At 41.3% G+C, this 72,089-nt stretch overlaps 2 protein-coding genes across 2 annotated transcripts; one reads left to right on the top strand and one right to left on the bottom strand.

Annotated features, from left to right (window-relative positions):
* Positions 1-17,861: 17,861 nt before the first annotated feature.
* On the top strand, positions 17,862-30,900 carry piwil1 (piwi-like RNA-mediated gene silencing 1). Its single transcript, XM_053420920.1, has 21 exons — positions 17,862-17,915; positions 18,343-18,427; positions 19,560-19,665; positions 20,044-20,172; positions 20,271-20,485; positions 20,587-20,708; positions 20,864-20,944; positions 24,405-24,602; positions 24,727-24,835; positions 25,307-25,433; positions 26,142-26,259; positions 26,525-26,639; positions 26,747-26,928; positions 27,365-27,437; positions 27,554-27,754; positions 28,262-28,365; positions 28,512-28,582; positions 28,670-28,823; positions 29,041-29,166; positions 29,239-29,386; positions 30,237-30,900. The coding sequence occupies exons 2-21, from the start codon at positions 18,359-18,361 to the stop codon at positions 30,351-30,353; spliced, it is 2,565 nt and encodes an 854-aa protein (XP_053276895.1). The 5' UTR covers positions 17,862-17,915; positions 18,343-18,358; the 3' UTR covers positions 30,354-30,900.
* A 2,746-nt stretch (positions 30,901-33,646) lies between these two features.
* Positions 33,647-63,980, bottom strand: rimbp2b (RIMS binding protein 2b). Its single transcript, XM_053421886.1, has 21 exons — positions 63,862-63,980; positions 62,380-62,484; positions 60,321-60,371; positions 56,813-57,017; positions 55,198-55,331; positions 54,470-54,549; positions 53,340-53,449; positions 52,387-53,259; positions 49,443-49,594; positions 48,898-49,051; positions 48,380-48,687; positions 48,027-48,176; positions 46,870-47,031; positions 43,451-43,559; positions 42,810-42,935; positions 41,260-41,441; positions 40,895-41,063; positions 40,238-40,341; positions 38,949-39,020; positions 36,664-36,798; positions 33,647-33,844 (listed from the first exon to the last, which is right to left on the bottom strand). Exons 2-21 carry the CDS (start codon positions 62,479-62,481, stop codon positions 33,647-33,649), a joined length of 3,576 nt encoding a protein of 1,191 aa, XP_053277861.1. The 5' UTR covers positions 62,482-62,484; positions 63,862-63,980.
* Positions 63,981-72,089: the final 8,109 nt, after the last annotated feature.

Below are 72,089 nucleotides of genomic sequence, written 5' to 3'. Positions count from 1 at the left end.
TACAGGATATCTGTCATCGTGTCTCTCCTTATCAGCCGGGGCATGGTGACATTTCTAAAGACACATCTGGCCTGGATTTGAAGTTGTTACATATTGACTGAAGTCGTTTTCCAAAGCACAGGCAAACTGAAAATACATTGTGTGGTATCCTGAGATGTTTGACGTTAAACGGTCCTTTACCCTGTCAACAGATTTTTAGGTGCAAAGAGAGAAAGAGAGAGAGCGATAGGGAGAGAGAGGGAGAGATATGCATGTCTGGTCTTGAATCTGAGCAAGGCCAATTGACTTTTGTCTTGACAGGGCTGTCAGAGCAACAGGAAAACATGGATACTTAGAGTCATTGTATATGTACAAGTATGTGAACCGTATAAGAGACATATAGAAATATGAATAGATTGTCAGAAGTCAATGTAACAAGTAAAGCACGAGGTTGTACTTTCGGATACGGGGGGAGAATATGCAGTTTTATAGGATCCTTTACACACCTTACCTTCAAATCTTTTTTTGAGAGTTTATAACCTGTGAGAGTCCTCTCTGGTCGAATAAAGTTTCAGAAGTGTAGTAATACTTAATCCCCGAGGGCATTCAAGTTCCAGCATCAACCCAACCCGTTTCAACAGTCAAAAAAGCTCATGACTCACAACCTCTATGTGGCTGAATCAAAGTCAGCCAGTGTCTATTGATACTCTGAGTTGTGAAAAAAGGTGTGAGTGCTTCTGAGAGCTTCAACAGAGGCCACCTGGATAACAGCCCCCGAGGTGTCTGGGAAGGCTGTAAATATAAATGACAGTTACCACCCCCCTCCAGGGCTTCTTCAGCCAAACAGCCTTCACTTCTCCTCTTCTCTGCGCTTCAAAGGGAAAAATCTTGCTCAGAGCAAGGGCAAAGTGTGCTGGCAAGAAAGAAAGGTTTTTTTTTTTTGGGGGGGGGATCACACTCAACTGTATGTGTTGCAGGATTTAGGCTTTAAAAGTATAGATCTTATTTCATCAGACCACAGGCTATAAAGCCAAAAGTGTCTCTCAGCAGAGTGAAACATCCTCCATCTGATCCTTACATGTTGTTTCTGGGCGATGAAATGCTTTATTTGACCAAGCGGGGGAATCCCACACCGACCATGTGACGAGAGGCTGATGAGTCTCAGACACACGTACCTCCAAACTCCACCGGGACGAATGCCGTCACCCGGCTGCTCATCCCACTTCCTGCCTCTCATTCTTTCCGCCGTGCCATGACGGAGGCTGCAGCGTCCGTGCTGGCTCGTGATGTGTTGACAATAAGAAGCTTCTGCTCGTGAGCAGGGTTGTTGAAACGGCATCAAACCTTTGATAATGACTTGAATTTAATTTAATCTAACTGGTTCGCCAGCGAGCCAGGATTTTCAGCTTTTCACACTCTGTAATTGAGCTGATGTTAAGTGTCTTTATGGAATCAAGCGGTATTAAAAAACATAAAGTTGAGATAACAGAACAATTAAGTCCCTGCAAGTCAAAGCCTGATTTGAGAAAGATACATCATCATCAGTCAAAACCTTCAAACAATGCTCCTGTGTCAGTGGATGACTACACCTTCGTCTCTGAGCCGTGTTGTTGCAATTGGAGGCGTGGATGAGTCTGTGTACCTTCAGTTTGTGTGCTGCCTTTGCAAGCAGTCATAAACTTCTCCGACACACTGACATAAATCAAGTTGCCGGTATGACTGGCGGCTGAGACAGCATCGCTTTGATCGGGCTCTGTGGAGACGCCCCATGTCCTCATCCTCAGCTGCTCCAGCAGCACCTGTTTACTCGTTCAGGCCTGTCTGTTTGCAAAGCACTGCTTAGCCTCTCAATGTCATACACTCATACATGACACACACAACATACACACAAAGGAATTCGGTGGATGCTGAGGGGTGGGTGGGTGTTGTTATGTGTGCTTTTAATGTGCTAGACCCACACAGATTCTTGGCACTGGTGTCTCGTATTAGACAGCTGCTTTAAATGCAAACTCTGTCGCCTTTTGGAAGATTCTGCCTCCTTTGGTCGGAAGATAGATAGTTTTTGCATCATGACAAATGAAACGGCTTTGTTTTCCTGCTGAAGAAGTAACTTGCAGTAAGAGGGTTACTGAAGAAGAAAAAACTTTTCACTGAGCGCTGCAAGTTTTCATTCACCCAAAGTGTTATCATAGGTTGCAATGAAAAGTGCAATGAAAGCCCCCTCTCATCCCACAAGTTCTCGTGGCGCATAAATCCAGAGTACTGAGACTTTGGGTTGAATGAAGTGTGGGTGGGCTTCATGGTCTGGATTGATCTATATAGAAAAGAATCTAGGCCAAAGTAAAAGTACAGTATATATGCCCAATCTGCAGTAACAAGCCACATGAAAAGCTCACACACACACACACACAGACACACACCTCAGTTTGCTGTGTAGGCAGTTGTTCCCAGCCACTGCTGAAGGTGAGAGTAATTACATAAAAAGCTGGCAACAATGAGCTCTGTCCTGACAAAGGCGGGGGCATGGCACTTTTTTTTCCGAATGCATAATGAACTACCTCACAGGCGCTCTGCTGATCAAACAAGTGTTTGATAGTGGCTTTGGTTTGAAAGAGGGCTGAATATGTTTATTTGCATGTGGAGAAGTGAGTGACTTTGAGGTGGAGATCAGGCAGATTAGTGTTAACTGACAGACCTGTGCAAACAGACACTCCCCCTCCATACAGGCAGGGCAGCGGCACACTTCCTCAGAGGACTAGTTAGGCTGAATACAACATCAGATACACCAGAGCATGGCGACCGCTGCTACTTTTCAGACATTGCTCTTTGTATGCCAGTCTCCTCCCTTCAGCCCGACCCTCTTTTTATTGGCCTGTTTGCACTGGTGCATGTGAAAGCATGCACAGCGAATTCTGGCAAACAATGTAAGAGATGTGAAATCCAATAACTGGCAGCTTTTCATCAAAGATATTCTCATTTACAAAAGGCTTTAGAGCCACATTCACAACTATAGAATCACTTAAGTGCCACGAGAGCGATACATTTCAAATTATAACATGGGCTTATACTGAATGCAGTGCATTCTGGGAAACATATGGAGATAGGAGAACAGGTGCAAGGGGCCTTTCAGCTGATATCCGACCATATCGGGCCACAAAATCTCGTAGAGTTGCCAAAAGTTAGATGAGAGGATCAATACCACTTTCATGTTGTATGCTAAATATAAAGCTTTAGCCAGCAGCTGCCGTGGTTATCTTACCATAAAGAGGGGAAATGCCTGGCTAATTGTATAGACGCAAACATATAGGAATACTGTTAAGCCAACCAGTTGCTGCTGGTGGCCTTATGTTTAATGGACAGACTTTGGAGAGGCTTCAAACTTTCCATTGTACTCTTGGCGAAGGAATAAGCATAATATCCAAAACGTCAAACTATTAACTTAACAAGAGCAAGATGAACAAGATGCACATGTTCTCTGCTGCTACAATGACAGAAACGCAGCTTTCAGCACAACGCTGTCGGATGCAAGGAAGAGGTGCCGGCACCCATGGGCTGCAACGTGACTGCAAAGGCAAGAGATCGTGTGGTTAGAGCGATGTGAATAGTCAGGCGTCAGCTGGAAACCAGATTTTTGCCATGGTGATTTAGCAGAAGACTCTAATCTGCAACCTTCCTTATCCACAAGGAGCTCAACAATTATTTTAAAACAGCAGAATTGTAGGAATGGCTTTCCTCGGTCGGCGGACCTGCTCATGCGGACGCCCACAATTTATTTAGCTGCTTAGATGTGATGTTCTAGAAAAGAGGCAATCATCTTCTTTCAAGTTCATGAGTTACATCACAAAAGCACATTTTGATGTCTATGTATTTAATGGCATGTATTTGTGAATGCATGTGTGTGCGTGTGTGTGTGTGTGGTGTGTGGTGTGTGTGTGTATGTGTGTGTGCGTGTGTGTGTGTGTGTGTGTGTGTGTGTGTGTGTGTGTGTGTGTGTGTGTGTGTGTGTTAGGGTATGAGCGTGTGAGTGTTTCCGGCGATGTTATGAAGGCAGTGACAGTGTTGATGGTAGAGTGGGGAGAGCAACAAGCACAACAGGAGACTGTTTGCGTGTGTATTTATTTGTGTGGGTGTGTGTGTGGGTGTGGGTGTTTACAGACAGTATAGGAGCTATAGAGGGACAGACAGAGGGAGAGGCATGCTGATGGATCTGGCAGGGCTGAGAGAAGATGCCTGTGGTTCAAAGACACTCTCAGGAAACTTAACAAAGAAATATGGCACAGAGGGGGAGAACATGAGAGGAAGCTACACAATCACTGTCACTTGAACTTGGAGTAAACATCCCGGCCCTACTGACAGAGTATACTGTATGCAAAAAAAATGTTCTTTGCTATTCTTTTACAAAAAATAAATGCAACGGACAATACAAAGTGAGATCCACAATAACACATTTGAAAATTCAGTAATGCAGACTGCAGACCATCTACTATTTAATGACTTACTTGTAATTAGACGTCTTACTCTAAAATACTGATGGTGTGTTTCCTCACTCTAAACACACAAGCTATAGCTGGCATTTGATATTAAGCAATTATGGACTAACATGAGCTCTCTATGCATTATAATTGGTGAACAATAATCTATTAATATATTCAGTAAAAGAGTAATAATAGTTGTATATAATAGGTTAATGTTTGAATTGTATTTTACTATTGTAACTGAGGAACAGCGTTTTCAAAGTTTTATTACAGTTGAATAATTTAAAGGTTCAGTTTGTAGAATTTAGTGATATCTAGTGGTGAAGTGTCATGTTACAGCTTAATCTCCTTAACTTCATCCTCCCTTTGTCATAAACATTCAAAGGGTCTTTAGTTTGTCCAGTCTGGTTACTGTTAAAAAAAAATGGGGTCTCCTCCGTAGAGAGGATCCACTCCTGATGTAAATATAAAGTATTTAAATATAAAGAGCCCGTTATAGGGTAAAGAAAAAAACAATTTGTACAATTTAGATGATTACACACTGGTGAAAACATCACTACTATTATTTTAATATAAAATTCTGCCAATAGATCCCTTTCACCTTAGTCTTACACACTGGACCTAGTTTAAATAAAAAACATTTTCATTTTAGGAAATAGGCTTTTCACTTTTAATTCAAGAAGATCAAAACCACTGAATGTCATAGTAGCCTGCAGCTGGTTAGCTTAGCATTATGACTTGAAAAAAGGAAACAGGTAGCCATGCTCTGTTCAACAATAAATAATTATTATCTTTTGGACAGAGTCACACAAACTGGCTCCCCCTGTTTCCAATCTCACTGTATATTTACCCTACAGGCATTAAAAGTGCTACAACGATACATGTCATATTATTCCTGATTTATAACCATCAAGTAGTGGAAAACTGAAACACTTAAATAAACTATATGTACACCATATGTCACAACTTAGCAGCACACAACTCAAACAAGAGAAGCTGAATGAGAGACTTCAACCTCAGTCTCATGATAACAGCAGGAGGAAGCAAACAAGACTGATACAGCGGAGGCTTTAGCTTATGACTAGCACGTCTGTGCTGCTCTTCTATTTATACAGACATGAAACACAAGGTAACACACAACCTATTTGTCATCTGGCTTGTGTACTGCCACCACACACTTTGTTTTTGGCCACATACTCCTCGGTCTGGAAAACATCCTTGCATAGAGTTCTTTTCTCTTTCTTGGGGCATCAAGTTAATATGAGTGGGCATGCACAACACGTAACATGTGTTCTACAGGGATCCAAGGCCATGTCCCATTTTGTTCCCAGCTTGCTTTATACAGTTACGGGAATGGAAGCAATTTGGTGAAAGTACAGAGGAACAGTTGGGGAGATGATAAAGGACGTTATTGTTGGGTTTTGCAACTGTATCTGATGCCTGTGCATGTGTTCCTTTGACTAATCAAGCTGTAGCATGGCAAAAGAATCTTGGTTTCCTGGACACTGGTGGCGGGCCAGATTGTCTGGTCCTGATAATAGTAATGGGAGTGATAGCAGCAGCGGCTAATCTACACAGAGAAGGGGTCAGGACCTGCTTATCATGCCTGAGTGGAAAATAACAGGACTTAAACAGCACTTAACGGACCAGTCTGTGATTGGGGTATGACAACCCGGTTGAAATATTATTGCCCCACTTCTGCCTTTGTTTATGTAGTGACTTTCCGGCTTTGAGACATGTTTTCACACTGACATGTATTTCCTAAGCTTTTGATGTGTGACTTGAGGCGGCTTGAGGTTTGTTTATGTTTGTTAACTTGTCAACACTTGAAATAAATACACTTGTATTTTTGGTTGGATGGTTAAAGAACCCTTCTAAAACATCTACTTCATTCTCTGTGTCAAATTCCTTTCGAGCAGAAGTGAGCATTGTCATAATTCACATGTTCAGATAAAAGAAACTGATTGTAGTCCATAAAACAGCTGTCGTAAATGCAAGAGAGGCCCAAACCAAAGGCATTCCATCAGACTGTATTTCACTAAAACGTGCAAGCTATATGTTGACACACAGTATTTACTGCACATCACCTGCACAGTATGCTTATGAATCTTTGCAGATACAGTGCATCTGTATGCAACACAGACCTACATGGAAACCAAGAACTAAATTTGGTTCTGTGTTTGATCATTGCCTCAAGTCCTGGAAAAAACTTTGAACCAACATGCCCAGATTCACAAAACAACATTCAGACAAGCCTGTGTACTTCTGTTTCTTCAGAGGAGGGAAAGGAGCAGAGCTTCAGACAACAACATTTTAGTTTTAGTTAAAAAACACATGACTCGATGAAGATGGGGATTGAATTGCAGGGTGTTTCTCTGACTGCAGGACCAAAGAGTTTGATTTTGAGGTTGAGAAATGTGTATTGTTTTAATGATATAAAAAGTTTATTGTGTGTGCTATTAAAAGCAGGGGTTCAAAACTTTTCCCACATGTCCCATCGACTAACATGGAGTAGGTAGGATTTGTAAACTTAACTACTGCCAGCCACCAGGGGGAGATTGACTTCACTTTTGGGAGGCTGTCATGTGGTCCATCTTTACTTAACTACCTACAATCTATTGTTCCAAGTGTGTTAATTTCAATTTACCTGCACATTATTGTATTTTTTTCCTTATAAAGGCATTGTCAGTGTTTACATTAGTTTAATACTGCTTTCACTACATCTATTTCATATATCACTTTAACTAGTTTGTTTAATTATTTCAAACTATCCAGTAACTATACCTTTCGCTAACTGTGCATTGCTTCACCAGCTAACAATTTGAACTGTTTATCTATTAATTTAAATTATTTCTCATGTGTATTCTCGCTTATGTTAAAATTCTTACAACATTTATCCTTTACTTATGTTTATGTGTATTTATTTAAAACACGTAATGCACATTAAGTTAATTAACATGCATACTTAAGTCCAACATGTAAATTTGCCACATTTAGCCATGCAGGCTAGTTTTCATCTGCCATCTCTTTTAGCTATTTACTTTTAGCAAATTATATTTGAGTCACGCTTGCTAGCTAGTTCTCAGGAGTCTGAAGTAATCATCAGTAATCATTATAAATATATAAAAACTCAGTATTACACAAATTTGTTTCCTATTGAATATTTATTTTTATCTCTAAGCTGAAATGTGTGGAGGTCTGAGACCTGGCAGCTGAAGCGCTTAACCTCTGTGTAGGAGCCACTGGTTGGGAATCGCTGCTCCGGCAGAAAACAAATGAGCAGAACCAACTTTAAACTGGAAGCAGGAATGCGTGTGTGCTGATGAAGTGTTGTTTAACCCTGTGGAAACAGCCTTCCTGGTCTGAATGCAGAAGGAGGCTGGAAGCAGGTCAGCAGGGGTCAGAGAGAACAGCCACAGCTTCTCTTGTGAGTCAGACACTTTTGAAGACCACTGCAAGGGGCACTGAATCAGTTCATTGATATTCAAGGATTTGACCCGCCGACAACAGGAATGTCACTGAGGTTAAGACAGCCGTACTCTCCGTATTGTTCAGGGCCAAAAAGCCAGGGGGTCCCTCGGTCCCCCCACCCCCCTGTGCACAGTTGTCATGGTGAGCAAATCAGTCCGGCAGCACTATGTCACACTCATGCAGACACATTCTCTCTTTCTTCCTCTCTCTTTTCTTTCTCTGACTTTCTATCTTGCTGCTCCACTGAGGGGGACTGCAAGAGAGAGCTTTCTGTCCACTGACAATGCCTGGTGTGTCATGGACATCCTCATACATATACAGTGCAAAGAAGAAGAATCCAAGTGCTTCCCTTCCCATAACACATGGCAACACATATATTTCCTCTCTACTGTGGGATCCCAGCGACTGCGTTGTACGTGTCAGGTCTGGTTGTGAATAATCGCTGCGGGTCACCAAGTCCAAATAAATCATATTTCATACATCTGGAGAAAGGGACTGTTGAAGGAGCGGTTTCAAAGTGTTGCTAGCCCCAGCAGCCGACATAAGCTGAAACAGCTGTTTAGTTATTAATCAAGCAGAAACATTGCAAGTTCATCATTACACTCCATTATGTTTTCGTCTGTTTGTTGCCTCTGCCAAGGATGTTGTGTTTTGTTTGTCTGTTATTTTAGCAGGATTACACAAAAAACTACTGGACAGATTACCGCACAACCTTGAAAATTGTGCAATGGGTCAGGGAAGTACCTATAACGTTTTGGGGCAGATCTGGATCAGGGGGCAGATCCAGGAATGTTTTTGTTATTTCTATAACATTGCAACATTTGTTGATTTCTGTGAGAATAAGTCATGTATGTTGATGAAAAAAGTTTCCCCAAAACTCTACATATAGTCAATTTAAAACTGGTTTCATAAGGAGACTGTTGGACCGTGGTAGAGGTATCTGCTCTTTGAGTACCATTCTGATTCCTTTATGTCTTCACTTGTTATGCGTTACTTTCCATTGGAAACCAGTAGCATCCAACCTGCCCTGACGAAGTCCTGCTGCTCTGTGGTTTTATTATTACGTCTTGTCTTATAAACATTTGGCTATCGACCATCATCACCCACCTCCCATGGCACGAAACTGCTATTTGGTAGCAAAGCCTCATCCCATCACAAGGTGGTGTTATATGGGTTATTAGTTTGTGCTGCCACTGTACTTTCACACCAGTTTGTTTAATAGTTTAAAGTACAGTATATAGTATAGTAATAATAGTAAAGGACCACTCTAACGTCACCTACACTTCTCATAACTTTCCTGTGTCTTCTAATGGAAAACAATTGACTGATGTTTCTAGGTATATAGGCCTCTGCAGTCTCTCCTTGTCAAACAAATATGTTCCTATAGAGCCGGTGTCAAGGAGATCAGGCTGAAGGGAAAATTGCAGCTGTATTTAGTAGTAAAGCTGGTGAGTTGCTGCTCTCAGGTGATGGGGCATGTCTGTGCCTTACCCCATCTGAACCTGACGGCTGCTGCAGTTGGCACTGTAATTACAGAGGTTAGGCATAAATCACCAGGCGAGAGGTAGGAGACAGGGGGAGAGAGTCGGAGAAAGAAAAGAGAGAGTGACTAGTATAGCCTCCGGGCAAGAGGAGGCCCTGACACTCAGAAACACACTGCTCCATCCTAAATGCTCTCGCACTCAGTCTCTTATTTTTCCTTCTTTCTCTCTCCCTTTTTTTTCTTCCTCTCATCGCTCCCACACATGCGTCAAACACAAACACACAATCGCAGTCCGTCTTTAAGGGTTCACATCCTTCCTGTGGCTGCGGCAGTCAGACTATACTGGGTCCTATACTGGTCCTGCGGGCTCCTGATTACACCACTCTTCTTCATCCTGTACACAAAAGCCGTGAGCAACATACCACAGGAAATCATGTCTGGAACTGCTGATGTGTACCTTTACGCCAATCTTCATGTTTCCAGCTCCAAGACCAGATTTATCCGCATTGAATTTGGGGGATATACTCCATTTATGATTACGGCATATGGGAGTCCTTGGAGCAGAAATATATGATGTGTTCTCTATCATTGTATTGTTAAAACTAGCGATCACGGTAATTCAAACGTGAAATTACTTAATTAGTCCATAAAATGTCACTCTGAATACCATTCTCTACCTTGCTTTATGGTAATTAGGTATTTTGATACTACATTGAGCTGCAAATGGTTTGGGGGCATTTTGTTGGTAAGAAGAGAGAAGAGAAGGGAAAGTGGCGTCCATAGGTCCCAACCAAATCATGTCAGCTGGTCCACAGCATGAACTACTTGGCCACCAGGAAACCACACATCCCTTATTATTGAGGCAAATGAGTTATTTCAGTCATCAACATGTTTTTATATAAAGTATCACTTTTACTTTTTGACTTCAACTAGACAAGTTTTTGAACACAATGTTGTATTGGGTAAATTACAGCTGTACGACCATCATTCGTATGACGTGAAGGCACATCCCTATTCTTTTGTTCTATTTTGCAAGTAAGGTTTTGTATAATGCATGTTATGATTTAATTTGTCATTTTTTTTATTAATAGGTGCACTGTACTTATTGTTGAATTCAAGATTTTTTGCCAAGGATTAAGCTTGCACTGTAAGTCGAGCATGATAATTTTCATTGTTTATATGGACCGTGAAAACCCCAATATAAGAGAGCATTGAAAAAAGAAAGAAAAGGAATCATTAAAATCGACACAGCAGAAGTGGGAATCAGCTCCTATCAACATCCAAGAGCACTGGATCCCAAGTTTTTAATAGTGTCACTTCTTCTTTCTGGTCCTGGTTATAATGATAACTTCATCACACTACTTCCTACTCTGATCAAGAGACAAGAATCATTATTCCTACAGAAGCATATGTTATTGCAGAAACATCAGATGCTTTTGATTTGCCCGGGAGGACAGTCTGTTTCATAACTCGTAAATTGAACTTTATGTGTAAAGACAGAGAGCAAAAAAAACTACACACTGGAAAGAGCTTCAAAATCAAGAAATGTTCACACAATATTAACTTCATCAGGGGAAAAGCACTTTCATTTATGTACATACAGAAGCTGATGTATGATCTTCAATGTATTCACAATGGAAAAGGCACCTCTTCAGAACACATTTCATAAAAGTAGCAAAAATGCTTGATCATTCATGTACAGTGCATTAAAAATAATGTTTAGAGGAGAGGAGAGGTCTTTGATCCTGATCTCTTCATGTGATCCAGGGAAAAGAGAAAAAAGAATAGACATCTACTTATGATCTCTAGGTGGGATAGTTTTACATGTTGTAGGTCACAAGCAATTACTGAACCATTTCAGTGAAGGACTACTAGAACATGTGAGCCTATACAACATGAGTTGTGTTTCAATGGGACTTGATTTGTAATAGAAATATTTTAAATCACTTGACAATATATCTTTCTCAGTATTTACAACCAATGATGACCAGTAGTCAGCTGCTACTGAAGGACATGACATCCCCTCCGAAAGAAGCTGGAAATATGGCAGCACCATTTTTTCCTGATTGTCCCTCAGCTGTACATTTAATCTGTATCCTCAAATCACAGATGAGCATATCTGGAATATGCCGGAGGGGAAATTATAGACTGTCGATGCAAAAAATCCAGTGAATCATGAGAGTGAGGAAAATGTGAAGTCTGCAGCCAGAGGAACCAGGATACATGGAAATGAGCGCATCCCTGCCGGAGCTCCAATCTCTCTCTTCCAAATCAGACTAAAACTCAAGGTCAACGCTCTTCAGGAAGAGATAACGTTGCTGAGCAGACAATCAACTCTCCTGATTGTATTTAATGCCACAGATCGTAACGTGGCTTCCGCTGATCCACAATATCATCACCAAGGGTCTTTTAACAGGTTCCAAGGACCATGGCTTACTTTTTGAATAAAATATAAACAAGGGGAAATATCAAATCCATTAATCTTTCATTAGGCTCACCGGATAAAAAAGAATCGCTTAAAATATCATTCGTTACCATCACTGCGTGTGCAAAAGCCCCCCGCTAACATCAAAGGCTCCTCAAAGAAACAGAGCGGGAGAGAGTCAGTTCGCTGAATTTGGCTGAGAACCAGCTTGTGGTTGGGCTTTAATTTGGGCTAACTCGTAATGGCACGAAGGAGGAAACAGGAACCCAGTCTATAATGGTTCTTGTGGCATTGGGGCCCTTTTTGAGCAAACACATAAACAATGCGCTGCAGATTCAGGCTGGATGCTCACAAAGGTTGAGAGCTCATCCTCATCCTGCACAAGTCTTTGTGTCGGTGAAAGATCAGAGGCTTCATGGCCAAAGAGAGAAGAGAAAGAGGGGAGAATCCTTCTCAAATACATAACACACACACACACACACACGCACACACTTGCGCTGCAGAGGTGGGAGGATGTACCAGCACTATTTAGAAACACACAGATCCTGCTTTACACTGCACGTTTGGGTGGGGCATCCTGGCACTGCTACTTTCATGGAGGATCTCTGAATAATTTAGAAAATTCACACACAGCATTTTGGAGATTCTTAATTCAATGCTGCCACTGCTTTTGAACTAGCTGCTGTGGCTGATGACACATGCATACTATAGTACTGTGATATATGTAAGAAGTACCACTGAGTGACAGATAGGTGCTCTCTACCTGCGAGAAACACAATAATGCTCTGACATCCTGTCGTCTACATTAGTTCTGTCGCTGTCATTTGAAAGCACCAAAAACAGCTTGGCACTGATGCCAAGTAGGTTAATAACATGCAGTGGATTAAGGTTTTAGTGTAGCACTGTAGCACCGTTATACAGAAGAACTGATTTTACTATGGAAATAAACCCAACACAGTTTCCTGACCTGCATCCCCGCGCTGTGGTACATCTTTGCCAAAATACAGTGACACATTCCTTTCTGTCCGCGGTTCACAAAGCCAGCGGAGGAGAAGCCTTCGACTGACTTCAGAGGCCCAGTATATTACACGAGTTAGTCATGGCTCATACTGAATTAAACATGGGAAGAAGAGTTTCTTTTCATCCAGAGCCAAAATGTGCTAAGTCTGACCACTGCAACTGATACTCGCCCACTCCAAATCCTGCCTTTGATAGTGGAAGCGTAGGATGTTCAAATGTATCAGTTTGTCCTCATTCTGTAATGGGTTTCAGTCACAAACACTAGTTGATGTTTGCGATGGAAAATATAATTATACGGTCTTTTCCCACCTCATTCCTCTGCAGGGAAAATAAATCACTGTTACGTTGTGGTCGCTCTTTCATATCTGGATTTGTTCATTGTTTGCAGCACAGGTAGATTTAATCAACCGACAGCAGGGTGACAGCTTCCTTACAAGCCATCTCTGATAGGTGCAATAATAATTACAGTGGGCATGAATAGACAGGCCCGTGAGATCTCCCACTGTTCTTTTGGAGTTGGATGATAGAGAGATAATTCTCTGTTCGGCTCAGAGATGTGTTCTGGTTGTGAGGAACTCATCTTAGCTGGGGTGGAGTTGTGATATTTTTGGACAAGCAGGGATGAAAGCCGAGGGTCCTGTGGCTAATGAGATACTGAGGCAGTGGGAATGGTGGTTTTAATTACTGCCCAGGACTGGTCTAAAGGGGGCGATTGCTGAAGAGCATGCTGAGTGTCCTAGGTTGGGAGTTCAGACCAACGCCAGTCATGCTGTGCCTGCCTCCCTTTGATGCTCACTCCCCTCTGCTTTATTCCCACATTGTGCTTATTAGATTCTTTGCTGCCGATGCTTCACTGCACCTTTGTTCACACCGATTCTTTGGACAAAGAGAGGAATAACCAGCGAGACTTCAACTTCAAACCACAAGAAGTGTCAGTGATGCAGAAGGCAACTTAATCTTTTGGGGGAAATTAAAGCTGGATCCCTCCCATTGTCCGGTGGCTCTCTGGCACAGTGGAGATGTATTGCGAGTTTGCTTGGACCAGACGGCTTGGTGCCATGCTACACGGTTGACTAACAGGAGTGTGAAAATTAGCAGTTGCTTCTGTGATGATAAAACTGGAATGGAGAATTATTGCTCCCCACTGTCAGCTAACATTGCACAGCGGCGAAAAATCTACAGTAGATCCACCGGCAGGCTGCGAGTCCTCCGTCTCCTCGGCTGCTCCCAGCAGGAGGGTGTTGCTACGCGCCTGCTCTGTGTTCTCCTGCAGCCCAGCTGTGGACCAACCCTTGTTGACTTTTCAGAGATCACATGGCATCTTCAGTGAGGCTGGCTCAGAGGGGGCTCTGCCTCCGCAGGACTCTGCTGTGGTCAGCACAGGCCTCCTCCTCTTCCTCCTGCTGCCTTTAACGCCCGCCTTTGGGCTGGTGTTTGAACACACCAAGCATATTAACTAACACAACAACTTAGACATTTGCCAAATTCTTTCTTGCCATTCCTGACAATTGGCAAACGGGCCAAGGATTGATAAACACCATATCTTAGTTTTCTCTTTTACAGATTGGACAAATCCAAGACTGTTGACTGAATTCTTTCTATTTCCCTTTTCTGTTTGCACGAATAATCTCTAGCAAGTCAAGGACACCAGCCAGAGTGTTGTTATCAAATGAACAGGAAACGGTATTTGCCAAACATTGTAAGAACAAAATGGTGCTTGAATGGGACATGTCCTTGGCACTCACGCTTGCAGGAAGTGTGGATAAGGGAATGAATAATTAGTGACAAAAAGTTAACTTATTTTAAAGCTGCAATGATGATTTGTGGGAACCCAGTTACTGTTTAGGTTTTATTTAGAGCGGGCTACATAGAAATTCGGCCATAGTGTGTGTGTTGATTATTTTTATAGCTATTTCTGGCTTAGTCCCTGTTCTGAGCCAGTTACAATCCAAAGTACTTGACTTCTGTCCTCTGCCAGATTCTTGCTGATGTACATTTTAGCATTCACATGGAAAACATGAAAATAAATAACTGGTAGAGCTATTGGGAGAAATCAATGTTGTAAAAATATCTAACTCAATCAGATGTAGTCGCAAAATCCTCTGCCCCTTTTAAATATATTTCATATTTCATATGCACATTACTATTCAGTTAAAACAACAATGTTCATAAGAGTTATTGTGCTATACAAAATCTGCCTCTTGATTCATTTCCAAAAGGGGGCTGTCCTTTAAATACTTTACATTATTTTTTTCCAACTTTGTATTCAATATAGGAGGAGTTCAATTCAAGGCTTATCAATATATTTAAATCAAATATCTATAAATATATAAATACAGGAGAATTGCTGATATTTTTTCTCAGAAAACCATCCCATATCTTTATTTATTTTTCAAATCATTCATTTATTTCTCATTCAGAATCTACATGAATATGATCCTCTGCCTGTTGGAGGACTGCTTGTGGAAGTTATAGCCTTTAGTGATGTTGAACATAACATCTGTGCACCGTCATTGACAAAGCCTGAAACTGTTACAGTCTTTTCTGGCTACAGATAAAACACCAGTTTGTTTTAGATTCAACGAACCAACTGCTGATCCTGCATGGACTGTGGAAACCCATGCTACAAGTTCCTGTGTGTGTGTGATGCAGTGCTTGCTGTCTTTTTAAGGGGGAATACACTGGTGCAGAGCAGATTAGGTTCCACGGCAGGCGACAGAATAATCTAATTTTCGAACCGGCTTACTGATATCATGGCACCGTAGATCCATCTTATTCACAATCCCCTCCTGTTCTGATTTGGCAATCAGGGGGTTCGAGCTTCACGGGGCCACTGTGATTTATTTTAAACTAAAGCTTTGATCCTGTTTTGTTTTCATGTTTGTCAACAGGAAGTGAGCTTGAGCTACCGGCCAACACAGAACCGCGTTCCTGACAGCGATGGTGCCGATGAAGATGAGGACGGTGGTGATGATGACGCATCCTTTGCATCCTCGGCTGTGATGATAATAACGTCAGACTGAGGGGTGTGTATTTTGTGAAAGTGGAGCCAGTTTGACATACCAACTGTGCTGCGAGTTTCCTTTCATCAGCTTCGGGCCGCGGCCTCTCACGGAGCATGATTAGCGTAAGCGTGGAAGCCACGCCGCTGGGGGGCCGCAGGGCGAGCTTGAAGCCTGAAGCGCATTCATCACCGACCCTGGCAGGGTGAACCTTTCTCATCCTCACGCCGCTCAGCTTGCAGCCCTCTCACCAGCCACGTTTACTCCTTTTCAGTGGCCTCTGCTGTTTTTTTCGCAGAGCTGAACTATTTGTGTCACATGCATATTGTTCAGCATTTTGTAAACATAATATGAATGTGTGTGTGTGTGTGTTATGTTAAGTTATATTCGTAACTGGTCACATATGGTGGATTTCTGTGTCATCGGGTGAGACTTTCTCTTTCTACCCCATAATGAGGCCTGATGACACCGATGTCCCAGCCTTCCTCTTCATCTCTCCACAGTTTCCTTGCAGCAGGTAAACAGCGACTGAAGTGGGTCCTCCCAGACTGGTCCCTCAGGTCTGAATCTGTAATCACTCTTAGATCTCACACATGAAAGACTTGCGTACATCTTCCTAAAAATGCCCTCTGAGGAGCCAAGTTCTCTTTCAAATGCATGTGAAGAAGAGAGGGAAAGTTATGGAAGAATGAACAGCTCACAATGACGTACCGCTTTTTTTTCTTTTGTCAAAGCATTCACATGACACATTTCTAAATATTTCCCTCTTCATCATGGTCATAAGTTAAACTTGATAAGAAAGTGGAATGATCAACTCCTGCCACAAGGCTTTGTTAGTCAGGGTGAGCCCGAATGTCTTCATTTCATACATCACCATAACAGGGTCATGAGTATGCAGATAATACCTCACTTCACATCACACTAATTTTGGTCTGTCGGTCAATACTATTAAGAAAAATACTATTCACACTCTTTCTCTTTGATGCCCTTTATTCAGTAAAAGGTTACATCCATCTTCAATTCACTCACTATTTCAACCTGAGAAGCATGTGTGGTGTACATTTATATTTACACTTTTAATCATGAAAATAAGAATTAGTAAATGTATATTTCCAAAGGTGACGAGAATTATCCTCCAGTTAATAGTCTTTCAATGTATGCAAAGTACAAGTCACTTCAGTACTTTACTTCACATCACAAAAGTATGACATTTTCTTATTTAGTGACATGAGTATGTGTAAATCTCATAAATCTGCCTATGTATGGTTCATAGACATTATTTTATTTGATCAAATTATGTAAATGGAAATTATACCTCTTTATTATTAGTAGTAGTAGTATTGTCATTGTTAAATAGTTATATTATATTGTTTTAATACATTTTAGTTCATGATGTCACTACTTTAAATTGTTTTTAATTAGCCTTGGCTCAGCGGTCAGTTTTGTTAAACTTTGAACTATATGATACTACATGATATGATGTCTGAAAGGTGCAGTAAATGCCAATAAATAAAAATGAAAATGAGTCAGATTGATGGATTGTCTGAATGATCACAAAAGATCGAGGGGATGTTTGAGGGGCAGGCTTCACTGTTACTGTGCTTCGCATGTTGTTGTCAGAGCTGTGAGCTCCACTGGAGGGTTTGGAGCTGAGTCACTACGTTTACTGGGTGAGTTTTGCTGCCATCTAGTGGCACTTGATGAGATCGTTTGAAACTGTTAAAAACCACACAGCAGCTCCAGGTTAAATGGATCATTGGGCTTAAAAAGTAGTTCCCATGGACTTTTCTGATTAACTTCCACAAACGCCTTTCTTTAATGTCTTAATCAGGTGCTTTGATTCTGAAAGCACTGAACTGTAACAAAGTGATCCCATGTGCGAACTGAGGGAGGTCTGAAGGAAAGTTAGATTGCTTAAATTTGTTCTTCTTTACAAGCGTATTCATCTGCTCGGTGACGAGGCCTAGGTATCGCGGTGGTGCGCTGTCCATGTTTCTCTTCTCCGCGGATGCACCTGAGGTGAAGGTTAGGCCGTCGTGTATCAAGAAACTTCCTCAAAGGTGAGTCACTTTGTTAGCATCAAAATATTAAGTATGTATTTAACAGCGAATTAACATATTTTAGATTTAATCAAAATCATACATCCATAATTTAAGTGAATCCATCCGCTAAGTCAACATAACAGTATTATAACTATGTTCCCTGTGTAGTACCTGTGAGTAATTAGACGGTGTCATATCCTGAAAAAGGAAAAACTTTTAGTTTTTTACTTTGTGTTCGGAGTTGTTAGCATGCTAGCTGCGGCTAGCCTCACGTGACGATGATTAGCATGCGCCATTTTGTGTCGTTGGAAGCAGGTGCAACTTTGGAAAATTGTGTGACGTATTTGTGCTATTTGAAGCTGTTTAAAACAATTGTCCCGTTTTTCATATCACTTCAGTTCATTGCTATTAATGCAGCGGCCGTGACTTTTCACTTGTTGAACAGTTGAGACTGTCCCAAAATGACTGGTCGTGCACGAGCCAGAGCCAGAGGGCGGGCACGTGGTCAGGAGACTGCAGCACCAGGAGCGGTGAGAGAAGTCTGCACTGAAACCACTGCACATCTTTACACAACATGTACACTGTTATGTCACCAATCTTTGTGTGACTCAAATATTTAGGAGTTTTAATAAAGATCCTTGGTTTTAAATCCTTTCTCACTGTTTTCTAGAGACAATTTCTGGAAATCTCCTCTAGGAACTTTATGTGAGAACCTTAACATAATTGTCTGTTGCTCCAGACGTTTTCCATAACTTCTCCTGGCCGCACCCCTTGTAAAATGTATGATTGAGCCTAAATGTGTTGATATGATCAGTAACACGGGAGAGATGCAAAACCGGAAGAATTCAAATATCCCCGGATGAAAAAGAGGACTCAGACATGTAGAAGATGTCAAACCTTAGGTGATAAGAACTGGTGTTTACACAGCAGAGTCTATTTGTCATGTCCAGCCTCCTGTGTGCTCTACCCAGACACCAGCCTTCACCTGAATGTCCCTGTCATTCCTCTGCTGTTGTGAATGCTTCTGACCGTGACAATCTCCTGTTGCTTTCTTAATGACTCTTTTTTTTTTTTTTTTTTTTAAGCAAATATTTATTTAATAATTATTTGATTCATATCTCAATATATTTCAAGAAATATCGTGAAATGATTTTTTTCTTATCACAATATCGGATTTCTAGCAGGTGAATGTAATGTCAGGTATGATGTTAACCAATGAGATGTATCATCCACATAATACAAAATAAAACAAATCTGGAGGATTATCCAGTGACCTCATTGTTCTGATAAGAGGTACTTTCTATAAATAGGCTTAAATCAATGAGCCTTGTTTTCAAACCTCAAATTAGCTCACGATGGTAAATATTAGCTCTGCGCAAGAGATGTTAACATTGTCAGTGACTAAACATCCTAATCTCTATGCATCACGTAGTCCAACTGTAAGAAATATATAGGACAAGTTGTTACTACAAGGATAGAGACACTGATGCACATATGGAGTGAAGTGAAGACTAAAAACATTATTTTATCTGGTGGGTGCACACAAAGCGTTTCCACTCTAAACGTAAGTAATTACGGAACAGAAAGTTTCTTTGGACAGAATATGGACAACTCTATAACACTACATTTCCCAAATCTCTACTTTCTTCTTCTTTCTTGTAGAGTAAGGCTGTAGAACCCGCAACAGCAACTTCTGCGTCTGGCGTGGCTGAAGAGCTGGTTGGCAGAGGGAGGCAGAAAGGAGCTCCAGGACCATTCTCGACAGAAGGTCCAATCATACACATCATGATACTTTTTTAATACCTGTATTGATTTGGGCTGTTCTTAATTTTTAAAGTCTTTGTGGAAATGCAATAGTGATAGAAAACTCTTGAACAATGCAACTATGAATGCACCTTTTTTCATCCCTTTAACCATCTGCGATTCAAGAGCCATGTTAACTGTGGTAAGAGGTGCAGCGAATTTGGTTCAAATCATAGGATTGAATTTGAAAAGATTATATTAACAATCGCCTGCTAGAATAGTGGGGTATGTACTCACCTGCACAGCTTTATGTTGTGCCTATTCTAGCCTCAGTACTGTAAGGTGTGCAAACTACTAATTCGATTTCAACTTCATTTGTGAATTTTATTATTTTTGTTAATAGCTGTTCTGCAGATTTCCGCTGGATTTCAGCAGGTGAAGCTGGGAGAGAGAGGTGGACGCCGCTGGGATTTTCATGATGCAGGCATTAACACCCGACAAGCCATGGAGCATGTTAAGGAGTCAAAGTCTGGTCTGTCGTCATTACTTATTTACGTTTCCAAAGCACTTTAAAATATTGTAGTTGAAAAGTACAAGGTTCACTCCTCAAATTTGTTTGTTCCTCCTCAGGCTCAAGTGGGCATGCCATTCAGTTGAGAGCCAACTTCTTTCGCCTCATGTCCCGCCCTCAGTGGGTTCTGTATCAGTACCACGTTGACTTCAACCCACCAATGGAGTCCCGCCGTCTGAGATCTGCCCTCCTGTTCCACCATGAGGAAATACTAGGCTCAGCAAGGAGCTTTGATGGAGCTATTCTTTTTCTGCCTAACAGATTGCAAAACAAAGTATTCTACTACTTTAAGCTTAAGTTCCCCACAATAGTAATACTAGTGTTAAAGTTATGGAAGTTTAATGCCTCGTAATGAATGTCTAATCTTGTGTTTAGGAGACTGTGCTTCACAGCGTAACAAGGAATGATGAGAAAGTTCAGATCACTGTCACACTGACAAATGAACTGCCCCCCACATCACCAGTGTGTATTCAGTTTTACAACATCCTATTCAGAAGGCAAGTTTCCTGTTACTTTCAATACTAGCATTTAGTTGTTACTAGTTAACTTGTGGTTGCTGCTTGTTTATATGGAGGTAAATAAATAAATGTTTTACAAAAGTGCCTGTTGAAGCCTCCAAAGATGATTAATGATTGATATTTAATTTGTGCAGGATCTTGAGAATTCTCGACATGCAGCAGATTGGACGTAACTACTACAACCCCAAAGATGCACTCAACATCCCACAGCACAGGTACTTTCTTTCATACAGTGCTGTTACACACACAGAACGAATTAAGATAAGTCATTTAATTTACATCCGTCCCATTCTTGTTAAAACGATATCTCAAAAATGCATTGAGGGAATTTCTTCAAATCTGGTGTAAATACTCACTTGGACTAAAGAATGAACTGATAAGATGTTGGAGGTCAAAAGTCACTGTGACCTCACAAAGCACATTTGTTTTGAAGGTGATATCTCTGGAACGCCGTCAAAAGAAACCTTTCACATCTGGCGCAAACATTCACATTGGAGTGTTTCTTGAATCTGTTATCTTAATATCAGCTCGAGAGTGTCTGAATATTGTGAAGGAACATTCACTTGGGCACGGATGAACTGAGGACAGATTTTGGTGCCTGGAGGTCAAAGGTCAAGGTCACAGTGGCCTCGCGTTAATGTGATATAAAAGGACTGCCTAGGGAATTTTTTCTTATGCACAAAACAGATTTTTAACTGCTTGTACAATTTTTTTTTTTCATTCTTTTGCCTTTTTATTAGGGCTGTGAAATGATTAAAATTTTTAATCAAATTAATCACAGGTTTCTATGGATAAATCATGATTAATCACATTACCGATTTTCTCTGAATATTTTTGTGAAAACAAGATTTATGACATTTAACTTTTCTTTTGTGCTGCAACTCAGCAGTTCTTCAGCAGTTATCATTGCTTTTCCATATGGAACATTAATATAATCTTCATCCTAAACAATATTCGGGCTCCTTAGCCATTGTGTGGTGGAATAAAACTTTTTTTTTTTTAAATCAAACAGAAATTATTTGAGCTTCTTAGCCATAGGATGGTTGACATTTTTTATATTTTTTGTCACACAACCATTAACCACACCATGATACAATCTAATGCCTCTAAAGGCCCTCTTAGCTACTCGGTCTTTAGCCAGTTGGTGAGGCAAACTAACTTGTTCAAATTCTCTGACAGTAAAGCTGACCGCTTCTTTTGCACAATGTGTCCTGCGAGTGAGTCTGGTTTGTCGCATTCCACTTGAACGCCCCTCGCCGACCAACACATGCTTCGCGTTGCGGTGGTTAGGCGGGTATTGCTACGGTGAAACGATAACGTCTTCTCGCAGAGTGTGCATATCACCTTGGTTTTACTGAATGTTCGATCTTTGTTTTTTTGGGACACGATCTTCCCGTCCAGAAGGTCCTCAGGTTCATCAGAATTATCAGAGCTGCCAACTTTTCAAAAAACCTTGGAGTGAGATTTTGTCGGGGGTGACCAACATTTTGCCGCGCACACAGCCACACACGTTGGTGGCTCAAATATCAGGGAATTGTTGGAATTTGGCGTTGTATCCATGTTGTTCGCTGCATTCTGGTGGCCTTTGGGGCCCGAAGTCGTTGATAGGAGCGGCCGACTGGAGATGGACAACATTGGTTACATTCTGTGACGCAAAGACATAGCTGAAGGTCCACCCCCAGGAAATGTTGGTTTAAGTAGATGTTGTTTCCTGCATTCTAGTGGATTTTTGGGTGGTATGCTAAAGATGTGCAATACCTGAACTTCTTCTGATTCATGTTCCTCTGATCATGACTTGTAGGGCCTTCTAGCCTTGAGCTGAACATTCAACCAGAAAACTATTGTTGTGCCTCAATGACCACAATATAGCCTAATTAATAGACCTTTGTTTAAGATTTGACCAAGGTAGGTTGATTGACATTTTGATTACAATGGTTTTCAACTAATTCTGAACTGAAACCTAACCTATATTTTAAATAATTGTATTCTTAAGAGCAGTTAATGATTTATGTTCGCCTCCCACCACACTTTCCATCAGACAAAAAAGTGCAACAAATAAAGTGCTTAAACAGTAGCCTTTTTAAGCAACACAATGGACCCTCTTCCCCAAAATAAAATTTGTCTGGAGCCGCAAAACATATTTGATAACAAAGCTAATAAAGTTTTATATAAAGTTATACTATACTAAACTATGGTTTGTTGCATTTATGAAATTATCGAACAACAATAAAGAAAACTGTTGACATTTGATTGATATTTTTACCTGTTACAACAAAGGAAAAACCAAACGCTTATGAAGAGAAGAAAATACACAGGCAAGTGTCGGCCTACTTTGAAATAAATTAAACACAGACCTTTGTAGGGTTATTTGAGTCCTCCCCGTATTTGTGGAAAATGTATGAAATAAGAAGTACCCTATTTTTAAATAAATAAAAACATATAGCTGCAGCCTAATAGCTTAAAAATATATATTTTAGTTGGCGAAATATTTAAACGAAAAGTGAGAGCAGGTCAGGCTGGAGGCGGACACAGAAACTGCAGCTCGGTAGAAACCAACTGCAGCTTCTGCTCTGATCAAGACGCTGAGCTCTGATCAGCTGAGACCAGAGAAACTCTGTGTTTTCACTGTTTCCACTGAGCAGCCGGTGAGTCAGTGACCAGCTCCCGGGACCGGTGCGCTATCTGGGGCACACACACACACACACACACACTCGCCCGCTCCTGGTACTTCATGACGGCCTGATACGATGATGTTTTAAAAAATGATCGTGACTTAGTCAACCACCAACATTTTCGTCTCGTCTCGTCAACAAGTTAAAATAGATTTAGTCATGCGCTTCACTTCAAAGATCCAGGTTTTTTTTGGCGTGAGAAATTGGATGTGTGGCGTGAGTGCGTGTGAAAACATGCAAAAGCGTGTGTCACACGGCGGAAGCGTGAGAGTTGGCAGCTCTGGAATTATCCATGTTGTTTGTTTGTTTGAATGGCACCTGCCGTCTGACTGCATTAGAGCGGCAACTAGTGCAGAGGCGGCGGAATGGGAAGGTCCTTCTGCGCATGCGTTAAAAAAAAAACGAATTAATCCTGTAATTTAATCATAACGCGTTATTTTTCACAGCTCTACTTTTTATATTTCTTTATTCTCTTTTCTATCTCATTTGGACTTGCCTGCTGCTGTGTGTTGATGTATAAAGTTTAATCTAATCTTAATTTAAATCAGCGCCACGGTACTGAGGCTCATTACTCCGCTGGTAAACAAGTGACTCTGCTCCTCTGATGTTTTCTTATCACTCACACATAGAACTGATCATTATAAAAAGCTGATGAATTAACATTTTTGTTCCTGAATATGTTGCTTTCTGAAAAGTGTAATAAACTCTAGGTCTGTATACTGTTGAAGAAATGCAGTCAAATACACCTAAAGGTGCCCTACTCTTAACAGAAAAAACGTATAATGTGAAGGACTTTCCCTGACTAAAAGTATATTTTCACAAGAGTGTTATGTATGTGTTCAAACACTTAATGATTTGTCCAAATAGAGGGAAGATTTTAATCCAGTGAGAAGACACAGCAGACTTCACTCATGTGTAGTGTTGATTTGTTATCTTCATTTATGGAAATAAAGTTTTCATTAGATAAGAGATGAAAAACTAATGATCCTGTCTTTTATATCAGGCTGACAATCTGGCCGGGCTACACCACCGCCATCTTGGAGTATGAGTCATCGATTATGATGTGTACTGACGTGAGTCACAAAGTGCTTCGTAGTGAGACAGTTCTTGACTTCATGGTCAACCTGAGGCAAAGGTGTGGGGATCAACGGTTCCCTGAGATCTGCACTAAGGAGCTTGTTGGACTCATAGTCCTCACCAAGTAGGCTCCTCGTCTCGCACATAAATATTTGTCTTCATATGAAAATCATGTGTTTTTATAATACAGCCTTAAAACACAGTGAACTACCTGCACGGGAATCGCTTGGTTTTTTTTGAAATTTTAGGTACAATAACAAAACCTACAAGATTGACGACATTTCCTGGGATCACACTCCCAACAACACATTTACAAGGGCAGACAAAGAGATCTCCTTCAGGGACTACTACAAGACAGTAGGTGTCATGCACTCAACAAAAGTATATATAACCGGGGAAATGCAAGCGCATGTACTTTATTTTAGGTCATGTAAGACGGACCGGGTGGAAACTTATCTACTACTGTAAATTAAAAAAAATGATACATCTGTCTCAAACTTTTGAAGGGAGAGTAAACAATTCTGGTGAAAGACAAAGAAATGATGGTACTGTGCTGACAAACTGTAAAAATATTTGCATGCTGTACAGTTACATTAAATTGTAGTGTTCTGACATTGTTGCTAAATTTCCTGTTGTGAGGCTAACACGCATAGAGGACATGACAGTTTCCCAAAGCCAGCATACCAGCTATATACTGAAACGCACAACTTTTCTGTCCCTAGAGCTTATGTAACACACCTGAACTGATGGCAATGGCTTTAAGTGGTGTATATTGTTACTGTTTCAGTAAGTGCTCAAATATTTCTTTTTTATTTCTTTTGTTCTTAGCAATATAACCTGGAAATCACTGATGTGAACCAGGCGCTGCTGGTCAGCCATGTGAAGAGGTTAGGTCCTTCTGGAGCCCCTCCTCCTGGTCCTGCCCTGCTCATCCCAGAACTGTGCTACCTTACAGGTTATTGCATTTATCTGTAGTTCTCCTGTTTTTTCTTATTTTATGCACTTGCATAGATCGCCAATAGGGCCTATTTTTTGGATAGTTTGAAATGTAACCCACTCTTGGTAAAAAGCTGTGTGAGGGTGATAAACTATATGTTGAAACCGTTATAGAGGTTTAGCATTGTTATTTTTTGGTCCAAGTTTAAAGTTAATACTAGGGACCTCTAGGTAAGAATGTTTGGATGACTGCCACAATTCAAGGAAGTGTTCAAGTAATATCCAAAACATGTTAACAACTGTTAACAAGAAATCAGATGCCCTTTATAGTACAGTTGACCATGAAGGATGTATGCAAAATTTAAATAGGAGAAATATTAATATATTCAATGTGTCAATAATGGGCTTACTGTCATATTATATTTATGGTATATGTTGGAGACCAATTGCTGACTTGAATTGTCGGGAGAAACTTCAGAAAAAGTATTTCTTAAAAAGAGAGGAATCCTGGTTTGACCATTTCTTAAGACATGATGTCAATTTATTGCTCTATCCAGAGCACAATCATTTGATTGAATGTATAATATAAAAAGCTTTTTACTATATCAGCTGCACACTTGTTTAGTACACAAATCTGTTGAACCAAAGGGTTGAATAGTGAGAGCATGAGTAAATGTCGTACATGATGAACTAAAGTGAAATTAGTTTTTGGCAATGTGTTTTACAGGGCTGACTGATAAGATGATGAACGACCACATCATAATGAAGGACCTGGCCAGCCAAACCAGACTGGAACCAGAACAGAGGCAGGGACGTCTGGACAGATTTGTCTCTAACATACAGAAGTAGGCGATGATCAACGTGTGAACTGTGTTTTATCTGTGTTCTCGTTTTGTTGTCAGAAATATTGAAGGCACCCGCTTCCATTTTTGGAGATCCGACTGCACCCAACGCTCATTTTTTCAATTGGTTATGAAGGCTTGTTTTCTCTAAATGTTTTTTCTATTTTGTCTGTTCATATGCGCAGAAGCTGTAATAGCAATTTTTCCTGTCAACATCTTCAGGCAGTTAATCCCTGCTTGGATTTAAATCCTGTAAATGATTTCACAGGAACCCGGATGCACAGGCAGAGTTGGATAAGTGGGGTCTCAGCTTCGATAAGGAACTCCTAAGACTGACTGGCAGAGTCCTCCCAACGGAGAGGATTTTCCAGGGATCAAGATCGGTATAATATGCATGGGGTTATGTAAATTTGTTCTTGCAAACAAACGTATAAAATTATTTCTTTATATTATCCTAATTGAGGGATTCTGAACTATTTGTGTCACCTAGTATGACCCTCCAGCCGCTGACTGGTCCAGAGAGATGCGTGGGATACCTCTGATCACCGCCCCTCCACTGAACAACTGGCTCATGCTTTACACCCGTCGCAATGGTAACGAGGCTCAGTCCCTCCTGCAGACCCTCAACAAAGTGTCAGGTCCACTTGGAATTCGCATGCAGAGAGCTGTCATGTGAGTTCTAGCATGTGTATTTTTTCACTCACGTAGGAAGTAATCTATGAGCATGATAGTTACCATTCACCCAGTCCACATACTTCTGAATTGGAAGTTAAATGTCTGAACAATACGCTAACTTGATGTTACCACGCTAACACTTAGTGTGTCATTTCCCGCTTAAAGCTAGTGTTTGTAGATTCGGAAAAGTTAGCAAGAGAAAGACTTTTAAAAAAAAAAATGCAGTTGTTGCATCCCCCCCCTCTTTTTCGTCTTATTACTTTTTCCAATGACTTTATTGACATAACTTGAAGAAGATTTCCACAAATTAATTATTTCACAAACACCTCACCAATCCAACCTTCAAATAGATTTTTCATCCTATCACCCAGAGTTCATTGGCCCTTGACAATTATCCCAATTATTTATTTCAACTGTTTTTTATTTAAAACAGGATTGAGTACCAGGATCAACAGGAGTCTCTCCTCAGAGCCCTACAGCAGAATGTTGGACAACATACACAGATGGTTAGTGACTCGCATCCATTAGTTTGAGCTTTTTCCTCTTATTTAGTTGGCCCTGTGATATTCCTTCATGAATGTGATGTTTGCATTGTCACCTTGAAGTATTTTTCATGTGTTAGGTGGTGGTGGTCCTCCCAAGCAACAGGAAGGACAAGTACGACAGCGTCAAGAAGTTCCTTTGTGTGGACTGCCCTGTCCCGAGCCAGTGTGTGGTATCCCGCACCATCAGCAGACCTCAAACACTCATGACTGTGGCGACCAAAATTGCCCTGCAGATGGCTTGCAAGATGGGAGGAGAGCTGTGGAGCGTGGAAATCCCTGTAAGTCAACATCATCAGTAAAATTATTCAATAAAGAAAATAAAAGTTAGGCTGTGTTGTGGACAAACAAAAATTGAAAAGTTTCTGACCAAATTTAGATCCTATAAGATGTTTTAGAGCAGATAAAGAATGGTAGTTGCCATTGTTTCACACAGTGAAACTAAACACAGAAGAGGATCAACAAGGAGTTTGTTTATCCACAGATTAACACAAAAGTACAAATGCTTGGACAAACAGGCAAAGCTCCAGTCGTCCCCACAGCAGAACAAAATGTCTTTTTGTGCTTGTTGGCCATCTTCAGCTCTTTGGAGGCTTTGTGTTTTTACTTTCACATATGCAATACCATGGTTCCTGCATAGTCTAGCTCAGTGAAATTAATCCTTAATTTTCTTCTATAAATCATTAATTAGTCAGTATTACAGTTTGAGTCACACAGTCAAGTTCTACAAATAGAAGTAATGATGAATGTTGGTATTGTCCTAATAAGTTGTGTCATCTCTTGTACAGCTCAAACAGCTGATGATTGTGGGCATTGACTGTTACCATGACACTACTGCTGGGAAAAGATCCATCGGAGCTCTAGTGGCCAGCCTCAACCAGAGCATGAGCAGGTCAGTATGTACAGCAGGACCAGGCTGCTGTGCTGACATGGTTTTTTAACTGCCCCTTGATTAATTCATGGATATTTAGCTGACGCCATATCTTTTATTTAGTGCAGTACTACATCCAATAAGTTGTGAAATTGAAACATTTTCAGGTGGTTCTCAAAGGTTGTCCTGCAAAATAAAGGCCAGGAAATCATGGACGGTCTGAAGATGGCCCTGGGTGGCAAGTTGCTTTCAATAATTTTTCATTTCAATACACACAACAATTCTCTGTCAACGGTCTCAGAGTAACTCGGTCCTTGTTTAACAGCGGCACTGAAAGAATACCTGAAGATCAACACCTGCCTGCCCTCACGCATCATCGTGTACCGAGATGGGGTGGGAGACGGCCAGCTGCAGACCGTGGTCAACTATGAGATCTCACAGATCCTCGACTGCATCAAGTCCATGGGGCAAGACTACATGTGAGTATTTTATTTCCTCTATTTTCCTCCTTAAAGTCTGCTTTGAAACTGAAAGCAAATGTTGCTTTAAAAAATTTCAATTTGATGGACTGAATACATTGACTTTGCTTTGTATCTGGTCAAGTTAGAATTGAAGCAGCAAAATAACTTGAATGAAGGTTAAATCCTCCTGAAATTTGTCTGTTTTTACTGGAACGTTTCCATCTGTTGCCAACAGGCCCAAGCTGAGTGTGGTGGTGGTGAAGAAGCGCATCAGCAGCAGGTTCTTCGCCCACTTTAATGGCAAAGTGAACAACCCTCCCCCCGGCACCGTCATCGACACAGAGGTCACCCGTCCTGAGTGGTATGTTTCTAAACTGTTTCCTAATCTTTTCATCGATGTATTCAGCACTGAACTGTTGAAACCTTGGGTCAGGTACGACTTCTTCATCGTGAGCCAGGCTGTTCGCTCGGGGAGCGTCTCCCCAACCCACTACAATGTCTTGTACGACACCAGCGGACTGAAGCCTGATCATATGCAGCGGCTTACCTACAAGCTGTGCCACATGTACTACAACTGGCAGGTAGGCATACAAATCCCTGTCTTTAACACCTTTCATCCTGGATGGCTGTAATAAATGGTGTTCCCAAAGATCAGCAGTGCAGTTGTACTGAAAATGTTTCTCTTCTGTAATTGAATATGACACCTCAGGAGAAAAACTGATCAGAGTCCACATTGAGTATAGTTCTCAGATTTGAGCTTCTCTTCATTGGCTTCCAGTGAATTTTAGAATAGATTTTAAAGATGTACCTGCTGAAGTAAAGTAAAGATTAGCACCTTAAGCTAAGGCCCTGGTTGCTACTCCACAGCTGAGGACCAGAGGTGACCGAACCTTTCCTGTCTGCACTCAAACTCTGGAACAATCTCCCTGCGGTGATCTGTCTGACCTCCCTTATCCTCATTGAAATCTGCCTTTAAAGACTTTCTTTTTTGATGTGTGCTTCCTGCCTAATTCTGATCTTTACCTAATTTTCTTTAAATCTTGTTTTTCTTTTGAGAAGCAGTTGTGCAGGACTCACACACATTCAACTTAAACAATGGTCATTCACTTTGAATGGGGTCATGTAATGAGCTGCTGAACTTCCTTGTAGTTCAGTTGCATTGCTCCTGTTGCATGCGACGGCCAAGGTTGCAACCAATCAGTTTTTGTGGGAATAAATCCTCAAGCACAGGCACTAGCCAATCAAATCACATTAATGTGAATTGCTAGCATGACGCGTTGGCACAAAAGCTGGCCTTGTTTTGCGTCCCAAGAGTTAAACTGATTGTCATTATTAGTCGGGCAAGCGTGCAAACGAGTGTGTGATTCCAGGGAAGTGTCGTTTTGATTTTGCAACCCAATAGAATATGTATCTTTATTTTTCCTTCTGTAGGGAATCGTCCGAGTTCCCGCTCCCTGCCAGTATGCACACAAGTTGGCTTTCCTGGTGGGTGAGAGCATCCACCGGGAGCATAACCTGCACCTGGACAACCTCCTCTACTACCTGTGAGGACACAAAGAGGAGCAACATGTTCAGCTCCATCTCTGAGGCTTCCTCAGGAAGAACATCGCCAATGTCAAGTTTTATTCCAAAGGTTCTCTTCAGGTGAAAATGTTCCAAGTTGAGTTTTGAAGATGCCGAGTTCTGAATTCCTGTGTATTAGAGGTTTGTAGCCGCCCCCGGGTCTGATGTAAGAACAAGGATGAGATGAAAAGCCTGAACATCTCAAATCCCTGTGAGCTTCACATTTTCGTGAAAATGTCTTGTGTCGTTTCACGACACAAGACAAAGTGAAACCAGTATGTTTCTGAAATACAAAATGTTTCAGAGACAACACAATTGTATATTCTTTACAGTTTGATGTGATCTGAGTAAAGAAAAAAAGCATTTGTTAGGCAGAACCTAGAATCTTTATTTGTGTTATATTAGTAATGTTGGCCTCAGAGGATTTCACTGTTTATAAAAATATAAGTTATGAGTAAAAACCAGCTGGAGATGTACATTTTCTTTTGTTTGAAATAAGATGACATCTAGGCCCTGAATCCCATTTCTGTTGCTGAGGGTTGCAATAAACGTTGATTTGTGTGATTTGTGCTTTTAAATTCTAGTTAAGTCAGACACACAAACATTACAAAATATCAAATTTATTTAGATTTTTTTTTTAGAAAAAATTGCACATGCACACCCACACGATAAATTGTAACCATCAATATAGGCTGATAATTCTTATCATAAAGCTAGCACACAACTGCAGACTTTTAAACAATATGGTCTTAAAGACACCATGGGGAAAGCTTGCACTGTTTGATTATAAAGTTAAATGTACAAAAAAGGCAGTTTGAAAATCAAGTATAAACATTTAAAAACAATTTTACAAATGGACAAAGTACAAAAAGAGCAACAGTCACTCAAAATGAACAGAAGCATGTCTTGAGGACGAGGTCCGTCAATAGGAAAACGTACATCAGGTCACCATGGCTGAAAATCTTCAGTACAGAAAGTATCAGAATGTTTTGCATACATTCTTTTTTGGCAGTTTCAGTTTCAACTCCTGTGTTATAGAAAATATAGGCTTGATTTGAAAATACACGTGAGGATGAAGTGGAAAAACAACGATATGAGGAGACAAAGTTTGACCTTTTTCATTTCACGCACAAAGACGAACACCTGCACAATCGTTTTTGGGCAGCTTTGAAAATACATTGGCTTTCAATTCATCATACATTCACTACTCTACGGTGTAGAGAGATATATATGTATATTTTATATATATAGATATACAGTACTTGTATCCTGCACCAACAGAACTGGGGACACTGAACAGGCATCGCTGACAGACTGGTTAGAACATATGTTAGAGATGTAAGAGGTGGGGTCAGAGGGGCGGAGGTAGCCTTGTGTCTCACTGTGATCGACTGAAAGACGTCACACTGTCTCCGACTGTAGCCCACAAGTGCAGATCAACAAACCGGTCATTAGCTAATGTTCTAGAAAAGTTCAGATAATATTTAGTCTCCCATCTGTTTATGTAACAGTTTACATTGTAGTCACTGTTTTTAATCAGTGTGGCACCAACAACTTTCTTTTTCATCAGTCGCCCCAGAATTTGGTTTTGCAGGTCGAGTTTGTCAATGATCTAGTTTTCAGGGAATATTTCTGAAATTAATAAAAACATTTTCTTTTCTGGGCTCAGTTATGAATGATGGGGCTGGTTACGTGTTATCGCTGGCCCCGTGGACATCACCACAGTCCCATTGTACCCTGCACGTTCCAGGTCGACGAACAGCCACAGTCAGATGTTACAACATGACCACATACAGGTGACAAATGAAAGGAATAAGGGTGAAGGCGTACGACCAGATGTTACAGGTCTCTGAGGGGCTGTGGCTCAGGGGGTAGAGAAGGTCATCCACTAAAAGGTCATTGGTGGTGAAGAGAAGCTGTCTGAGTGCATGAACTTGACTAAGTCTTGGTCGATATGAGAGCCTTATATAAATATAGTATATTTACCATTTAACACTGCTCATACAACACTTGGAAAGGATCCGGCCCCAAATCTACCGGCAGATCTGGTGACTGCAGAGGCCACAACATGTGACATGTCATTGTTTTCACAAAGAGCCTCTTACAGACATCAAAATCTGTTATTCTGTTGGCTGATATTAAAACTTATTTTACAGAATGAACAGTGCAGGATGTGCACGTATGTGTTGACATTTTACTTACAAAAATCAATTTCTGAAGTTCTATATAAATTAATAGAAGTTGTGTATTTCTGTTTTCTTTGTTTATAGCTCTAATGAGGTTAAAGGTTCATCTGTGAAACATGGAGCCACAATTGCATGAATCTTAGGAATATTTGCCTTTTGAAATAAATATGTGTCGGCCAATATTATAATTTTTTTACTACGAAATTGTTTGGGCTGCATTTGCAGAAGGGATCCCTGCTGTGGTATGGATGGGGGTCATTCTGAAGGGGTTTCCTTTAATTTGTCACCCGCCTGTAAATAGAAGCATTAAGCCTCACGCTCTTCTGGACAAACTACTAAACATTGTGCGATTATAAGGCAAACACATTGAGGTTGGATCCACTAGGAATTTCCATCCAGGCTCGTTTTACTGCAGAGACCCTGAAGTAGGAACACGTGTGCTTGTTTCCATGGTGTCTGACATTTTGTTTTGGGAGGGGGGTCACTGTACACTATTCCCTTCTGAGATGGAGGCAGAAGATGAGTGGGACTTAATTCAGGTGATTTGTCACAGTAAATGTCACATCGTTCTCCCGGTTCCACTCTGAGCTCATCACGTCACGTGCGCGCTCACAGGCTCGGGAGGGGGGGGGGGGGATGTGCTGGAGTCAAAGCGGGTGGACCTGTCGTACGTTACACAAACAGCCGGCTGGCCTCCATGTCCGTCTCTGACCCTCAGATTGTTAACGGGATCCCAGAGCGAGCCCTTGAGTGATATTCAGATTTCTGAGCAGACACAGGCCTCACCACGTGTGAGGGCTCATCAGGCTCGACCAGGTGAAAACTGCATGGTGCCCTCCTGAGACTTTGGAGGTAAGACGGCGAGCACTGCTGAGGTCTCAGGACCTTAGTATGAAATGTGTTGTTGAAAATATGTCGTTGATGCTGTGATGTTAACAAAATACAAATATTCTAGTAAACAACAGATGTACAAGAATAAAGCATTTGCTCAGCTCACAAATGCAACTTGTCTTGTCCACTGTGGTGCTTTCATGTCTTTTCTTTTTTCTTTTTTTTGCAAACACAATGAAGGAGTGTTTGACACTCAAGAAATTATTTTACAGCGCCAAGTCTTCCCAACAGTTTCTTCCCTTTGGAGATCAGTCCCTTTTTCTTTTTGGAGGAGTACAAGTCCAGTGGGGCCCCGATGGGCCGGCCAGGCCCCGCGGCGGCCGGGCCCCAGTCCAGGGCGCATGGACGCACCGTGGGAGAGGCTGCTCTTCTGGGCGGACACGATTTGTCCAATGGAACCTAATGGGAGACCCGTAAGGGACAGTTGAGGGTGTTAAACAAGCCGAGTGTCACACACCTCAGTCACCACTCCCCTACATGACTCAGCAGGGCCACCAGAGCTCTGACATCTACCTGCCTGGATGGAGTCGGAACACACTCACCCCCCCATCCCTCCCTCCCTCCCACACCTCCCCTCTGTCAGGTGTTTTTTTTTTTTATAAGAAAGCTGCTACGAATAAGCTAGGACAGAGCACTGAGGCGTGACATCCATATCGATGACCGGTGAAAACATTTCCCATCAGAGACTATCAAAGGCGGGGGAGCTCCCCTCACATCAACAGATACATTTGTATTTTGGGAACATTTATATCACATTCACTTTCCTTTCCTCTTCAAAGGGTGTATAGATATATATGTAGAGAGAGAGAAATATTTACGAATACACTGGATTACAGAGAAACTACGAGTCACTATTCCTTCTCTGTAATCATGAGCTAAAAGGCTCCTTTGAATTGCACTTTGGAAAGACAGGTGGTTAAAGAGGATGTTTGTATGAGCTTATATTTCTATGTACAATTTGTGTGAACATAATTTGGACGTCAGAACATGTAACATTTCAAAATCATTCTGCTGCATCATGCATTTCGCCGAGTTTCAAGTGAGACTATGGAACTTTAAAGAAAACAAAACGTTTTCCACACAAATGAAAAGTTGAATCCACTTGGCTCAGACTTAGCTTACATTACATTAAACATTATTATCAAACGTTAGGTTAATATTGCTGAGTCAGTTTCTGGCTTTAACCACTTGTGTAACTGCTACACTAACTTAGCATTTCCGCTAACCTAGGTGGATCTAGGACCTTCCTAAAATCAGGGGCCATAAAGGGGCCACAAATTACACAGAGGGGCCAATTATATGTCAAACATCAATGCACAATGATTCAATAATTTAAGTTATTCCCTGTTTAATTTGAGCTCTATAGCTTTGAACAAAAGAACACACCACTGAAAATATTTTGAGAAATTGTTCAAGTAAATTGTGTTTGTCTAAAAATCTGAACAAATTGTCAGATTTCCTGTTAATATTAGTTATTATTATTAGAAGTAGTAGTAGTATTAATGACTCGTTTATGTAAAAATAGACTAGTGACCGGACAGGGGCACTTTGGGGGCCAATCAGATTTCAGCTGGATGTGGATCTGAGCTTAATGCTATAATAATCGTCTCAGTAGAAGCAGCATAGTCTCACTCCAAATCCATAACTGTTACTTTGCAATCTGATCAATTCAAACATTCACGTTGATTCATAAAACTAAAACCACAAATCCAACTGATTCGACGGATTTGTTATTTTTAGATTTCATGTGATTCATAAGATTTTTACACTAAACAAGAAAATAGGTCCTAAATTTGTCTGGAGGCTACAAACTACAAGTGTGAAACCAAATGAACACTTGATGCTTTTCTTTGGGTTTTTGCATAGAATTGTTTCGTGGATTCTTTTAATACTTTTCTATGATGCAGCAGGTCACACGGCACTGACAGAAGTCAAACTGTGCTGGAGACGTTAATCTGATCCCACATTCTCATTCAACTGTGCAACAATGGCCTTTTAGCTTCCCATGAATTACAGCAGGAGACTTATTGCAGGAGACGGACATTGTCAGGTACAACACTCAAGAGAAACAACTGAAGATACCATACTTCTTGTCTAATGCATTGGCTGGGGTCTCTGTCTCCTACCAAACAAACAGCACTCCGTGTTTTTAGGGGGGAACATAGAAGAGTCTTATAACATCTACCTACAGGAAGGAGAGTCAGACAAAGTGCACATGTTGCATACCAGAAACTAAGGGGACCCATGTCATCTGCATTAGACGAGGGGGGGTGGGGGGTGTACTCGTGGTATCCTCAGTTGCTCACTTACGTGACGGAAACAGAGCCTTTAAGGTGTGAAATGAACACTCTTCTTCTGTTTTGCCAAGCGGGTGAGGAAAAGAAATAAAAAAAAATATATGGTGATGGCATTTCAATACAGTTTGAACTATGACAATGGCAAATTAGAAGCACAAGGAAATAAAACATCTGATGACACCTATTACTATTAATTCAACAGTTGCATTATTTGTTCAACACAAAAATAACATCACATATTTACACTCGGTAAATAATTAGGTCTGAAAATATATTTACTGATGGCTGCGTGCTAGTTTACAAGAAAGCAATTTACAAAACAAGGCGTTCAGGAGCAGATACAAAAGTTGAACTACACTGGACTTCTATGTTGATATAAAATCTTCAAGAGGTCATGCATCTGGACTATAGAACATGCTGAGCTACAGACTACAGAGTTCATCTTTCAGCACAACAAAACTATTGACTCTATTAGAAATCATGTGGGGATCAAACACAGAATGCTGAGTATGCATGTGCAAAAGGTGTTAACTTCTCAACACAGGACGGAACAAGTCAAAAGTCACAGGAGCTCCTCTGTCTCCATTTTACTCTCATTGAGAATTCTTTATGAGTACAATATATATCCTCGTACTATACATTGCAGAGCTGAGTCCCCCCCCCCCTTCACAGCAGTAAACACAAAAAATAAAAGTACCTCTGTCAAGTATTAGTTTTAAAGTCTTATAAGTTTTATTTTTTTTCATAGATCTTCATAGACATCTATCTTATTTACAGTGTAATGCTCCAAAGTCAGAAATCCCATTGAGTCAACTCGATCAATGTGACACACAAACACACAGACACAGAACTAAAGGAGATAGAGGGAACGGAAAGAGAGTAAATGGAGACAGAGGGCTAGTACTGCGAAGGAGCATGTACCCTTTTGGTCTTTATCCGAGCTGGATTGTCCTGGGGGTATCGAGATGATGAGTCAGTGAGAAAAACCTCCACATCGTCAGGCACTTCTTCTAGAAAGTTGGAAGGAACGAGTCCCTTGTGTCCATTGAGCTCGCCCTGTGGAGCACACGACAGTGAGACGCCCTCTGCTGGTAGCAAACTTTAAAGACACATTGAGACATTCAGCTGAGGAAGGAGAGGAGCAGATAATTCACTGAAATCCTAAACTCTTATCTCATATTCTTCTTAAATCAAAATGTCTTCAGTGTACGACAGAAACAAATGAGCTGGCCTGGCTAGTACAACAGTTTTGTACATGATGTAAGCGAGTGGACAAACATTTTGAAAGGATTTTGGCCTGGTCACATCGGCTGGTTATCTACTTGAATTGGATTCGGGGGAAACATCGGGCTCAGGTCAAGTTCGTGCACAACAAACAGAATGCCTGTCGGGTTTGGACTCGGCTAATTTTCCAGTAGCTCGGTATCATTATCTATGAACTAATTCCAGAAATCCCAGACTGTCTGTATATGGATCACCTACTGTTTCTGAAGAAAAGTTCATCTCATCAGCTTCATACTTGGCATGTGTATTGTTAAGGGTCAAAGGAAGTCATTTGGACACGCAAAAAACTGAAGAGCATGTTAGCAGCAACGTACGTGAAGTCGATCACAACAACCGGCGCCTTCCAACCACGACAATGCTCCAGTTCTGTGTTCAACGCACTGAGTCGAGTTTCACAGACTCTTTATCAAACAGGTGAACAGCTCTTTGTGCAACAGCAGCTTCACGGTTCGGTGGATCGAGTCCTGCAGTCGCTCTTTATTTGTAGCGGCTGAATTACTGCAGGTTACTTTTACAGTATCAGAAACAAAAGTGCAACCAGCTTCACCACAGGACAAACGGGCAGGTTAATGTTATAGGATAATTGACTCTAACCAATGGTTTTGATAAACACTATATTATTCAAGAACACGAATGAGATTCAGTAAAACACTTTTGTTTATCGTCAACACACATGATGCTGTCTCCTGAATATATTAACAATACATTACAAAAGGTTGTAAATATTTGTCCGTCACTGTTTCTCCGATAAAGATGTGGTGTGCTGGGTTCACTAACTGCTGCCATGCCTGGGTGAAGACTCCAGTCTGAGGCACAAAGAGCTTAAACAGATTCAGTTTGCTTTGTTGTTGCTAAACTCCTCTGACCCAGAATCTGCAGATGGCTGAATGTATTAGCAGAGCTCGATGAAGTATAATTCAACATGGCATGACCAGAGCTCACAGCCGACTTTAAACACGGTGGCGGTTTCTTGCAGGGATGTGGGGGAGGAATTGTCTTTTCATGTCTTTTGATTTTCTGTCTTTTTTATCACAGAACCTTAATCTTTCTTCAGAAGTGGCTCATCTTTTGTGCTGATGATTCAACATGGAGACTTCCTGCTGGGACTGGTGAGTCTGCAAATCAACTAAAAAAGGGATTTCCTCTGCAGAAAAAGACACTTTTATGTCCAGGACCTTGGATGCCCAAAGTGAATCATCCCTCTTCACAACTCTTTGACTAGGTTTACATTGACACCAATACTCTGATGTTAACCAGATTAATCCAACAGTCTGAACAAGACAGACATGTAAAGTGCATTTTCTGATTACCAAATGACACCACAGGAGCAATATAAAGTCATGTTATGTTTTTTCTATTGTTATTTTTTATGTCCACACTGGCTGCAATTCTGTTTACCCTTAAAACTCCTAAAGTGTTGTGTGGACTCAAACACTTCCCCCGACCCTCCATCGGCATAGTGGTGAGTAGATAGAGAGTGAGTTTTCATATATCTGTGAACTATCCCTTTAACCTGATAAAGGTCATACCCTTAATAAGCGATAATCTAATGAAGATGTGGAGTATTCTGACCTTAGTCACATTAAGTATACATGTATATGTCTTATATATATTATCGCGTCCTATTGGAGTTTTTACAGCAATTTGAGAGTTCACAAGATGAAATGTTAAAAAGGAGGTGTAGCTTTTGCAAAATTAGAAAGAAAAACAACTGATATAAGGTAGCATCAGGTATTAAATAACTTCAGGTTGGGGTTTTAAAACTGGCGTAGTGAACATAATGATATGAGCCATAATCAGGTTAAACGTTATTGTACAGATGTGTTTTTATGTAAATATGTGTCTACTATACTAAACCTCTAAGGATGTATTGTCTAATTAAAAGTGTAAACAAATAAACACAAAGAAGAGTTGGTACTTACATAGTAAAAGCCATCCTCATCTATTTCACCAAAGACCATGATGACGTCACCGGCACAGAAAGTCAGTTCAGCCTGTCAGAGAAGAAAGAGGCTTGAGACACGTCTGCCCGGTTCTACTGTAGTTGTTGTTTACAGCAGTTACACAATGTGAGTCAAAGACTTTTCCAACACATCAAATCTACTGGGGTTTTTTATGTTTAAAATGCTGTGCTTCCTTCTCCAAATCAATATGACGCATCTTAAACACCAGTGTCACCCGGCTCGGGCAATGCATCAGGGGCTTTATATTCATGACTGCCAGGGGGAGAGGGCTGTGGCCCCTCGTTCAAAAGCCCACCTCCTGATTTGCACGCCAACAAATGGGGAAGGAAACACAAACAGAGCAGACAGTTCCATACCCTCCTCACCCTCACTCACCTCCTCATTCAGTCTGTTGCCCTCATACTGTGTCGGGGGCGGAGCCAATAGAAAGGTGAGAGTAAGTCAAACCGGGGGAGGGGCCAAAACAACAGCACTGGACAAAACTTTCAATCCTCGAGCTAACACAATGCTAACTGAAACTACTCATTCAACTATCTTGATCTTAAATAAAAAGTTAGTCATATCAATAGTTAGATAAGAAATAGATACCACTCTGTTATCTGCCTGGTAAAGATGAGAATAAAACCAGATGACAATAAGCTGGAAGGAGAAGGAAAACAGCAGCTCTCTGTCCAGAAGTTAGAAAACCAGCTCCTGTAAAGCGGACTGAGTCACACATTGAATCTTTATCCATGCCGAAACACATTTATACAAACATAAAAATGTGTTTGTGGTTTTCTGCGATTTATGCACCAGACTTAGAGGAGTGCATTCATCTCGTTTAATCAAAATACTGATGTTCTCTCCTGCTGTAAAACACAACTTGTCATTTTATAGTCAAACAAGATCAAATGTGATTGTCAGCTTCAGAGGAGCAGGTAGGTAGATTAGCTGTTTCCCTCTGGTTCCACTCCTTTTTGCCTGGCTAAGCTAACCAGATTCTGAATCTACATTTAACATTAACATAAGAGTAATATGAATGTTTTCATCAAACTCTTGTTAGCAAGCATGTTAATAAGCATACTCTCAAAATGTCAAACACATTTATTTATAATCTAAATCTTCAAAATGACAGAGTAACTATCTCACTTCACCTGGACATGTTATCTACTTTAACTGTTTATATGCATTTGTCACTTGATGATGATGATGATGATGACAGAATGGTCCAGTCCAAGTGGAAAGCTGGAGTGACGGGAGAACAGTACCTCTACATCAACGTTAGGGGAGCTCTCTCTGGGGTCGTAGTCATACAGAGCGACCATTCTTCGTGTCGACATTGGGTGCTGACGGCCGCTCCGCCTATTCCTCTCTGTAAAGACATAAAGAAAGTAGGAAAGACAGAAAAATAGAAGTAATCAGTGGTAATGTTGTAAGCAAAACTTCACTGAAGGATGCGATGACCGGTGACAACACATAACAGCCTGGCAGGACCGACAATCTTTACGATATGTGACCATCAGGATTTCAAAATGAACTATGTCCATGTGAGTACTGGGAGACGCGTGAAGATGATAAATGCAGGAGAAATGAGTTCACAGATGAATGAGGATGGTGAGGAGTGAAAAAAGCAGTAAAGATAGAGCAGAGAGCAGTAGAGCGTTTCACTGGAACACAGACCTCTCTTGGATTTTCTGGACCTGCGATTTATTGAGCGGCCATCTTTGAAACGGTCGCAGTTCACTTCACAGGAAAGCAGACAAACGTAATTAAGTGGGAAAAGTAGAGGAAAGGAGACATTGTGTCAGTTAAAGACAATTTAGCAGAACATAAAGTTGCCTAAGAAAGACGTAAAGGGTAGAAGGTCAAAGTAAAAACAGAAGAAGCTGAGGGGAGCGGGTACTGGAGGGAAAATGATGTCTCACCTAACTTCTCCACAGGAGTGTTGAGAGGCAGGAAGCCCTGTTTGAGGAGCTGGTCCATCATGTCGTAATCCTCCGTTTGGATCTCAGAGACCATGTTACAGGGGATCAGACCCACTCGTTCTCGGATTGCCGCCCTGTAGAAGCCGTCTGTATCTTTATGCCCAAACACCTGAAGAAACGACAGAGTGTCAGGGGAAGACACGCAGCCGGAAACAGATACCACAAAACAGATACCACAAAACGTGCAAAGATTACTACAATTTATCCATAATTCCAAAGCCATGATCTAAGACACCATTGAAGCATGAGTGGAATCATTTTCTCGTTATTATTTTTTAGGTAGGCATTAAACATCTCTTCCCTACCTTGATAATCTGGCCCTCCTTGAACGGCAGCTCCTCATCAGCAGCATCGGGGTTGGGAGACATGGACAGGGGATCATAGTCAAACAGCGCCACGAACACACGGGTCATCTCCTCTGGCTCCGACTCATCATAGTAGTCCAGGGAACGCCGTCCCCGCCCGTGCCTGCGACCGCCATAGCCGTCTGAAACATAGAGGAGGCCTCTGCTGCTACTACCAGCCTTATACAGCCACGCTGGCTGCAGAGGCAATGAGAGCAGAAGATGTCTCTTTGTTAGAGCTGACAGGGGAGAGGGCGGTGAGAGTCATGTGTGAAAAAAGAGCCAGAGATCAAATACCATAATTTAAATTTTTTTGTTTTAATTTCTCTTATTTCTCTTGCTGCGTTCACGCACTAAAAGCAGAGGATGCTTTTACATCGAAGGCTCGGTACAATCGTAGCACAGCAGTGTTCTTCGTTCACACAGCTCTGCTTGCTGGCGTGACAGTCACCAAACAGCACAGGACACGGTACAACACAGCACGCACAGGAAACACACGCCAAGCAGTTTTTGGGGTTGCAAGGGGAAACTCAAAGACTGTGGACACCGGGAGGACACAGGTAACGCTGCACTATTGTTCATTGCTGTTTCACTGCCTTATCTCACAGAGGCTGATCAGCATGCATGCTTTCACTTGGACATGTTAAGGAGAGCATTCCTACATTTAGATGCAGGTGTAGTGTCATGCTTTTAGGCCACAATCTGGAAACAATGTGCAGCAAAAAAAAGAAACAAAAAAAACAAAGGCAAAGGAGAAACGTTCCTAAGGGAGATGACACATCATATGCCCCAGTCGTTCCCAGCAACGCAGATATCAGGGACAGTGAGGGGGAAGGGATGAACCTGATATCAGTTCCCCATGCTTCCCATGAATCACCATGTTAAATGTTTCAATGGCAGATCGTAAGTCTGAATAATGGCTTTAGGATAGAGCAACCAATACCAACTAAGCAACGGAGATATTCTTTTAGGTGGAAGATGTAGAATGTGCTTTCGATGGCAGCTGAGTTTATGAACGTGCAACCGAATGATACCAACAAAGCAAAACCTCCAGTAATGCGTCTTTCCTTCTCACTGTGCTGTAAACAGGTCATGCAAAAACCAGCAATACCAACGGGCCGCTGGCTCATAAAGGTGGAAGGAGAAGGAAAAGAAGAGGTGGCGAAAAAGGAAAGGAAAGAGTAGGGTGGGCTTTGTGGAGGTGGGGGTGGGAGAGTGGCCAGGATATGGAGGTTGGATGGGAAGAGTGGGTGGTTTGGGGTTTCTTGGGATAGAAGGAGTAGGAGTACATACAGGGAAAAGGATTTTCATTCTCCAGCAACGGAAAAAGTGGCCAGTCTAGTCTTCCCCCGTCAGCTTTATTCAGCTAAGATAAGATAAGCTAAACAAAGCAGCTATCAGAACAAAGACCACCATGATATCACTGCATGTGTTCAACAATGATTTCTTTTGGGCCTTTTCTGGCATTGTTAAGGTTTATTGTCATCTTGGAGAGAAGCTGTATCACATACCATATTGATCCTCTGAGGACATAGATCGCCATATCCTGCGCCGAGCTACACTGCCATAGTAAACATCGTCCTTGACGGGTGAGAGGTTCCCCTCACTCCCCTCACTGTTACTGTCCATGGTGATCTCTACAGAAGACACCAATCACAACGTTACGGTCAGAGATCCCCCACACACACACTCTGCTCTACCCCATGGCCCACTCACTCATGCTGAGACAGTAAGATGATGAGGTTGCCCTGAGGTGGGAAGGTGTACAAGGCAACAGGTTTCACTCTGGAGTCACTGGGTGTAAAACAGCAATGCATTTCACTGTTGCAGGGGAGGTCAAATTGGGTGGACACGTAAAAAAACAAGACAAAACATGTTAACCCACAGTAAACACAAGGGTAAAGGGTGTATCTGGGGAAACCTTCCTGCAAATCTGCATGTGAACATTTGGCGAATCCAGCTCATGAGGATGGAGAGCTACAGGGTGTTCAGACACCCCACATACAAGGTTCTACGAGGTCGTGAAAGCTCTTTGGGAGAGATGTACAGCTCGGCTCTCATGGGGATGGGAAACATATGGTACAAATAGCACAAACATCAGTGGCCCTGCAGGTGAGGATGAGGCGTCTCCTCACATGGTGACCTCACTAACCAATGGATGGGATGGGTCGTCGCTGAGGGGGGGTGCCGATGTGAACCGGCCTCCTCCCCGAGTGGTCCAGACGATCATCGTTTCCGTGTGACGCTGAGTTCCCAATGATCTTAAGAGTAAAAAACAACAGATAAGACGTTAGAACAACAGAAGGGCCAGCAATAAAAAGACAAGTACATTTAAACATACATTTAAAACCGTTTAAAAGAATCCCCAAATCCTGCTCAAACAACTGGAAATCACAAGAGCAAATGATGTGGTTTCCATTTGTCCTTAGGGAGGCAAAATGATAGTAAAAAAATACCATAAAACAACAAAGAAATCCAACAAACCATCAAAAACAAACAATCAAATCAAATCAACCCCCAACGCAACAACAACAATAACTGGGGGTCCGAACGGGTCAGATGTTTAGCTAAAGACCATTTGCTTGGATTGTTTTGTTCTGTGCATGTCAGCTCCTTGATGAGAAAAGGAAGCAAATGATGGCAACACAGACAGATGGTGAGAAGAAAGAGAGAGAAAGAGTGGATGAGAAGAAAAATAGAGTGAGAGCAGAGGGTGAGTGTGATTGAAAATGGATAAAGATGTGGTTAGATGAGCAAAGCCATTATAGTTTCATCCTGGGGCTTTGTGTTACAACAGTCAACACATTTCATATTTCAAAGTGATGATGAGATTTTTGGGTTTTGCAGAAACAAGTGAAAGAGACAAGCGAGAGATGATGTGCATGGGTTGGAGGCCAAATGGAGCCCAGCGAGGCCCAACGGAGCCCAGCAAGAGTCTCGATCTGGCCTCGTTTTGTATGAAAAGCAATGAGAGGCCGAAATAAAGCTCATGGCACGGGGTGGAGTGCTGCGCCCGTCGCTCTAGACGGTGACATGTGAAGAGCAACATATGAAGCCAGCAGCTGGCAGGGGCAGAATAGACAGAAGCAGCACGTTCCCATGCACCGCACAGAGACTTTCCTTAAAGTGGAATCTTTCTCCTCAAAGACATGAGAAGTCAAAACTTAGTTAAATGGCCTTTAGGTAATAAAAAGCTTGACTTAAAAATCCACCTGACATTCTGAGTACAAGCAAACTTATTCACACAAAATTAAAGTCAGACCAACCATGAACGTGTAATAATAACTCAATGCGGAAAAAAAAATGAAAGGAAGGGTAAAGAAAAAAACAAACAACATTAAGAAAACAGAATGGCTGTAGCTTGCGTATGGGAAGTGCAGCAGAAAGTGTGATTCACACACCAGCGGCTGGTCCCGGTTGAGCCTGGACAAAGACTGGGCCCTAGCCTCCCTGTGGGGGCTGTAATAGACCCTGTCCAGCTCGTTCAGCCGGCCCTCGCTCAGGGCGCCTTCCCTGGTGTAGTTTCGCGGCCCGGCCTCCCGACCAGGCCCAAAGTTATCCCTTTTCCTAAAGTCACCCGTGTGAACAAACTTGGCTGCAGTCACTGGAATGTCGGAGAACTCTTCCTCCATGCTGCACTGGCGGGTCAGAGTCCTTTTACGGCCCATTGCCAGGGCCCGCCGTTCTACTGGGCCCTCACAATGAATGATGCGCACGGGTCCCCTCAGTGGGCTTCCATGAGTGTAGTACCCTCGATGAACCCGACCAAGAGATCCCTCTTCCTCACTACCGCAGTCTAAGCCGCTGTCAGGACTCTTGGTGTTCTGGCGGTTGGGGCGTCCCAGACTGCGGTCGTCTGTGTTGCAGTAGTAGCGGCTGTCGGTGAAGCGAGGGGAGGAACGCTGGCGCTGCAGATGGCGGGAGGTCTTGTTGGGGGCGAAATGGTTGTGTGTCTGGGTATCCGTGGGGTACATCCTCCGCTGAGTGTGTGGCGTTCCCGGGCGCTGGCCCATGCTGTCCACGCTTTCAGGTTCCTCTTCGGCCACCTCTGGGATGCTGTGGAGACGTTTGCTGCGGAGTGACTTCTGCTTCACCACCTCCCTCTGGAGGTCCCAGCAGTCTCTTTCCTCAGCTAAGTCCTGACGCTTGTAATATGCCTTCGGTCATGACCAGGAGGCAAAGTTCCACAATTTCACAGTTCAGTTAGTTCAATTCAAAACGTTCAGTTTAGATTGTTTTGTGAGGGGGTTGGAAAGTTTTTCGGAGGTTTTAGAACAGGCAGGAAACAACACAGAATGTGAATAGAACAAATGGGGGAGGGAAGACAAAATAAAGAGAGAATTAGTTACTTGTGGCAATGTAGTAAGACATGCAGTCTCATTCCGTGAGGAGAAAATGGCATGCTCTGAACAGGAATCTGTAAAGGCTAACATATGGAGTGAGAACTGAGAAACTGAGCGAGAGCACAGAGGTTAAAAGAGGAGAAGGGAATTTCGCTTGTGGGAAATTAGAAATATTCAAACAAAAAACAGTTAGTGCCACAGGTAAAGGGTTAATGAAATCATCAATGAGGATGAGATGAATAAATAAACCCTCATAAAAGCCCAAAACTACAACATGAAGCTACGTAACACGTATCATTAGGACACTTCTTACGCAACAATTTAGTGAAACATACAGAATTTTCCTTTATGTGCTCACGGAAAACCTAAATTTATCTTTAACTATCCTCTTAACAATATCGTTACCTAACATATTTTACAATTGTAATATTTTTACAGAAAGGGATGGATGATGTTCAACAGAGATTGACAGATTGGATGGCAATGACAAAGAGGTGGTGCTGTACTGGTGTATTTGAATAGTTAATACACCAGTGAATTCACCTCGTGAAAACCTAAACATCTCTCTCACATTATTACAGGGCGGATTGGCTTAATATCCACATTTTCCCAGTGACAGGCCAAATGAACACAGGAGCATGTAGCAACAACGTTAACATCCACATCGACAACAGAAAAAAGAACATTAGGACATAACAGACATACACAAAAGTGAATATTTCCATTTAAGTGCTCACTTAAATGAGATTCCCATATACCCTTGATATGCCATGACCCTTTGATACAGTAAAGTATATTATTAAAATTAGTCATTCGATATCACATTCTAACATTTGATTTTAACACTCCATTCAGTGCGGTATAGAGAGCATTAAAATGCAACGCAAAATGTAACAAAACAATGAGTTTAGTTTCCCTCTCTCATGCTGTACAGTTATGTATACACAGCCATTCCCATGAGCTCAGCCTTTAATGAATTAAGCAGTGCTGGGGGGGTCGAGGTGGAGGAGCAGTCTTGTGTGGGGAGGCTGATTTAGCTAATGCAAAGCGCGGGAGCTCAGCCAGGCAAAGCCACGATGGGCCTGGTAGTAGAGCCTGTGAGAGAGAGCGGGTACATCTGCAGGGGGCAAGACCCTCCACCCCCGTTTCTCTCTAAACCCTTCATCCCCCCCCCCTCCTCTATCTTCCCCCGGGTGCCACTACTGACTGAATGCGTGCAGTTGAGTACCTTAAGAGTGTTGTGAGAGTTGATACTGCGCCTGCGGCCTTCCTCCAGTTGCATCTCAGAGTACAGGTCTTCCTCGTCCTCCTCCATAATGTCGGACAGGTCAGAACCCCGGCTGCTCTCTGTTTGGTACTCCTCACTGTGGCTGTAGTGGTGATGATGTTGCTGAGGGAGCCAGAGAAACTGAAGCATATTAGGTAGAGAACAACAAGTTCTTAACTGTATATTTATATATTTTTAAATTGGTGACGTATTCGGTGCTGGATTATGTGGCAATATCCAACTTTGAATAAGAGAGAAAGGACATTGACATGTATACAAGGACAGCAAGATTCTGATACAAACTCGATTAAACCAATAGTCTGAATAGGACTCTTGAAGCATTTTCTGATTACCTTAACCTGAGTAAGGTCATACTCAGAATAAGCAATAAGTGAATTACGACGTGGAGTATTACGACCTCAGTCACATTATGTAGACTTTCATCGCTTTAAAACGTCCTATTGGAATGTTCATTGCATTTTTTTACATCAAGATTTACACAGCACTTACATACCAACCCTAACCCAACTTGACCACGCTCGCCCTGGGTGTAAACAAAGAAATTAAAACGAGTTGTAGCTTTTGCAAAATTTGAAAGAAATCACCCAAAATGTTATATCCACGTACATTTATCTATCAGCCTAAGCTCTGTAACATGTAAACTGGAATATGAATGGAATATTCTATTAGCGACTCATGTAAACACGATAATCGTAACAATATCTTATTTTGAATAAGGGAAATAGTTAGAAAATATGAGTCGATGTAAACGTAGTCACTGTCAGCTAAAGTGTGTATCGCAAAGTAACATGTACAAAAATAAGCAAAATAAGTCGAATTACCATTATACAACTGGATTTTTTACACTTGAACACTTTTTTGACTTCCCTTAAAAGGATTTAACTAAAACTGTAGTACAACAGATAAAACGTCTATACATATTCTGAAATAACTTTGAGAAAGGTTTTAATTTCAAAGGACGTGATAGGATAAGATTTGATTTAATTCGGTTTGATTTTGTCAACATGTAGGTAACTGATTCCATGTTCTTCGTAGCTACAAATGATCAACACTCACTGATTGGCTGAGCACAGCTTGTTGTGTTTACTATTAAGTACCTGTCCGCGCATCTCGGAGCCTCTGAGGAATTCATCCACCGAGGCTCCTCTCCTCCTCGCATGAGGAGAGTCGTATCCATCTTCCTCCTCGTCAGAGTTGAGTGGATGCAACGTGTTACCTCGTTCACTAAAGATATTCCTTTTTTCAATCTGACAAGAGAAATGTAAGACTTTTAGATTTAAAAGGGATCCAGATAATTTGATGTAACAATGTTACATTTTAATGTTGTAATGTCACAACAAATCTAGTATCTTAAGAATTTTCAAATGATAAACAATAATAACATCAGTATAATCTTAGATTCTGTCACATAATGAGATAAATACAGTTTTATTCTAAAATCTCCACGCACCCTGTTCCCCTCGGCAAACACTCTCTGGGCAGCTTCCCTGGCCATGGCCTTGGCGATGGTGTTGGTGATGGGGACTCCCTGAGGCTGCGGAAGGATCCTCTGAGGAGAGGGCGATCGCCGTGGCTGAAATTGGGGCGGTTCTAGGTTGTGGCCGCGCATGGTTGGAATTGGTGACGAGGAGCGCTCCCAGGACTGGGCTGGCCGGGGGCCCACCCCATGCTCTTTGGTTTCTGGCTCTCTGGCACTTACTAACGGCTTGGACTTGGGCATTGGGTGGCGCTGGAAATGAGGCTGGGGTTGAGGAGGAGGAGGAGGATGATGGTCAGGCTCCGAGTGCGACTGTGTGTGGGGCAGCGTGTGGGTCTGCGGTCGAGACAGAGGCTGCATCTGGGGGTGAGGGTGATTCGGGGGATACGTTGACGGGTAAGGAGGATGGGTTTGTGAGTGCGCTGGATGGGGCTGCAGGTGAGGCATAGGGGGAGGGGGTGCCGTGGTTCGGTGGGAGAGGCGTGGAGAGCCCAAGAGATTGTGTGGGATGACGGCCACAGGAGAGTCCTGGGACTCTCCTTGTGTTGATAACGTCCTTACAATGATTTCTCTGGCCTCTAGACCCTGAATCCTGTTCAACTCCACGGTCACATAATCTGCTGTGGGGTACAAGACTTCTGCGATCTGCATTCACAAAGAAACCAGAGTCCAAAGTTACCAAAGGGCAATTCAGAAAGTTAGGCTGAAAAAGGACTCACTCTGTACCCACACCCTCATAAAGACATAACAATAGGCATGTGTAGCTCTTATACATTGGCTTAAGAGAAATACCAAATTTTTCCTTAATATCTTAACACACAGATTATTATATTCAAGGTCCAGCCCAATACACTTGACCATGTATAATGATAGCAACACAGCATAACACAACACAGCAGCCCACAGAGGCATTATATTTTTTCTCCATGAGATGGCAATAGAGTCCTACAGACAGAATTTGTCACTGAGGAAGGTAAAGGCCACCTGATGGAGACTCCAAAACATAATTTGTTCTAACATTTGTGACACATGGTACCTTTTCTCCCTTTGTCCACACAACATAGCCAATCACACTGGCTCCGTTGGAGGTTCCTGAAGGCGACAGAGGTGGCGGCTTCCATCTGACCTGCAGGAACCCAGGCGTCTGACCACATTGAACATGCACCTCCTGGGGAGGTAGAGGGGGCCCTGAGGAGCATAACACACTCTCTGGATAAGGAGAGAAAGAACAAAGAGCTCAACAGTGGTTGAGGCATTTCTGCCGATCTGATCACAGATGAATGTGCTGACCTCAGCACTATGGACATCTCACATGCAGTAACCATTTTACAGAGGAGTGGAGTCAGGATATCCTCATTCATGGAGAACCGTATAGTATGTCTCAATCTAAAGGACTGCATACAGCCTAACCTTGTGTTTTACTCTTAACTGTATTGTAAACAGTGTGAACTAAATTTCACTTATTCCATGGAAATCAACAGCTGACATTCGCTATGATACCATGAGCCAGTGACAGATGAATGGAGTATTTACGATATTCAAATATTGTTGATGATTTCTCTGTATTCATACTCCTCTCTGCAGTTTCCCCAGATTCATTCATATGCATATCGACTGAAAGCGTAACATTAGTTGAAAAGGCCAAGTTTGCCAACATTCCCCCATCAGTGTGTATACTGCAATATCCTGCTGCCAGTTTATCTGACAATATTCTATGGAATGTTAGGAAAACTCCCAGACACATTGCAATTTCCACAATCTGTCAGCGATGCCTGCATACTAAACAACATGCCCCATCTGTGCAATGCTGCTGCTCCCCTGCAGTCACACAGTGAGAGAGAGAGCGAGCAGATGCAGTCAGCAGTATCTCCGAGCTGCAGCGTGCAGCTGTGTGTGGGTCAGAGAATCTACATTAATGCAATCTTAATCACATTTCAGCAGACAACTAATGAAGTCGCCTGTTTGAGGGGCACATGCTGAGTGTGAAAGCTTTAATACAGTCCCTCCAGACACTGTCCGCCTTATTGAGTTGCCCACCATCAACACTGAGACTTCTGATGCCTCTGATTAACATGTTCAATAGACAGATCATTTAACGAACTCCCGGCATGTTCGCTTGTCAGATGCCAACAGAAAACGTCAATTCAAACTTCCACATCGTTCTCACTCTGTCCCCGCCTCTCTTTCTCTGTCAGTCCCTCTGTGTCCTTCCTTTATTCCTTCTCTTTAACCTTTAAATACTCATATCTTAATAATATCAGTTTCAAATGTTATAATATGCTTTCATCTTACCCCTGGACATTATTTACCACGTCAATACAAAATTTGAATCACATCCCCCTGAGCATATAGTGATGGAAAAAAACCATATGACATGTTCGAACCTTTTTTTAGCTGCAACCATCTGGCTAAATACATTATACCTATACAATGACGCACACACTAAACTGTGAATGTATGTTCTCACTTCACATTCTCACTTTCCTGTAGCTAGACAGCCAGGCTGTGAGACTCAAGTTAACGCTTGCAACTGCAAAGCATCAACAAGCCTCGAGGGAGAAGAAATCTATGCTCACTATTTACACAAATTTGGCTTTGAGAGACTCTTGCTCCCAGCGTTACGTGGCTCTATTCAGCAAATAATTCTCCAATGTTTTCTCATTGCACCTTTCTTCAGTGTTTTTTTTACCATGCGTGTGTGTTACCACAGTAGTAAAAATTGCAGAGATGTTTTTCAGGTTTGAAAATGTAATGCACTCGAAGTGTTTGCCTGAGTAAATAAAAAGATTGCAATGTTGGATGTAAATTATCAGATGGTTTTCATTAAAAAAATATCACAGGACTTTGAGACAGAACTAAATTAAACAATCGCAACATCAGATAGGGGACAACGAGAGAACAATGTTAAACCTTTCTAACCTTTGTCTTTGGTACAAACCAAAACACACATTCATAATTTGCACACAACTTAGGCTCAACACTTTGGTTTAATTTGTGTGCTCACACCCTTTTCCCCAGCTACAGCAGACAGCAGACATGTTACCTGCTCAGCTCCAAATAGCATAGAGAATAACTAACTTGTAAACATGGTGCTATCAGTGGAGAGTAAATACAAATTTCTGTGAATGCTTGAAATCTGCCAGATGGCTCAAAATATTCCTATAAATGAATGCTAATGTCGCTTTGTGTTTGCTGGATGAGTAAATAAGATACAAATTTGCAGACAAGTTCATCTTAAATTTACACTGTCCCCAAGTGTCGATAAAAATCAGGTTATGGAAGTCTAGGTTTGATTGAACACGACTAAAATCAAGTACAGCAGTATAACAAGACTTAAGTCATACTAATAGTTTTGTGAGTCTGAGGTAGAGTGCTGATTTGAGCTACATGTTCATGGCTACATACTCACAATGACAATGCTAATGGTTGTAAGCCAGTATAATGTTTACCATGTTTATTATCTTAGTGAATGATGTGATAATTAGCTCATTAGCACTTAAAACATACAGCTAATGATAATGGCAATGCTATTAATCCAAACTAAAGTATTGAGCAAATTATACTTCTGACCTAATGATGACACTAGTTGAAAAAATTAGGGGATCACCAACGTTATTAGAATTCACCCTGGGGGGAAGTGGGGGCAATAATGTCTCCATCAAATTTCATGATAAGCAATGCAGCAGCAGCTGAGATAATTCACTTCATATCACGATATCAACTTAGCTGTGGCTCTAGAAGAAGAGTCAGGGGATCATTAGGATTCATGCCTAGGGCATTATGGATATCTGTAACAAATATAATGGAAATTTTTCCACCTGAACCAAATGATGGATCATCCCACCAACCAACTGATCAACATTAGAGCCATGCTAGGATGACTAAAACGACCACAGTAGGTCTTGCTGTGGCTATTCACCTCACAGTGAAATAGGACCTGCATATGAAGTGTGAATGTGAGATACGGTTCGGAGGCTGACCTGAAGGCTGAGTGCAGAACTCCACTGAGATTTCCCTCTTCTCCCTTTGATCCATTGGAAGCTGCCAAGGCACCTGATGTGGCTGCGCCGCAACTTTCACCTTGTAAACTGTCATGGACTTCAGGTTGAAGAACTTGTACTTGTAGCCCCCGGCCTTGACCATGTCGTACTCTGCACCGTTGAGGAAGATGGTGTGACTATAGTTGCTGTTGCTCGGCATCCAGGAGAGCTCAGCAGAGACCTGCGTGATGTTGTCCACCCGCAAGTAATAAGGTGACACCACCACATCCTTTCCCACGAGCTGAGTGCACCGGAGCTCCTCCGACGGGCCCCGGTCAGTGATGCTCTGCACTGAGATACGGTAAGTGTTGGTAGTTAAATTGAGCTTTTCAATAAGAGACTTTGTCCTGCCCCCGTAGGGGACACTCATGCGCACCTCCTTATCCACCAAGACATTGTAGCCTCTGATGGAACCCCAACCTGGTGGGACCACAGGGGGGTCCCAACCAATAATTACACTCTTGGCCAGTTGTTTGATCAGGTTGATGCGGCGGGGATAAGGCACAATGTCTTCACCGATCTCGTCAATGCTGACATCCAGCGTTCCCGTCCCATTGCTGGAAGAACCCATGAGGTCAATGCCCAAGCTGCTTGAACTTAGACAGTCTAGTTTACTGTCAGACAGCAGGCTGCTAATGCTTGTTCCTGTTCCTGTGCCGACCCCCAGTCTCTGAGTTCCCAGGCTACTGTGGTTGAGGTAGCCAGGTTGTTTAGCCACTGTGCCCCTTTGCTGGACAGACGAGGTCTCCTCATCTTGGACAAAATCTACAAAGTTAGATGGGACGAGGCCCCGCTGTCCATCCAGCAGCTCTCCTGAGAAACAGGCAAAGCAAAGTTGGTATTGTAGTGATACTTAGAACAAAACAACAAACAATAATCAAGTCAGGTCAGACCTTCATAAAAGCCATCGTCATCCATTGTCCCGTAAACGTAGAGGTACTTCCCTGCCACCAGGGGGAGCTCTGCCTCAGGATGCTCATTAGGCCCATCATAAGGATTGTAACTACAGCAAAAAACATAAATGGACAATTAATCTGCCAAAGTCATATATTTATTAAATGTATATTTATAGCTTCTCCACTAAAGGATTTTTTTAAATGTCAAACACATACTCTCTTAAATGTACGACATAGGAAATGATTTTCAGAGTGCTGCTTTGACGGGTATTAAGTTTGATCCAATTTTTTTTAAATTTGTTGGGGGGGTTTACAAATATGACAGAGCTAGAGAAAGTGTGGGTTGAAAGCTCTGGCTCGGACTCACACTCTCGTACTGTGAGAATTCCAATTATTTTTGTGCTGACAGGTCATTTTCTTGAGAGGGAGAAACACTGAATCATCTTTAAGACCACAGACTCTCTTTGAGAGTAAGAAAAGAATCTCAGCAAAAAATGTCCAGGACACTAAACAGCCAGTTCAGTCTATTGTAAAGAGGCATGCACAGGATTGTTGCCATCTCTCTTAATGATCACCCTCTAAAACCCCGCTTCATAACAACATTAACATATCATTATTTAGTCTACTAGTGAAATGCCTGTTTGGAGTTGGACTGGAATGGGGCTTTCTTTGTGAAAGTGACCTGTAGTGATTGAGGCAGGGTAAGTAAAGACCAGCTGCAGGACAGGTCTTTAGAACCCTGAAGCCACCGCTGCTGCACTGAGAGCTGTGCACCTGTTTATTCAAAGTTTAGTGAAGCACACGCCCGACAACTTCATTTACGTAGGTGAGTCGCAGCCGCCGTTTCTACAGAGCGCTGGTGGTCTGTTGGTTCAAACTGTATTAATATTGAACGTATTGTGTGGACAAATCGCACTACATTCAGCACTGCACTTCCTTTGGCCCTAAACAGTACAGATGTCAAGTGCGAAGCCGATACGATGAACTGATCTGGAGATATACGTTCCAGATGCAGACAGACCAACAGAGATTTCTGGAACCAGTAAATGGATGTTTAGGGTATTGAATGAAACTACATATGCTGTGAACAGTAGATCAATTGGTAATTGTGTGTTGTGTATACGTACCTGTACCGAGCAATACACAGACGAACCTTCCCAGTGAATCTTGGTTTGGACCTGGTGGTTGAGCTCAGCTCTTTGTCCATCTGGATCAAATAAAAAAGGAACAAATAAACACCAAGAGATTTAATCCCAACTTTGCGTTAAAAAAATGCTAAGATCAATGACTGTAAATGAAAACACCCCTGTTGAGGATTGCAACTATTTGTGAAAAGATAATTAATAATACTTTTTTTTTTACAGCCAGAGTGTAAAATTAATTCAGTTCCAATTATTTTTTGTTTTACTAAAGAACACAATAAACATATTTCTTATATTTGATATATTCTCCTCCTGTGCACAAAAATATTGTGATCAGCCCCAAATACTCTGTCGAATGAGTAAAACCAGGAAGCCTCATGTATCCCTGCTGTATAGATTTTCTCTTGTTCAGCCATAACACATTTCTTAGATTAAGACCAAGCAGCATATTTCACAAAATTGTTACAAAGTGCAGTTGGTACAAAAGGATAACAATTCTGAGAGAGGAAGCGGATTGATGAGAAGAGGTCAATGCTGTTTAGGAGACCAGAATAAAACATTGAAATGATAAAATATGAATATCTATTGAAGCCCCATGTTGTAATTTATGATGTTGAGATATAGTTACTATGTGTAACTTGAAGAATGTTGCAATGAAATAGGAGCCATATGGCAAACAAACAGACAATATGGGATACCTCAGAGAGGAAGGCCTGTGCCGGGCTGCTGGCTCGACTGCGAGTGAGGAATGTTGGCTTGACAGAGAGGAGCTCGGGCTTGTCTCCACTGATCTGGAGCGGTCGAATGAACTCCGATATCAAAGATCTGCTTGATGGAGCTTCATTGCCTGTGGAACAAACACGTCTCACATCAGATCCTCACATCACAATGTGTTTAAGTTAACTTTGATCAATCATATTACAATAGAGTTAATTAACTGAGCTACTCTCTATGTCCAATTCAGAGACACAGATAAAGGACACAGAAATAGAATCCTTGAAATATTCAATAAGTGACCCAAATCTCAAACGTAAGACATTTGTGATTGTACCCTGTAAAATAAGTTATCAGCTTACCGTCCCACTATCACTGAAAAGTTCCCCCACTTGAACTGATTATTAATATTTTCAACCAGGTATCATTCAGATAGAGATCTCCATGTACTATAATCGTCACTTACTAGCGATTTACCAAACATAATTAATAACATTTTAAAGACTTGACTGATAAATACACCTGTAATTAATGAAGCATTTGTGTATCTGAGAACAGGTTCTACCAGCTGGACCCACTTTTACACTATGAGTATTTCATTAGTAGTCTGTGTTTACTACAGATAAAGTCTGACTCTGAACTCACACCTCTAAATGCAGCTACTGTACATCTTACAAGAAACTTGTAAGATGTACAGTATGTTCAGTAACTGCCAGCGTCTCTTACATGACAGAGAGGATATATTATTACAAGTTATAAGCATCAAGCAGAATTAATATGCTGTCCTGTTTTTTGTTTACTTAATTCATAAATGAGATATTATTATACACTCTGAACATACAGCAGTTCCAATACCAATATCGGAAATGTAAATTAGTTTCACTCAGACAAAACTGCAATTTCTTTTTCTAAGATATCACTTCTTTGCTGCCAGAACAGCAGTTGCACTTTGCTGCAACTGACAAGAGGAATAGTGATTCTGGAGGTGAAGCATTAGCCAGATGTAGCAAATATATGAGCATTTTTGCAGTATGTCCCTCTGGAAAGTCCCATAAGTAAAACGGCTGCTTGTACTGAATGCAATATATAGTAAGTAATAGTTGTGATTTTGTAGATTTGTTTATTTGTGTTCTTTTTCAGTTATGACTGTAGAACTACATAATTGCTTTAAAAATGCATTTGCTATCATCATCAGAGTGACACAGCTGCACCCGGATAACAGTGCCGGCAGGATGACTGAGTCCTAAGTCCTAAGTCATTAATTCTATGTATGTATTTGTTTTTCAAATGGTTAACCCTGAGCTAGGCACCAAAACAAATGATAGCAATCATCCCTTCCACACAGGGTTTGGAGCACACAGCTGTTAAAATACGTTGTACACGGTATCTTTTCAAATGCCGTGTTATCGGATCTGTACTCAAGGGTTAAAGTCAGAGTATCTGAATTGGAATAAGGAAGGGAAAATGGTACCTTCACATCTCTATTTAAAAAGATGATCTGTACAACAAGGAATATCTGTGATATTGTGCTATTTTCTTTGCTAAAAACACTTAAGCTTACCTACTATTATATGACCAGTAATACATACTGGAATAAAAAGATCCCTTACACACCTTTTCCTAGGGGGGCAGCCAATCCATTGAGGAGCTGAGACAAAGATTTGTTGGGCGACCCAGGAGATTCACATAGAGTTAAAGGTTCCGTGCTGAGGATGTCAAACTTCCCAGCCTGGAGCCGGAACTTCTCCAGCTCTTTTGACAGGAGGTTGAACTGCTCACTCTGACTCCGACATTTCTCCTCCAGCTCGCGGACTTTGGCCTGATGATGGTGAGGAAGGAGAGTCATTGAGGGAAGGATGAGAGACAGGAAGAGAGAGACAGTAAGAAAAGAAGACAGACAGGCAGGCAGATTAGGAGGAGAGGGAGAGACAGGATGGTAAAAAGAGAGAAGCAAAAGAAGAATAAGGATAGCACAGGACGCAGGACTAAACATTCTGCACACAGAAATACACATATGACAAGCAGGGACTGTATGTACCTCTACTGTAAAAAACACAAACAGAAGGAGGAATGAAATTATAGCACTTAAAACATCTTAATCAGTCATCACAGTGAAAAACCTACTTAACTACTACTGACAGTACAGTTTACAAATCACATGCACAGCTACACTTACTGCTCATAATATTGAAAAATAAAAAAGCCTCGAGCCTCATCAAGGAAGTATGGATATACCAAGCGGCAGTTTCTTAGACGATGAGTCTGATGATATTCAAAATGTTTACTTATTGTCAAGTAAATACCTGAAAAGACCAAAATCAACAACGTGAACAAAGTATTGTCTTTGTAGGCAAAGTCTGATAAGGATTTTGCCTCCACTGTCCAAAATCTACCACAAACACATTAATGAACCGCACTGTTGCTCTGGCTACCATGTTCATTCAAACACAGGTAACGTAGTTTATCTGATGTCAATTCTAATTACACTCTTACGCTGTTGCAGATATGTTCTAGAGTTGAAAATAGTTCCATAATACGATATAAAAGTGTGTAGCTGCTTTATTATTTTTATATTTTTTATAAATGACATATCAATGACTATAAAATATCAGTTTTTAACTATTTAGGTTATGTTTTCATCCCTCTCTGTTTTTTGTTTTTTTTTGTAAGCAAGATTACATAAACAACAGCACGGATTTCTACGAAATTTGGCAGAAGACTTGGTGTCAGGGGAAAACCTTTTAAAGGAACTGATGTCTGTGTGTACAATGAGGTACAGCTTGACTGAATTCAAGAGCACTGTTGAGCCTTGGTAGAGGTGTGTGCTCCAATGAGTTCCACCCTAGTGTTTGTTACAGTATTTTCATTGGATCAGTGAACAATAAAAACAATTTTAAATATCATCATCAATACTTTAAGAGCAGGAAACTTCTCTGTACAACATGAACATATTTGTTTGGGCAGAAATAAAGGAAATTCCAAATACTACGGTGATTTCAAAAGTTTCTCAACAATGTCATGCATCAGAAACCACTTCTCTATCTGAAACACTGAAACTACCGTGGAATTCTTTTTCACTGCCCAACACACAGAAAGGCCTGCTGCCACAGCACTGTGTTCACTGTTCTGTGAAAACAGTCCCTTTCATGCAGACTGGTTGTTGCCGGATATCACATGCTGTTAGCAAACAGACGACAAAAGGAACTCCAGCAGTTGTGAAATAGAATTAGTAAATTAAGTGGTATTAATTTTAATAGCATCAAACAGTTCTCAGGTGTATGCAAAGAAGAGAGGTTGTAAAACATGTGCTGGAGAACATGCATGCAATGCTACAATGGGAAAGAATCACAATCATTACTGTTTGTGATTCTTTGCTAACAATACACTGCTACCTACTGAATGCATCAATATTGAGATATAATGACCAATGTTTAATTGTAAAACATCTGCAATACACACTTTTTTAACTGCAATTCAACTAATGTAATATACTTTATGGATTAATTTACTGTAGCTACCCTTTTTATAGTCTTGGTTTGTTTATATCTTAACACCAGCTTCAAAAACAAGTCTGGACTTATACATTTAAATTTGCATGCCTCGGTGTGATGATGGGCTTTGATTTTGTGGAATTGAGGTTGGTCAGAGAAGCCCCAGGCATTCATTTTTTATTGTATTGGATTCATATTCTGAAACTTTCTGTATCTTTTCATCAATTGTTAAGCGAGTGTAGCTGAATATTTCCTTATGATCATCTCGGAGAAATGTCTGGTTAATGCTGTCACTCACATCTGTCTAAAAGCCCTTGTGAGTTTGTATTGAAGGAACACATGGATTTGTGGTAAAGGCCAAGAAAGATTGTGCTGAAGCAGCTCTGAACTACGGCTGGGCAATGAAACAATATGTTTAACTATTGCAATATAATTTTCATCAATAGGAATATAAGAAATGTTATAATACTTATGCCTTGTGTACGCACAGTGAAGAGAAAATAATCTACCTAAGAATTGTTAAATGTTTACTTTTTCTATTTTTCTGCTCATAAAAAGAGTTTAAAACAGGGTTTCTGCAGGTTTCAACAAGTTACATTTAACTTACGTAACAATTGAAGTTACTTCTCAAGACCATAATTAATGAAATTAAAGACCAATTTCAAGTGCGACATTGGTCTTGATAGAATATCAGAGTCCCAAAATTATTTTCATTTCCCCATCAGGGAAGATAAGGTGAAGTAGCAGAATAGAGAATAACCCTCGAAACACCACGTGCAATCTCCCACAGACGAGCTGATAAATTCTGACCAGGGTTTGTAGACACAATTATCAGTTCCATGTTGGTCTTGTTTGTAGTTTGATTACAGCATATTAATATCTATACTGTTGAAAAGGAACAACACATAGACATTGCAAACTATGCATGCCGCCGAAACATCTCTCCTAAAAACCATGAAAGAAGTAGCGTTAAATGAAAATTAACGTGATTAAGACATAACAAGGCAAATTTCGGTACATAATATTTTAAAGATAAAATACTTTTAATTGAATTTTGGACTTTTATGACCCTGCAGAAACCCTGTAAAAACCCGAAGCTTCACACACGCTTCCCGCTTGCTTGGTCAAAGTAATATGTGGACTTTACACCATACTGACTAAACTAGCCAAATAAATATCAAGTAAGTAAATAAAAGCAATTCTGAAATACCTGCATGCTGTCCAAGTGGTTCTGATAAGCATCAACACACACCCGTACAGAGATGTGAGAAAGAAATAAAGCATCATTTCACATGTGATCACTCATATACATCTTCAAAGCACATGACTCTTGAAATAACGGGCTGCGTTGACACTTGCGCATACATATTTCCCTATTATACAGCTAATAGCTGAAAATACAGTTGAATGTCTACTTCACAAGTCAATTTAGCAATATTGTTTAATACAAAAAAGATGGGTAAAAAATAAAAGGAGCAGAAAGATTCAGGTACGAGGTCAAGACAAAAAAGCAGGACTTGTCTCTAGGTCTACACATGTCTGCCTCAGGGCTGACTAGTCCCTTAAACTCCAGCAGCAACCACAAAAAGAGAGAGTGAAGCCCTCCCACCCCCCAGAGTCCAGACGCTCACCTCTAACAGATGGACAGCGCCTTCATGTTCCTTTTTAGCCTCAACCTGAGCCTAGGAAACACAGGGTGCAGTGTTTCAGTTCACCTTCATTTATATTACAGTTTAGTTGCAGTTTATAACACCAATGAAAGGCCTGTGCAGACAAAACAGAAACATTCTCATTCATTGGTGCTCATGGTGAAAATGGTTTAAAAGAAAGCCACCATCTCTGATCATTTAAACATTGAAAGTTTATTTCTTCCTCCCCATTATACACTTTATTAAAAATGGGCTTACAGTGCCTTCATTTTAGCAGAAATGTTTTTTTTACTCAACCCCAACCAGCTAAAGATATAGTAGCTTTTTCTTTCACCATTTTTACCTTTTATAATTTATGCTTTTTTTAACCCGATTTTACAGTGAGTTATGCAACATGTAACAATTGTGTGCATGCAGGAAAGAAGGCATTTATCAGTTTACTACACTTCTGTGTGAAAACCATTTGCCTGAGAACATCTGAAGTAGGGGCCTGAAACTACTGTCCAAAAAACTACTAACCATTTCTTTTATGGCCTCACCCGGCCATAAAAGAAATGATGTTATATTTAAATGCTTTTTTTTCTCAACTTGGTTTATCCAAATATAAAAGTCAAGCCATTTCCTAGCAATGTTCCTCTCTGAGCTATAACTACGCCTCAAGAAATGAAAGAGGCTTTTATTTCACATTAAAGGACATAGTAGGCCTAACAGGAACTATGTTTATTCGATTTATGGCCGAGAGTTGAAGAGAGTTATTCCTTCAACATATAGGAGGTTCTTCTCAGAATAAGTTTTTTTTCAAGTGAGAGTTCACTTGACAACAGAGGAAAGAACAACCTCGCTACAGGCCCTGCGGTTATTTGAGTTTAAGACCCCTGATGTCCTGACACGGTAATCCCAGCTATGTCATTCTGCAACTAAATCAGATGAATATTTACAGCTACAGTTTACCCAGGTGGCAGTTTATTAGGAACACCTGGCTAAAACTAATGCAGAGTATAATGTTCAGTTTGAGGAGGGTACGGTTTACTATAGGACCGCTGTATTGGGTGCTTTAGGTTTAGCTTAGGTGTACTAATAAACTACCAACTGTTTACTAACTGTAGATGCTCATTGAGACTGTGGAGGTGGATATTTCAGTGGTTATGAATGAGGCTCACAAACAAACAAACAAACAAAAATATTTTATACAAAGGTTTAAATTTTAGAGAAACATCAAAATGTATCAGAACATAACATAATACATGCCATTTTGTCTTATAGAAACCAGAAACATCTGTTCTGGGGGGAAAAAAACGTTCCACAAGAATATGGGAGCATCTGTGGACTTTTCATAAATCTACTTTGCAGGCAATTAATTTAGAAGAATGCAGAGAGCAGAGTGTCTGAGGGAAGATAAGGCAGTAATGAGCTTCTGCTAATGAGAGAAAAAAGCTGAGAACTGTGCCTATGAAAGGCTGACTGGGAAGTTAGAGCCACACTGCAGCAACAGCAGCACTGGGGTACACACACAGTGAGGAAGAGGCATTGGTGACAATTCCTATCACGTCCACACTATCAGCAATCTCGGCCCTTGCTAGGCTTGCTTTGACATCACAGTCAGCTCCAGTGCACAGAGGAGGAAGACCAACCATTGATGGGCCAGCGTTCTCTTCTTGTTCAAGTAAGCCTCCAAAAGTGTCATATCTACTCTGCGTTTTGAATGCTGGATTTGGTCGCTTGTAACAAACAAGAGGAGTGCTCCTGAATTGTTGAGCACTCAGGGTTTGGAGAGTGATAGACAGCTGAAGGATGAGGTTGAGAGGATTTGTTGGGAGCGCCACTGATGGAAATGTTCAGAGGAGTGAGTGCTATGGCCTGTTGAGTGCACTACTCTATGCTGTGCTCTCTATAATGAAGTTTGAGTTGACGTTCACCTTTGTTGAACCACATGTGTTGCACCGGTGCCCGACAAAACGCTCTTTGCCCCATGACACAGACACAGGTTGGACAAACAACAGAGCCCGACCCTCTGGTGCTGTGCAGTGTGATATTTCCTTACCTCCTGTAGAAGGTCAATCTCCTGCTGCTTTGCATTGAGTACAGCCAAGGCCTGCTCATGCTCCAATTCTAGCTGCTGCCTCCGCTCTGCAGCCTCTCGCATATGCTGTCCACAGGAGGTGCAGGGGTGGAGAGACCAGGGGGAGGATTGTGGGGAGGGGGAGCATAGAGAGGGCTGCTGTTAGTGGGAGCTAAAATCCAAACGGCACTGAGCCGACACAAAATGCAAAAATCTCCAGTTGTCTACTCCACAGTCAGAGGCAACACAGGTGTCACATGTGCACACACATCACACATACAGAGGCTGAGTAACAGTGTACTGATCTTAAAACCCTTAACAACGAGAGACATAAACTATGCCACGGCAAATGCCATGTGAGAACAGTTAATGTCAAGAGATCAATTTTTGCACAATGGTGCTCATGGATGAGGACTAGAGGTGCTTTGCTGTGTGAACAAAAAACACACTAACATCAATCCACAGTCAGGTTTGCTGCCCCCTTTAGGTAGTAACACAATACCTGTAAGAAGTCTAGTTATGAGGACTCTTTGAAAAGCTGTCCTCAGTGATGTTGCCTTTGTGTGATCAATACAGGGTTCAATGTTACATGTAAAGGGTGAGCAAACTCAATAGCGTGCTCACTTGTCGGTGGTCATCCACAACAACAGAAGAAGCCATACAATACAGGGACTCTTCATAATACAATATGCCTGTGTCATCCAGTCACATCAGTCCCACTGTAAGTGAATATTTTGCGACACTTTAAAGGTGAAAGAAGCAAATGACATTTATTCATGCCCGTAAGAAATTAAGGTCTAAGATAGGTAATGTCATCGAACTTGAAGGTGACATTATCATCGTGAAGGGTGACCCACTCTCTCTATCTCCTCTTCCTCCCCCTCCTGTCGTCACAAAGCCAAACTCTTTGTCCTGCCTCATGCAAAAATTACATTCCACAGTGCTGTGGTCATATAGCCAGGTGACCATACATAATGTCTAGTAAGCAGCCCACGGATAAAGGGAGAGATAAGCACAGCCACTGAGGGTGACAGAAAGCATTCAGAATGGGACTGAACAGGACGGCTCCCTTACAGAAGGACATAGCAGTGATACCTTATAAGTCTAGCAGGGGGGAGAGAGGACAGGCAGGAAAGGAAAGGTTGGGGCTGGTAGGACAACATGACAGGGTGCAAAAGGAAAGGAAAGAGGGGCAGACTGCTCCAAGCTTCTACTCTTTCACAGCTCCTGGTCAGAACTCCCAACACGACACTGGAAGGCAACAGACATGTCAGGGACATTAGACAGTATTACAGAAGATAACCAAAAGGAGGCAGTGTAGCACAGGTAGGAGAAGGGGTACCGGTAAAGGGTTAGGCTGTGTAAAAACACCTGAATTAGGATCCCAGGAGAGATGGACTACTACAACTACAAAGGCAAACAGTACTGACAGACAGCGTCTGTCCTTGGAGCCAGCTTCCTCACCTTGAGCACCTGCTCTAGGTTCTCCAGTTTGCCTTGGAGCTGGTTCCTCTCCCACAGGGCTAAATCTCTCTCCTGCGTCACAGCACCAAGGGTCTCTTTGAGCTGGGCATACTCAGACTTCCCCTGTGCAGACACAAGAAGCAAGGAGCAGAGTGGCTGAGTTTGAGTGACAGAGAGCAAAGATGTATTAAAGTTTCTTTTCAGCAGTTCAAACCATGTTGTTAATACATTTTAGTATTTGGTTTCCAAACCATCAGGAACTGATTTTAGACTTTTTAGGTGTAGTGGTTGTTGGATATTGCGCACATTTACTGCTATTTTTTCATTGATAACAACGAAAATACCAGAGTACCTGTAAGTATGGCTCATGGTGTAGTCACCATAATCTGGTCAGGCAATATTGTCAATATAAAAGTACTGCAAGAGCTTTTTTAAATGCATAGCTGCAGACACTTAAGTGTGTTGATAGGCAGCCTTCAAAGTAAAAAAATGACAAATTTCAAAAGTTAAAAAAAAAAGGACAAATAGTTGTCATTTTACAAATCCTATAGTCAGCTGTATATGTCCTGTACATATGGCAGAAATGACAAAACAACTGTATTTTGGCTTCTGTTATTTTAAATTAAATAGCTCATATTAATCAGTGACAGTTGCAGATTATACCTTTCTAAGGCAGAGAAACACCACAACGTCCTCTAGCCACTGACTACAGTGCATCTATGATACAATGCCAACAACAACTGAAGATATTATTCTGTATAAAAGTAGAGCTGTTACTTTGGATTGAATAATATTTAAGAGCTGTAACTATTTTTCTGGTATTGAAGTGCTTATTTGACATATGATAGTTTAAAGAAAGATTAGTTTTAATGCCACTCAAACTATTCCAAGCATTCAAAACAGGCAGAAATTGTTAAAGGTCAGATGTCGGAGCTGGGTGGTTTCTGTGATAAAATCCTTTAAATACAATTAAAATGAAAGAGTAATTCACAGATTCCAATGGCTGCAAACCAACCATTAATACATTATCAATGCTATATTTTTAACTAAGAACTACGCTTTTAACTGAGTGAAACAATCACTTTGTATGAACACTGTACATCAATTCAACACCAACGAGGTCGATACTGATGATGAGAACACTAAATGATAAATGTTTCTATTTCCATTTACTACATTTACTTTATACTCTACACCAGTTGTATTGCTCTTAACATTTTTCAGCTCCGCTTTTAAGGCCTCTAACCAGCAGTGAGATGACTGGTTCCTGCAGCTGTAATGGGGTAAAACCCCTTCATCGGAGCTGCTATGAATGACCAATGATTCCTCCAGGAGGGCATTTCAAACACCAACAGAGCAAGACCCAAACGGAAACTTGTTTGTGAATCCACCGTCCAGTCCACCCCCTAGTAAAAACCTATCCTCACGGGCAGGACTATATTATAAATATATAACTATATTGGATTCAGCAGAAGCAGGTCGAAGTCTATTATGGGAAGAAGGAGGTGCCATTTGCCGCCCCACCTAGTTCATTCAGATACGATAAGGATCAGAACACGGGAGGCATAAGCGAGGGCTAATATCCGCACTGCCCTGCAGAGTGCTGCTCTCATATCCGACAGTGTGATAGCTGCTCCGAGAGCCACCCCAGTCCTGATAAAACATCAATAACCAGTATTTCACCCGTCTTCAACCCCGTAAGCGACCACCTGCCAATCAGCTCCTTCAGGAAATTGCCTTCCTGTCCACAGAGAGGCCCTGTGCTCTGTGTTTGTTGATCTACTTTGACTTTGTTATCAGCTCTGCAGACCTTTGAGGTCTTGAGCCATGAAGGAAAGTGAGGAGTTTTTAATTGAATTGCTTATTTCTTGCATTGATATGTAAGAAAGAGGAAAAACAGATCCATTTTGTCCAGCATTGTTATAGTATGAAAGAGTCATCTGATAGAGTGTTACTGTAAGACCAGGAAGGCTGTGGTCCATGAGGACCCTACATTGAGACTCTAGTCCGATGCTTTGTGCAAAAGGCTAATTATTCATATGCTTAAAATGCCAACGCTAACAACACCGGGTATGAAGTGCTAATTAGCACCAAAAAGGCGAGTGGGAATCTCATTAGATCTGCCTTGGAGGTATGTTTTCACCCCTGTCCATTTGTTGGTTGGTTGGTTGATTGCTTTGTTTGGCTACAGGCTTATGCAACAACTAGACAATGGATTTCCTCACAACTTGATGAAAGAGTGGGATATGGGCCAAGACAGAGCCGATCCCATTTTTGGAACAGATCTGGACAAAGGTGGAGTTGTACGAATTTCTTTTTCACCGTTTTTTCAACATGGAGGCGTGACTGGATTTGAAGGCACTGTTGGAACTTCTGCTCTCCTGGGTGCTAATCTATAAATGCCTGGTCATTTACCAAAGATTAAGATTAAGATTAAGATTAAGATGCATTTATTAGTCCCAAACACATGCACAGACATGCAAAAGCACACTCATGCAGGTAGGGAAATTTAACTTCTGCTTTTGACCCATCTGGTGCAGGACACACAGAGCAGTGAGCGACCATGTATGGCGCTCGGGGAGCAGATGTTGGGGGAGTAAGGTGCCTTGCTCAGGGGCACTAGACAGGGTAGGGAGACTCTTGGATTTTTGGACAGATCAATTCAGGTTCGTCTTTTGTTGTTTCTCCGTGGATGGACTATTAAGAGATTTATCCAACAAGTACCAGTCACAGAGCTGGTGACAATGAGTGGCTGTGCAAAATTCAATGGCAATAATAACTTGGATATTTCAGTGTACACCTAAAAACATGATTTTCTTTATTTTCTGGTGTGACAGCATACTCTACTGTAGCATTGGGATGTTAAAAAGAGAAGCCATTTTGCCTCTTACCTTCTCATACCCAGATGCCTTGGGGCTGTTGTTGAACAACTGGAGGTTCAAGTGCTTGTTCTCCTGAAGGAAATCTTGAAGCTCATTCTCCTGAGATGAAAAAAGAAAACAGTGTTGAGCGCCCAAGATGTCGCCATGATTAGACCAGAGCACAGCAATCAAACCCAGCATTTAGTTAGCGATAGCTCATGCATTATTTATCAGAGGAGGCTGCCCAAGGTTTTCTGGTAGGTTCTAGAAAGCATGACAAAAAGAAGCTTCCATCATACAGCAGAACAATATGTTATTATAATATAAGCTTTTATCTCAATTACTTTAACATACTGTAACAGATGTAATGAATTGTTGTCCTGTGAGTGGATGTTAACCAAACATGTATTCTGATACCATCTTAACCAAACACACACACAAAGAGCCTCTTCTCTCCACTCTTTTCAACCAAGTGTGTACAGATGGGAGTAAAAAAATCCTTTCATTGCAGAGGAGGAAAATTTAATTACATTCAATCAACAGTCACGAGGCGTGCCATGGATGCAATTTGCAATGTCAACTGGAGAGCTCTCTGAGACATGCAATTCACAGCAGCTACAGCCGCATGTAGGCCAAGTGTTGTGCTTGTCAGGAGCTAAGAAACCTACCGGCTCATGCATGATACATTTACAGTAAATACAGTGCTTCTTAATGGCTAGTAATGGCGTGCCTACTCCTGCTCCCTTATGTTTTACTTATGAAGGATGGATTCAGAGGGCAAATGAAGTCAGGAGTAAACAGAAAAAGTAGCATGCAAGCATGTTAACAGGCTAGATATGTTAAGCAATATTCTTTGCTGCAGAGTAATCAAAACGCAATACAACTCAGTTCCTTGGCAAATGCACGAAATGAAATAGATGCTGGTCATGACTGCTGAATTCAAGTAGCTGCTTCAGTTTTAGGGGCCTGTGCTTTCTGTCTCAATGTTACACTGATATGTTTTCCCAGGAATAGAACAGAGACAATGTTGGAGTGATCGGTAACATCTCTGCTTTTACTCCTATGAACGGTCAAAATGTGAATAGGTAAATGATAACTGTTTTCTGAAAAACATTCAGACCTTGGTTCAGGACCATGAATTGTAATACACATAAGCGAAACCTACTAACATTATAACATTTCTAATAAATATATATATATTGTACTCACAGGACAGTTGCACGTATTATTAATTATTCTGGCCGGTACTTACATTTGTGGGCGTATAAAAGTATTTATTCAATTTATTAATTATATATACATTAACAATTCACATCTAATTTGAATAAAGTATTTGTATAAATATAAGATAGAATCTGTATTTACATTTCAAAGATATTAATATTATATTAAATTAACAAAACATACAATATGTAACTTTGGCTGCTAGGAGTCCAGATCTAGTTTGATGACTTGGGGAAGCAGTGTGGGATCATGGGAATTGTTGTCTTCACGGCCACTGAGGTGATGAGATAATGTACTAATGCTTTATTTACATTATGTAGCAAACAGCTACGAATAATTGTGATCATTACTCATGACAAATTCTAACAATGGAAGGAAAACAACAACAGACAGTCTAACTGGTTACTAGTGAGTTTTCCTTCGTTATATGTCATCTGCCCCGGAAGTTATAGCAGCGAAGAGATGGGCAAAAAGCGGGTATGATGCAATTAAAATACCCTAAAATGAAATGTCCAATTACGTTGAATAAAATTGTGGATTTCTCTGAGTTTGAAATATTTATGATACATAAGTTAGCCAAATATCTAAAACACAGTTGGTTTTTAAATCATGGCATCATGTCTTTTAATAAATATGAAACATACATTTATTTAAATTAAAATATAATATCATGCCATCTAAGTTTTAATGTCTGTATTTTAGAAGATTATGAAATGCACAAAGGCGTGTTTTATGTATCACATGATATATCCATATTTGCTCAAATATTCTCCTGCTACTATTACTACTACTTTTCCCTTTCCCTACTGCTTCTACTCACTCCATCTAATAATAATGATGATAATAAATTCTGACATGTACATGAACTGTAGCAACGAAATGCACACGATAGAGGACAAATACTGTGAAGGACAGACAGCAATAAGTAAACAACAGCCTGGAGACAGCAGCAAAGTCACAACTGAGATCTGCTGTTTTTTACATTAATCTAATTTCCCTCACATAAAAAGAAGGTATCGGCATTTCAACCTGTATCAATTGTGTCCAGTCAATTTTAATGCTTCCCGTACAAGCACTAGCTTGCACTGGCATTCCTATTCATATCCATTGATCCTGCAGTTAAGAGTTGGTGTGGGCAGCAAGAGCCTCCAGGTGTTCGGTCTGAAGGACAAACGGTTATTGAAAAAAAAAAAAAAACAGAGCTCACATTTAACAGTATGAACACTGATGAGAGAAACGGTCGGATAAATCTTCAAGCTCGTATTTGTTTTAATCATTTTAACATGAATGCATTCCTCATTTAAAATCCTTTCTGGAATTTGGATGTGACGGTGATGCAAATCAAATTGTCTTGAACACAGAATCAGCTGTTTCTTTGTCCCTCGTTGTCGACGTGTTAACGCTTTAAAAAGATCAGTTGTACGCCATAATCCTTTGGCAAGACACATGTGTATGGAGAGCCCAGTGATGGAGGGAGAACTCCAGGCAGAACGCACTATGACCTACATTGAGCTGCCTCCAACATTATACAGCTGAGATTTTCTGCTGACGTGAGATCTGCTCTTTGAGATTCGCTTTGAGTACCGAGACCAATGTGCACTTGAAATGGACACAAAATAAATTAATAGATTTGTGATACTTTACAGAATAGATAATAAAAAATACAGACAACATATTACAAGCTTATTTCATTTATTGTAATATGATATTTGAATATTACAATAGTTAAAATCACATGACTGTGTCACGATAAACAAGGGCGTGTAAATTCATTCTTGACAAGCCAGGATAGTTTTCAGTCTTTTTGGGAGGACCACAGAGGCAGACGTGTGTTTGTCCAGCCATTTAGCACAGGATCAAATCTAACATTTTATTCACTTACTTCCTGTTCTGTAGAGTCAGTTAGCATAAGCAGCATCATTTGCTTGTTTAGTGTGACACAACTGATCACCTAAACCCTTTCAGATTGGTTTCCTATTTCTGTACAACGATCACAATTTTAAAAGAGGTAAACATGTAGAGAGGTGGGGACATTTCTCGATTCTAAGATGCATCGCGATGCATGCATGGACGACTCTGCATAGTTGCAGAGATAGAACATAACCGCTTCATGTTTTTTACACTACATAAATAGTTTTTATTGATGTCCCGCCGCTGCATGATTATAACCTCCACTGCTTCAGGACAGACGTACATTAAAGGTGTGGTCGTCTTTTACCCTGTCAGCGTGACCTGTTTGGGTGTGCATCCTCCACCGCTGACCTGCGCTCACTTTACACATTAACAATAAACACCGACACTGTCAGAAGTTATTAGGACCTGAACAGTTGTGACGTTTGCGTTTATGAGGCACGTATCTCTTGTATTAAAGTGCGCACGTAATTCATCTGCTACACACAACACAAGACCCACACAGCCAGGACATCAGGGTTAAAGTGACCAGAACAAACCGGATTCATGATCCGATGCCATCGATTAATAACTAAATACATGGGGTTATCAGTTTTTGTCAGCGACAGAGCGGGGCACACACACAGACACAGGTTGCTGACAGGTGAGAAGTTCCCGCGGATTATCAAAGGAAGCGACGCCCAGTTTATCAAGGAATATAAATATAAATTCAGCAGGTTTCTGTAAAGATCAGCTCTAAGTGTGAGTGATTAGAAAAGAGGAGTTGAGCAGAATCTTTCGTTGACTGGCAGAGTAATGCGCCTCGATGCTGCCAAGGGGGGCCAGGCGGGGCCATCCTGATACGGTAAAGGCTAAAGATGCAGCACACAAGTCTGATCTGAATCAATGTCAAATCAGTGTGGAGAGCACTGGCACTGCTATAGACTGTCTCTTTTAGTTTTGAATTGAAAACCTTGTTTTGTAAATTACAGCACACTTGTTATAAAAGTAACAGTCTTTAATACTTAATTGAAGCACAAATCATGAGGCTAGTGAAGATGCCCCTCAGTGCAACTCATGTACAGAAATAAAATTCTTTGATGTATCCATTATCGTTTTATCTTCGAATCGTAGCCCACTGAATAGAATCAAATCCTGCCTAGAGACTCCCACCCCTACCCTAGACAGGTTGCCATTGTATCACAACCCCAACATACAGAAATGAACAACCACCAACAATCACATTTCTGGCCAATTTTATGTCTCCAATTAACCTAACCTTAATCTTCATGTTTTGTAAGGCAGTAATAGCCCAGTCAACATGCAGACTCTACTAACTACTGCACCGCCGAGCCACCCCAGATAGCCTTAAATGTCACTCAACAATATTCAACTGTACAGCTGAATTGTAATGACTTCAGCTGTAGTTTATAAGGTGTATATATACATACAGTATCACCGACACAGGGTTTGTGGTCGTGCACACCTTTAACACCACAAACTAGAATTCTTTTTCAGCACTGCTCTCTCTGGTTCATATGAAAACAACAAATCAGTAAGTGCAAAGCCAGGTATTCTTTACAAGACAACTACATGTCTGAATTGACTGCACTGTGTAAAATGGAAAAAAATAAATACAGAGATACATTTAAAACAGAGAAAGGGAAGTCTATCCTGCAATAGATTTCTCACCGTTCCTGCTTTAGGCACATATAATGCACGCCATGTTGTCTAAACAACAAGAGCTGCCAATCTCGCCTTCAACAGAATGTGTTTGTGTTTACAAACAGCACAAATGAAAGCAGACGACCACAGAGGCAGACATTGCACTTCGGCTATTGAGCTATATTTGAGAGCACAGCTCCCACAGCTCGGTCTAATCCTCAGACTTATTGAGTCTTCCTCCAGTCTGCCTCAGTATTGATGTTCGATTAGCACGGTTACATGTTTGAGTGACACTGGCACCACTAGTGCTTGTCACCATGGTAACATGCCTTAAATACTAGTGGAGGCATTCTCTGCTAATTTTATACACCTGACATTCAGGAAGGTGGAGGTGCCAGATGGCTATGCCAGTGTTTACTGTCACACACACTCAGTCAGACTAAACGTTGCTATACAAGACAGCTGAACAGCGCTATATAGATACAAAACCATTACCATTTAACTGAGGTGACGTGGCATTAATACCAGTTAGAATATCTGAAAAATCTATGTATTTTCCTGTGTTAAGAGTAGATGTCAGTGTTCGGT

This window comes from Pleuronectes platessa, chromosome 4 (assembly GCF_947347685.1).
Source record: "Pleuronectes platessa chromosome 4, fPlePla1.1, whole genome shotgun sequence".
Lineage (NCBI taxonomy): Eukaryota > Metazoa > Chordata > Actinopteri > Pleuronectiformes > Pleuronectidae > Pleuronectes > Pleuronectes platessa.
Note: the sequence above shows the minus strand (reverse complement) of the source record. Positions and strands in the feature narration are given on the sequence as shown.

Bases quoted from the DNA above. Each gene is read 5' to 3' on its own strand.
- piwil1 (XM_053420920.1), top strand. From the start codon at position 18,359: ATGACTGGTCGTGCACGAGCCAGAGCCAGAGGGCGGGCACGTGGTCAG. The intron at 26,260-26,524 runs GTAGGCGATGAT...ATGATTTCACAG, and splicing joins TTTGTCTCTAACATACAGAA to GAACCCGGATGCACAGGCAG. The intron at 27,438-27,553 runs GTTAGTGACTCG...TTCATGTGTTAG, and splicing joins TTGGACAACATACACAGATG to GTGGTGGTGGTCCTCCCAAG.
- rimbp2b (XM_053421886.1), bottom strand. From the start codon at position 62,481: ATGCGAGAGGCTGCAGAGCGGAGGCAGCAGCTAGAATTGGAGCATGAG. The intron at 55,332-56,812 runs GTGTGTAAGGGA...TTTGTTCCACAG, and splicing joins GGCTGCCCCCCTAGGAAAAG to GCAATGAAGCTCCATCAAGC. The intron at 49,052-49,442 runs GTACCATGTGTC...TTGTGAATGCAG, and splicing joins TGTGGACAAAGGGAGAAAAG to ATCGCAGAAGTCTTGTACCC.